Here is a 72,089-nt window from a genome sequence, read left to right as displayed (position 1 = left end):
CCCACAGTGCCCTATTACTGTGACAGAGACAAGAAGCCACCCGCTCTTTTAAAACCGTCTGAGTATTTTTGAAATGCCTTTTCCTGATTGCCTGCCTTGGCAAGCACACCTTGCAGTTCTCTCTTGTTGTATGAAACTCCCTAATTGACATTGCCAGCTCCAGGCACTAGACACACTCCTGCCTGAAGTAGACAGGAGATATTGCAAGGACAGCTACAAACCAGCCATAGAAACATGGACAGCTACAAAAAGATTGTACAGGGGATTCAGTCAAAGGGATATGACAGGGAACAGCAGCAGTGCTGCATGAAAGTGAAGGAAATTCACAGACCCGCTGCTTCTACAATGAGTTGCAAGCCATATTTAGTGGAGGCCCCAGCAGCACCCGGAAGACTACGGTAGATATCTTGGAGAACCATGAGACAGTGACCCCTGCCATGAACAGTGAGGAGAGGGGAGACAATTTGGGGTGATCCAGCCATGCCACAAACCAGGATTGTTCGAGACTCCACCACAGTTTAGCCATTCCCATCAGCTGAACATGGATGAGCCCAGTGAAGGGAAAGGGACCTTGGGAAAGTGTGTGCATGCATTTTTCCTTACAATGTTTAAATTTAAAGATGCACCCTGGCCCTTCCCCATTAACAAAATACAGAGCTTGACTCTTTATTGTTTTACTCATATGAGAAGAGGTAGTGGTACAACAAACAGAGATAGAGTTGGTATCTGCTTTTCATTGCCTAATTTGATGAGGCAGAAGAGAGGCATGCAGAGAAGTTTGTATATGTACCAGGAATGTCCCTATATCCTCTTGAGAGACCTTGATGAAATGTTCATGGAAATACTCTTCAATCCTTTCCCAGATATTCTAGAGATGGTTCCTTATTTCTTCCTCCACAATAGGACATTTTCCCACACCACTCCACAGTGAGTTCAGGTGGCACCATTGCAGTGAACAAACTAGCAGTATACACACATGGGCAGCTTCAGAATGTCAGTGTCAGCTGTGCTTTCTGTGCCTTAATTACCTTCAACTAAAAAAATCACCACCTGTGGAAAATAGTGTCAAAGAGTCATTGGGCCAGAGACAGAAAGCAAGTGTGTGAGAATGACTCTGTAGTCTAGTGGTTAGAGAGCCTATCTAGGACATGGGAGACCCCAGCTCCAATCACTCTTTCATTATTTATCCACAGTGGAACAGCTTCAACAAGAGAGATTGAGGGAGCTCAAGATGAGAATGTCCCATAGTTCAGTGGTTCAAGCACTCTCCTGAGACATGGGAAACCTCCAGTTTGAATCTGTTTTCCCCTCTCTGCCAGACTGAACCTGAGTCTCCATATCCCAGGTGAATGTTCTAACCACTGGGCTATAAATTATAAGGTAGGCATCATCTCCTTCTCCTCCTCTTCTAGCCATTTTGTGTGGAGTGAGGCAGGTACCTAATTCATTCCTACAAGAAACACCTCGGATGCCTAAGCCACCTGATTTCAGATGGCTGGTTCCTGTTCATGGATCACTAATCAGAGATAAACACCCCTCCTTGCAGTCCAGATTTAGGTGCCTAGCTCCAACAGAGGGGTGGAGTTTAGCATACAACCCTCTCATTGGCATCTTTCATTAACTAATTTAGTGGGCTTCATACCCATGTGCCGTCTTTTGTGGATCACAGTCTAAAGTATCTATCTTTCCCCATTCATTGTATCAGGAGTCTAAGCACTTAACTGAGCTTTGCAGATCACAGTGATGTTCCTGTGATTTTCTAGGTGCCTAAAAGTTAGGCTCTGTGGTGATCAGCATTGCAACACCTAATTCCATTCATGGCTCTGATCCTTACTGCATTCCTAAAGCCAGACTGTAAAAATGTGGCATCATGAGTTTAATACAAAATACGCTTCTGGTAACCGGAGGTGCAGAAACAGCCACAAAATGTTGTGATTGCATTGTAATTATTTTCAGTAACCTCCAAAGACCACCATCAAGACTGGGGCTCTATTGTGCTCGATACTGTACAAACACAGAGATAAATAGGGTGTGTACCCTGAAGACTTTGCAGTCTAAGGCCCCAGTCCTGCAACTTCTTGTGTGTGGCAAATTGCTGTGCCAAGGTGCAGCAGTCTACCTGCATGTAAGAAGTTGTAGGATCAGAGCCCAATTTGAAGAAAAGAAGGTTCAACAGTGAGTGTGACACCCAAAAGGAGGGAAGGGGACACAGAGGACAAACGTAATGAAAATAAAATCACTAGTTGATTAGCTATGGCATGGATGTTTGCTCTAGTTTTTTAAATTAATGAAAGAAGACGTTGAATTTGAAATGTTCAGTTCAGAGTTTAGTTCATGTCTCAGGTGATGCTTCTGATTAGTTCCTATATTAGACATATCAATTGACCTATCTCTATATTATTAGTTTTGTAGATTGAGTTTGTAGGAAGCTGCCAGAAATTGGGATTGCTAATCCCAGAAATTAAAACTGAGAAAAAACCTATTGTGTATTTTAGATTATTCTCCACTGTCAATTCAGCTTTATTCCTGAGAGTAAATTTTCAGTGCTTTTCCCAATCTAATTTTAAATTATTCAGATGATGAAGCTTCTCTGATTTCCTGGAAGAGAAAATTCCAAGGCTAAATAAAGCTCAGAAAACTTTCCTTGATATTCAGTTTATATTTTTTTACTTTTCTTAATTCTTAGTTCATGGCCCCTTGGACCACCATAAACTACCCTTCTTCAGCCTCACCCCGTTCCACATAACAGACCTCTGGCAAATGTAGCAGAAGAGGACGTGGTTTAGTATAAATGTACTGCACTTCTTACTAGCCATGTATGCATTTATTCATGGTATTATTTACAATGATACATTGATGCAACTCGGATTGTGATTGAGGACCTCCAGAGTCAAGTGGAAACACTTACATTTCAAAATGGACCTTTAATTTCCCACACAATTAATTTTGTTAGAGACAAATAAATATGCCTGAGAATTCTGTTCCCAGTGAGCAGAGGTCAGCATTCAGATAATCTCTGAGTCTACAAGGCAAACTTTGTTTTTGTTTGAATTAATGAACTGCCGCAACTTTGCTTGCATCCTGCAAAAAAAAAAAAATCTTCACAAGCCTGTAAGGGGTTTCTGAACTACATTTGTTACACTGGTGAAACAGAGTTTGTGCTGGTTGAGTTGAAAACATTTTCTTAGGTCTGTGCCAGTTATAATCAATAATTAGCATAAGTTGCACACCAAAGCCTGGATGCGTGTCAAACCTTATATGAATAGCATTAATATGTAACAAAGAAATTGCCATGTCAGATCTGAGCCAATAACCCATCTAGTCCAAGTCCCTGTCTCTTAAAGAGATCAAAAATAGATATTTCATTAAATCAAATAGATACCTTCATAATACAAATTATTGTGCAGTTCTGTAACCTTGAGAGTACATGTGTTCCTTTTCACCCCCAATGGTAAGCTAATTCCCTGAAACATGTGGATTTATAACACGTGTGATAATTTAGTGAGTGTGCTGTGCTGTAACTACAGATGCATGCTCTTTTTATTCTTGAGACAAGGTGGCTGAGGGAATATATTTTATTGGATCAATTTCTATTGGTGATAGACAAACTTTTGAGCTCCACAGAACTCTTCTTCAGGTATGGAAAAGGCACTCAGAGAGTCTATGTACACTGCAATTAGACACCTGTGGCGTGACTCGGGCTTGGAGGACTCAGGCTAAAGGTATGTTTAATTGCAGTGCAGACATTCAGAATCACGCTGCAGCCAGAGCTCTGGGACCTTCCCATATTGCAGGGTCCTAGAGCCCAGGCTCCCGTCCAAGTCCAATCTTCTACACTGCAATTAAACAGCCACTTCACCCAAGCCTGAGTCAGCTGGCATGGGCTAACCACAGGTTTTTAACTGTGGTGTAGACATGCTGAGAGTGTCACAGATAAACATAAGATTGAACAGAGAGTAGCTAAATGTAAGCAGTTAGTGCAGATTCTAAGGGATCATTCACAGTGAATGCTGTGACAGTCTAAGTACCTTTCCAGATCTGAAGAAGTGCTTTGAGTACCTCAAAAGCTTGTCTTTCTCACCAACAGCAGTTTGTCCAATAAGGCCAACATGTTAAGATGTGGTTGCTGGAAAATAAAAGCCCCCAAACTTTCCAAAATATTTTTATTTTTTTAATACAAGTTGGTAACAGGTCAAGAATAGAAATCTTAAGTCCTGACTTTGCCTTTCTTGCTCTAGTCAACAGAAATTACTATTGAATTTATAAAATGTAGGCTATTTTTCCTATTTCTTCCCCTCCCCCCACCTACCATATCTGTAGAACCCTGGGCTTTGCTGCTGCTGCTGCTGTATTTTATTTAGTACCAGCCTTTTCCTAACAGCTAACGACTAGTAGGCTACTAGTTTATTTTTATTTCTGCTTGTTTTATAATATTGCATCAGTTATCTAGGTACATTGATTCTGCACAGTTGCACTAGATCACTTGCATAGTAGCTACTTCTTAAATATGCTCAGAAATTTTCTGTTGGATAAAAGAAACTGAACCAACAAACTGTTTATGCAAAGTAGACATTTCTCTGTTAGGCCACAACACAGACCGGAAACTTATAATACTAATTTGTTCCTTAGAAACGGAAAAAAGTGCTTTGAAGTTGCAAACCTTATTGCAACTTTAATATTTTAAAAGCAGTTTAGAAACTAAAATATAAAGTTCTGGAAAAAATAATTTTTCCACCAAGTGAAGATTCAGAGCAGAGAACAGTTTTGTGATTGAGTCATTGAAAAGCCCCTTAGCCTGGAACATAATATTGCAGACACTACTGCATCGTCCTGAACATATCATCACTAGTGACCCAGCCTTTCTAGCACAGTAAGTAATCCCACATTTAAAACCAAGTTAGGTCATCACGATTAATGTTGTTCCCATACAACGAATACCAGAGGAATTAGTAATGATCAACCACTTGTTGTAAAGTGTTACTGAGATGTATCTTTGATATACACACAATAAAAGATTTAGTTGGAATGCAAGGGAACCATGGTTTGATTCAGTCCACCTGGAGGCTCAAGGCGGCTTGTGTCTCTCCTCTTCAGAGGCTGAATGTTGTTATTCTTACTCAGTTTTTACAATGTGAGTTTGTTCAGCTTTTACATAGTCCTCTCCTGGGTAAAGATGTATATTTGGAATTGTCTCTAACTTCTCCTGTGCTTACACACACACACATACAGATAATCGCACGCATACAGGCAGTGACATCCATAACTAGAGGTGTTTGGAAGAAAGTCCATTTTGCGACAACTTTTGAGGTTTTGAAAATTTGTTTTCATTTCTCATTGGATTAAAACTAAAAACTTTCTGATTTTTAACTACACACAATTGTGTTGAAATAGAAGATTTTTATTAGGATTTCTCTCTCATCAGAAGTGACAAGGGATCCCTGGACCTGAAAAACTGTGTCAACTTCATCAAATTGAATTTGTCTCTGAAAAACATTTTGACACAATAAAGCAGCATATTTCAGCAAATTTCAATTTGTTGAAAATTGCCAACCAGCTCTACTCATACCCCCTACTCCTCAATTCACACTCATACTCATACTGGGGAGAAACAACATGACGGTAGAGGCTCTGGGCCCCCACTATAACTACCTTCACTCCCTGGCAGCCGGGCTTTGTTGCTAAAATGCCTATGTTGTCTTCCAGTTGCTCTTGGAGCTCCCTATAAAAGGTGCTTCCCCACTGCAGATGTGCCTTTGTGGGAAATGTAATATAGTGTATGTATTTTACCCTGTAGTCTTGTTGGCTTGGTGGGCATAATAATGCTCTCTCAGGCACAGAGCTGAGTTACAGAATAGCCCAACTGCCGCCAAGAACATGCTCTATTAAATTGGACTGGAAATCTGTTACTTCCTAGACCTTGTTTCATCTAGAAATAAAGGGTAGCCTCCTCAAAAGGAATTCCAATTGAAAATTATCAGATGCTTCCAGTTTACACAATTTTTTTCTGTCCTAGTATAAATATTTCAGTTGGGATGTGATGTAGACATAATTATATTAGTATTGCTTATTTCCAGCTTTATACCATATAACTGCACCCACACTATGGGTATTGTACTGCTTGAACTATTCTGGCATAGTTAAAGCAATACAACTTTTGTCTGCAACACAGCTACCACCTTATTGGTCTATTCTGGTTCTTGGGTCTAATGCACTGCCAACTAAAAGCAATAGAAGAGAACAGAAACTAAAGAGGACAGGTAAAAGTTTCTAATGGAGTCTCCTTGAATGTCCTCTAAGTTGCCTTCCTGTACTTGGTCACTTCCCCTTCCTGTCTAAGTTGTGACCAGGAAAGCAGAGGAATAAAAATAAAGATATCAAACATTTAAAAAACTCTTTTAAACCTCAGAGTTTTAGTTTAACTTTTGGATGACACTTCTGTGGCAATGGTAGCATAGAGGGAGGGGTTAATTCTAGGTTTCTATGAATCAGTTTGCCCATTCCTTCTTCGGAGCTTTATGAGCTCCATCTCACTCCTTCCTGTTCCAGCCTCCTTACTTCAGTGTATTGCTTTCTTGGCAGTTCAGTGCATTCTGCAGGATAGAAAAAAAAATCATTTTTGCTTTGGTGTGGGAGAAAAAATATGTTTTATTATCCTCCTGTTAAATTTAGCAGGAATTCAAAACCCAGTTTCTACAAGTCATGAAATAATAATAAAAAAAAATCACACCTTGCAAAGTATATTTGACTGTTGGTTTGCTAAACGTCTAAACAGACTGTCGATTATTATGGACACAGAGTCATGTCTGCATAAAACATAATTATGACAGAAACACCATTCTGCCACTTGCTTTTTCCATCTGTCTTTTGACTTTTCCCCCTGAAGCAATGGGAAAGGCATTATATTTGACACTGTGTTTATAGCAGTCAGGCCTTACTGCCACTCAATTTAAGCAGAAAAAAATAAATAAATTCACTTTATAAAAAATAGTGGTCTCTTGATAATGTTAACCAGCGCAGGAACCTGTGCCCTTGCAATGTGTTGTATTAATTAATTATACTGTGTCTGTAGACTGTGTATGCTCAGAACATGAGCTGAAGGGTTGACTAGATCACCTGACCAATGGGGCTTTTGCAGCTCAATTTGCTATTTATTGAATATTGGGCTGGAGTTCTTTATTTAATATAAAAAGCTTTAAAGGTTTTTATAAGGTGTTTTCTTGCCTTATGCATGAGTTTCCTGAATTTTCAATCTGTCTTTGGGTCTCTGTTTCAAACACAGCAACAAACAAACAAACATGTTTGAGCTGACTAGCAATAAGGAGAATGGGCACCTCAAAGGAATCACAAAGGGATACACAGCCTTATATCTGTGGATTGGGTGTTCATATCTGGCTCCGGTCAGTAGTGAGTCACTGAAAATTATTAATATGTGATGTCATTTTAGTTGTCTAAGTGAAATAATTTGGTAGGATTCCATCCACTTCTTAGTGGACAAATGATTACACCGAAGTGGTCTGTTGCTGGCAGTAGCATCAAAGGGGCATAGGATTATATGGGCTATTGAGAAAGAGCCCTCTTCTACACCTGGAGGGCGGTCCCTCCAGATTAGAGAATATTGCCAGGACTGTGTGGATGAAGCTTGCCCCATTGCTGACCTAATTGCATATGATTTATAGATAAATAGGACTTGGGTTTTCAGCATATCCTATTTGGCAGTTTTTAAATTGGATACAGTCTTTTTATAGTCTAGTCAGACTAGGAGATTGAAGAAGATAGCATCCAAGCAGAGGAGAATCATTAACATTACCAGTGCACTGAAAACTGGCCACAGTGTGCTGAGAAGAAAACCTTGAAGTTCATGGTGACTTCTGAAACTTCACCCTTGAGACAGTGATCATTAAGAAGATCCATTTCCCTCTCCCCTATCAAAGCAGTAGGAAATCAGAGTTTGCAGTCCTGTAGGAATCAAAAATACTCTTGGTGGGGAAGAGATAAATATCTACTCAGAAATTAACCTCACAGCAATAGCCTGGTCCCAGCACAATATCCTGGCCCCATTGAAGTCAATGGGAGTTTTGCCATCGACTTCAGTGGATCCAGGATGTTACTTCAAATGTACAAATGTTCTCTCTCCCTCATAGCAGCGCTTGTCAAAACAGCATGAAAAATCACTTTAAAAATTATGCTGGTTTCTGACATTTTGACTTTTTTAATAAAATATTTTGACCAGTTCAATACCTTTTTTAAAAATTGTTGCTGACTTTCAAAATTTAGAGGAAAACATTGGTTATGTCAACATTTGAAAAATTTCTACTGGCTCTAAGATATAATGTGAAAGTCTTTTCCTCTTCACCTCCTCCCACCTAGAACATCAATCCTGTATCTTCCTGCTGTATCAGCTCTTCATCTTTATCAAGAAAGAGGACAATTTTGACTAAAAAATCATCCTGGTTCAATGACGAAGAGAAGGCAGCAATTAGAAATATAAAAGCAATATTTAACAAATGGAAAAAAAGGGAAATAGCTAGCAATTTATAAATTAGAAGTTATGAAGTGCAGAAAATTGATAAGGAAAACCAAGGCCATCTGGGAAAAGTCCATAGCTGGCAGGCATAAAAACAGTAAGGGTTTTTAAATGAATTAGCCATAAAATAAATCCTAGTAATAATATAGGCTTATTATAAGGTGGAAATAATAATATTGTTAATAATAATAATACAGAAAAGATGGAGGTGTTTATATTTTTCTGTATTTGGAAAGAAGCAGGATGATGTATTCATATTGTATGAGGATCATGAAGTACTTTCCAATCAATTAGTAACCAAAGGGGATGTTAAACACATCTACTAAAGATAAATAATTTTAAATCAGTAGGCCCAGATCACTTGCACTCAAAAGTACTGAAAGAGTTGGCAGATCACTTGCCTGCTGATGTTAATTATTAATAAACTGGAATATTATTGAAAAGACTGGAAGAATGATATCACTTTGTCAATATCCAAAAAAGGTAAGTGAGATGACTCAGGTAACTATTGGCCCAGGAGCCTGACAGAAATTTAGGGCAAAATGATGGAAAAGCTGATACAGAATTCAACTGATAGAAATTTAAAGGATAGGAATAAAATTAATGCCAGTGAACTTTGTTTTAAATAAAATATGTCAAACAAACCTGATTTCATTTTTTGAGGTGATTACAAGTGTGTTTGATAGAAGTAACTTTGTAGATACCATGTAGTGTTTTCTAAGGCATTTAACTTAGTACGGCATACCAGTCTGATTTTAAAAAATTGTGCTATTGCAATATCAATAAAGTTCACATTAAATGGATGAAGAACAACTGGCTAAATGAGAGATATTTAAAAGTAGTTGTCAATGGGGAATCATCATCAAAAAGAGGTGTTTCTAATGGAGTCCCTTAGGGATGGTAGTAGGCCAAATGCTAGTCAATATTTTTATCAATAATTTACAAAAATCTCTACTGATAGAATTTGCAGATGGCACAAAGATTGACAGAGTGGGAAATTACAATGAGGACAGGGAGTTCATACAAAATGTTCTGACTTGCTTGGTAAGATGTCCCCTTTCAAACAAAATGTATTCATTAAAGCCAAATGCAAAAATTATATATCTAGGGGAAAGGAATGCAGGTCATATCTAGAGACTGGGGGACTGTATCCTGGAAAGTAATGACTGAGAAGAATTTAGGTGTCATACTGGAAAGGCAATTCAACATGAGCTGCCAATGTGATGCTGTGGGGGAAGGGCCTATGCAATTTTTGTATGTAGGGAAGAGGTGAGTAGGGGTAAGGAGGTAATTTTTTCCCTGTACTAATAAATGAAAGACCATGATGTTGTATGGATTTGGCAATTGGAACAAGTAATATACCATCTTGGCAGTCTCCCTCATACAACCAATGAAACCGTTGCTAGCAAATTAGCTGTAGAATAAGGGTGGAAACTGACTGAGTTATCTCTGATATCACAATGGTCTAGGACTCTTGCATGGCATAAATACATGTCTTACTCTAGCTGTATAGCACACAGGTGTAATTTGTAAAGCCAAACGTTTGAGAACTTAAAAAATGGTCAGTAATTGACCGTGAATCCCAGTCATGGTTAAATCTGGTGATATTCTAAACAAAAAGAGCTCTCAGCCATGCTTGTGGATGTTTCCATTGCTTCTCACTGACTCAACAGATATTCTAGGATTCAGAGTGACACACAGAGTAACAATCTTGAAATCTTATACAGATATAGCACTGATGAGACCAAAACTGCAATACTTCATACCGTTCTGGGGTCCACATTTTTAAAAGGATGCTGAAAAATTGAAGATGATTTGAGGTTGGGAGAAAATGCCTGACAATGAGAAACATAAAGAGCTCAATCTATTAATTTACCAAAAAGAAGATTGAGAGGTAACTTGATTGCATTGTATGACTACCTTATTGGGGAGAAAATAACTAAAGGGCTCCTGTTGTAGGAGAGAAAGACATAAAAGAACCAATGGCTGGAAGTTGAAACCAGACAAATCCCATACTATAAATTTAGACAAAACTGTTGTAACAGGAAAAATGATTGACTATTGGAATAAACTACTCACAGAAAAGGTGGATTCTTCATCTCTTGATTCTTCATATCAAAATTGGATGCCTTTTTGGAAGACATGCTTTTGCCAAACACACACATTTTTGGGCTCAGTAAAAGGGAACTGGGTGGAATGTAATAGCCTGTGATATATAGGAGGTCAGCCTAGATGATCTAATGATCATTTCTGGCCTTAACTGTATAAATCCGTGAGTCTCTTTCTACATCTTATCTGAAAATGTGTAAATTTTCCCCTTCTCTTGCCTGAATCTCAATATTTCTCTCTCCCTCTGTGGTTATAACTGTTTACCGTTTTTACTGAATTATTGCATTTGAATTGGAAAATACTTTGGGATACAATCTGTAATATATTGTATCTCAAACACAGTTTGTAACCCCTTAGGCTACCCTGGCTGATCTGCTAGTAACAGGATTGCCCGTTAGGAAGAAGAAACTATTCAAACTGCTGAAAGAACAAAGGAGTCAGCTCATGTTGCTGTTGAGGAGGATGCAATGGCAGGAGGTCGGTTCATAAACTGGAACCTCATGGTGGGATCACAGCTTCGATGTTGCCTGCAAGTATGGTTAAACAACTAGAAAGGAAGGTGTGAAATTAGAAGGGGGGAAAGGAGTAAATAATTAAATAAAATTCAGAGGGAAAAAGAAAAAACAAACAAAAACCCCAAACCAAAACAAACAATGTTAGTCTGTTTTCTTCTGGCACTCTGTGCTGCCTTCTCTTTCTACTGCTTCCTTACACAAATCTCTGCTGCCAATGCTTATATTTACTTGTTAACTTAATGCATGGCAAATACACATGAAGATAAACCAGAATGGAATAATATCACATAAAGGGAGGATGAGCATGACAATTATATCCATCTTTTTTCTTCCCCTTTTCACTAGTGCATGATTATAGGAGGTACCCATCAATGTCTATTTGATTGATTCACAATAACATTAGCAGTGGAGGATTTTAACATCATTCTTGTATATTATGTATATACTTTGTGTGTGTGTGTATTAAATGTCTCCCTGGCACTTGGACCTCAGTTTCATTAAAATAGGGTGTCTGGATGGTGGCTATAAAAGCAGTATCAAGTACTTGACATTTCTGGGTTCTGTTTCCTGATTCTGCTACTGGCTCTCTGTGACATGCAAACCACTTTAACTTCTTTGTGCATCAGATTATCCATATGGCAAACAGTTCTGATAGGACTTCCTGTACCCACTTTGTAGGGAAGCTGACAGCAAATTGGGATCCTTGGACGAGGGGAAATATAGAAATGCAGAGTATTGTTATTATTTAGTTATTGTTCAAGCAAATCATCAGCCAGCCTGAGAATTTGCCAAAATATACCACCAGAATCCAGCAAAATCTATAGGGCAGATACTCACCTCATTGAAATGGTCACATCTCCATTAATGGCACCATTTACACAAGGTGAGGATCTACCTCAATGTGTGTCTGCAATGCCTTACAGTAACCGATTAAAGGGTGCCTTGGTACATTTTTACAAACTGGGAAGAAAATACATGAGGTAATTTGAATACCTGTTTGCCTAAAAAAAATACTGATTTAACATTATAGTGTGAGTGTTTTTATATGGTTTGAGTAACATGTTATTTCAGCTTGTCCAATAACTACTTACAGAACATTTGTACCATTTCCTTTGGGTAATGTTCTAAACTGCAATCAGTTCCTTAAAGTGCTTATCCTGGTGATTTATGAGGAAGGTCAGCACAGGCAAATATCACATTTAAAATCATGTCAAATCTCATCAATGCCAGCTCTTTCCCTCTCCTGTTTATTTTGAAAATCTGTTTATTGGGTTTTGTGTAATAGAGCTGCATGTGAAGACATTGTGGTATTGTCCTTCCAATATAGTGTAGTCCTCCCAGAAGACAGAGATTATATATTACAACTATGGGCCAGATCTTTAAGTGTGTAAATTGGTGTAGTTCCATTAACTTCACTGAAGTCAATTTACTTCAGTTTTCACCAGCTAAGGATCTGGCCCTTTATAGCTAAAGCTCGGTCTGCATTACATTCAGACTGGGTTAGCCGGAGTCATGTTTCAACACTCTTCTTGCTACAAAAGTACAAAGATGGTTTTAATGGTCAGCGTAGCCAGTGTTACAGGAGTGTCCTACATCTGTGTATCTGTGAATTATTCTTGGGTTTTGTGGGACCAGTACAAGGTTGCCGTGCACTGAAAATAGCTTCCTCTCGAAGTTCCTTACAATTACTCTTAAAAGACAGACCTGAACAATGGTTTTAGAATTCAGTTGATCACAGTTTAGTCCTATCTAAAATGACCAAATAAACCATGAAGAGATTGTGTTCCTTTAGATCTATGTGAAACAGGGATCATCCTTATTTGGATTTTAACTCTTTTGCATAAAATAATGACTAAGCCACCTTGAGAATAGTGTCATCCTAGCCAACAAGTTGGCTGATTAAAAATGTGGAGCTGCTTGTCAATTTTTTTTTTCAATTTTGTATGCAATTTTTTATAGACATTTTGAATTTTGCCCAAAAAGTAAAAGAGGGGGGGATAATTGATATTTTCACAAAAAATATTTCCTGTTTTTCAGTCAGCTGTATTCCCTGGTGTTCAGATCCTCATTCCATTTTGGCCAGGTACAGAGCATGGGGCTAGGTATGACATTTAGAGGAATATTTGAACTTTCCCAATGTTGGTTCAGATGTAGGGTTTGGGTTGGGCTCATCTCAGTGCTAAACATTTAGCAGGGTGGTTCAGTTAACCTGAATGTTAATTAAATTTATCTGGAATGGAATGGAATGAAATATGGGCAGGAAATCTCCTGAGAACAGATTTTCCCTTGAGATTTCTCATATAGCCTCATTGCAGTAATGAAAGAAATACCATCAGAATATACTTTCTTGTGGTATTTCTTGATATGCTTCTTTTCTCCTTTAGATTTTGAGCAGAGATGTGGGTGCTAATGGAATACAAATAAATATCAATAATATTAATATTTATAGATATGTCCAGAGATTTCTTTTTTTTCAAGTTGTCTACATTTTTCCAAATTTTACATTTTGGATTCTGTTGGGTTACAATTATGGTCAAGACTTTGTTCAATTCTTAATTTAACTGAACCAGTGATCCCATTGCTACAATATAACATATGCCCAAGCAAAGGAATGTGTCTGTGAAATACGGGGCATGAGACACTTTTCCTAGATGCTTATTGAAAATAACGGGAATGGCTCTGTGAATTAAAGGACTGCATGCACAGATACTTGGCAAGTGTAGACATAAGAATTTATGGAGTTTTGGAAGAAAGCAATGTAATGAAATGATAAAGTGAAAGTTAGGAATTAATTGGCAGCCCATCTAATATAGACTGGCAGGAACTATAAGAACTATACAAACATTAAAACACACAGACATAGGCACTGGAAAGGTAGTTCAGAGAGTCAGCAAATTTTTTCCAAAAACAGCACCAACCCAACCCTACTTTCTTGTCCAGATCTTATAATGGGAATCACTGTTCAGGAAAATGGAACAATGGCTCAGAATGTAGGTCCATATAATCTGCCATGCTACCTCCAGCATTGTCCAACACCAGATGCATAAGAGGGACATGATGACCCCCCCACGTCCCACTATATACATAGCGTACATTGCAATGCTGCTACTGGGTGGCAGTAATGGTGTAGGGGAACAGAAGTCCATCCAGATCCCTGCAGTTGGGTCAGTTTATGTCCTGAAATATGAGATTTGATTACATATATTCACTTGGATAATGTGAAATGACCATAGCACTGACTATCAACAGATATGGGGTGTGTAGCAAGGGGGTGTGGCCTAGTCTAAAAACAGAGTTTGTCCCAGTATAACTATTTCAGTTAGGAGCATGATTTTTTTACTGGAATGGTTACGCTGGTACAATCCCTAGTGGAGATGAAGTCATATCAATATAAAACTTGTCATATTCCTGAGTAATTTATTCCCTTTCAGTTATGGGAAAAGCTATACCAGAACAAAGCATCTCTATGTCAACATAAATGCATCCTCAGTAGGGGGGATTGTACTGCTTTAACTATAATGTTTTAGAAGCTGTACAGCTTCTCTTAGGCCAGCTCTATACTATAGCTACTATACTACGAACTTGCATCCGTATAACTACATTGCTCAGGAGTGTGAAAAAAACACACCCCATGGTGATGTAGTTAAATTGACCTAATCTCTGGTGTAGACAGCACTATGCCCATGCTAGGGCTTCTCCCATCAACACAGCTACTGCCTCTCATGGAGGTGGATTAACTACACTGACAGTAGAAGCTCTCCCGTCAGCATAGGGAGCATCTTTAATGAACCAGCGCATTTGCAGTGCAACATTTTAAGTGTAGACCTACCTTAGACAATCTCTAAGAGAAACAGCACAAATTTCACTTTTGACTTTAACTCCCAGCTCTGCCATTGACAAGCTATAGAACTCTTGACAAATTACTTTACATTTCTGTTCCTCAATTTTCCACGTTTATATTTATCCACTTTGTGATTTACAAAGGAAAAACATCCATTTATGTGAATTATTATTGTTACATATTATTTACCATATTATTTTTAACAACAAATCCCATCAATGGCTATGTACACACTGACAGCGGCAAACTTGCCACTGTCAGATCAATTTATCTGGATTGACTGAGTGGCAGTGAAGACATGATAAATCGATCCGGAAGTCTATCTAATAAAACCAACTCCAAAAAGCACAGAGACGGCGCACCAAAGGGAAGTTACTCTAGCTTGCATAACTCCCGTCGACTTTGTAACTTCCCTTTAGTGAGCCATCTCCACTGTGCTGCGCCGATGGGAAATGTGTTCCTGTTGACGCAGCACTACACTTTTTGGGAGGTGTCAGTGTGTACATAGCCATTGATGGGATTTGTTGTTAAAAATAATATGTTAAATAATATGTAACAATAAAATGTCACGTAAATGGATGTTTTTCCTTTGTGAGTCACAATGCTACTCTGCGTAGCTTGAGTAACTCCCGTCGACTGCCACCAAATTTTGCTGGCAGTGTAGACCTGCCCAATATTATTGTTTTGTAATCCAATAACAACAGCATTTAACTCTTTAACTTTGGCTTTGTTAACTTTGATGAAACATAAATATATTGAAGAAAACTCAAGTGAAGAAACAGAAAAGAAAAAGAATAAATTGGTACTTCTCTCTAATTTTAAATATCCCTCTATTGATTTTCTTATTAAAGCAGCTCTATTTGGAATTTTTCTATTCAGTGAACTATAAATCTAGTAGTTGAACAGATACTGCAGTTATAAGCATGAGGAATTTAGGGTGGATTTATTGGGACAGGCAAAAAATTGAATACCATCTTAAAATATTTAAAAAATGACAGTTATATGAGTCAGAGGTGTGTGTGTGTGTGTGTGTGGGGGGGGGGGGGGGGGGGGGGGGCAGGGAATCAAAAACAAAACAAAAAATTGGCCCCCGGTATAGGCAGGGAAATGGATTAATAAATTGTACGAGACAGCTGTGTACTTTTATCCATGCATCCAGATGTTCCCCACTAAACATGTGACAACTGCAGGATTATTTTACACAGGAGGAAAGAGGCTTGAAATATTCTGACTCTCTTAGATAATGCTAGTTGGGAATCTTCAGATGCCAATCATAGTCCTTTGATCCTATCTGTGGTTGTAGGATAAAAATGTAAGAACACAGTTCTTAAAGACAGTTCCTGGCTAACCTGGATTTGAACATGATTTAAACAGCCAGTGCTGAAAAAGTCAAAAGCATACTGGAATATTTCTGAAATTTTAGGCTCAGTTTCCTAACTGACTGTGAATTTTTGAATGCCAACAAGAGTTCTTTGAAGCTGGAGTCATGTTTGAATAATTGTTTCTTTTGCGGTGTGTGTGGGATGAGGTAGGGAAGAAATGGAAATGATAATTTCTTGTAGAAATGTCAGGAGGAGGAAATTAAGATAAAAAAGGAGAAACTTAAATAGTTCTGAATTGAAATAGATTTTCCCCATCCACTTAAAATGAAATAATTAGCCATGAAAGTTCTGTTTCCAAGCAAAACCCAGAGGAAACACTTTTTTTTCAATGGCCCCAATTTGTCCCCACTGCATGGATAAGAAACTAAATATCATTCTCCCTTTAGCCACCTCCAGTTCTTTCTAGACCAGGTATTAGAAGAGCTCAAAGAATGACCATCTAGAGTGCTCTGCAGAGGTACTGTACTATGAACAAATGCATAATATTACTGATTAAAGACAGGTTGTTCCACACTCTGAAGCACCTTTTGTGAGCAGAGACAACAACCAAACTGTAATTACACCTTCTTTTCTGGAGTGGGGTTGGGTTGGGAAAAGAGGTATAGCTCTCCCTGAAACCACAAGAGACATCAAGATTTTTCCCCAGAATAAATTAATGATAGTAGTTGTGTTCTTTCCTTAACCTTCAAGGACCTGAGTAACTACTAACCTGCCTAAAACTCTTCACAGATAGAAAGATAGTTAGATAAATCTTTTCCTGGGCTCAGAAGCTGATACTACATCCACACAGACAGACACTTCAACCTTCACAGAACCCTGCTGAAGTGCATTGTTCATTACTTTAAGGAGAGCTTATAGCTAAAAATTATGTGACTTTTATTAAAGCATTACATGACACAGAAACTGTGTAAACTGTGGGCTGCCTCTGGCTAATCTGTCCCCCTACAGTTCAGGACCCTGCCTTTGAAAACAGACAATGGCCTTTGTCTCCACAGCTATACCTCACAGCTCTATATAACAACAACAACTGCTCCAAACTTGCACAGAACTCATTGAAGGATTGGGGATGAAGACAGGAGCATTTTTTAGTATAACACACTAGGATTTATCATGGTCCATGCATGTTTTTTTCTTTTTTTTCTTTATTTTAAAATGGAAATTATTTGCACTGTGCTTCCCAAACTGCAAAATATCGATTCAGGACTTGTCTACATTGGGCAGCTATGTCGGCAATGCAGCCGTCAATGCAGTGGCATTGATTGAGTGGGTCTGGTGAAGTCATGCTCAATCAATTGCCAATTGCTTCTCCCATTGACTCTGGTACTCCACTGGAAGAAGACGTGTCAGCTGTGTTGATGGGAGAGTATCTCCCATCCACATAATGTAGTGAAGAGAATGAAGTTACTCAGTGCAAGGTACATCAACGTTAGTTGCATTACTTATGTAACATGACTTGTGTACCTTGCATCGACAGAGCCGTGCAGTGTAGACAAGTCCTCAGTAAACTATACTGTCTTCTCCAGTCCATTGTATAACTACAAGTTAAAAAGAGAACATTTTTAGGGGTTATTTTTAAGGATAGAATTTTAACCAGATAACTCACAGACACTTTCTCTCATTCTTTCATATTTGTTTCTCTAGAAATGTTTTCACAGGGAGTTGAATTGATACAAAAATTAATCATTTCTGTTACTTCACTCCTGTCTTTTTCAGAAGAATTTTGGAATAAAGGAAGCAAATAGGCATAGAGGTCTCACATGCCTCTTGAAGGCTTTGAAAAAACTGTTCTCTCTCTTACAGGGCTGTTTAGGCATGTACCAGCTCTGGGATGTCAGTGCAGCAAGTAGGTTTAGTAGATTTTGTTGAGAGCCAGAGGTGACTATAACTAGTTTCAGACATGCCCAGTTCTGATTACAATAATATCCACCACACAGAGAGTTTATAGCTTTGCAAAGCCCTGTGCAAGTATTTATATCCTCAGCTTGTTTTCGTCTTCTGGATTCTGGAAGCACCATCCAGGCCCTAAATTGAATTCCTATATGACTAGTATTTAGAAAATGTTGGCTTGAGGAAGGTACTATAGCACTGTTAAATGATTCCACATTTTTTTTGTTTTTGTAGAAGGGCATTTGGCTTGTTTCTTGCCTTATTCTTAACCTTAGTCAGTTCTCTAACCCGTCCCCATTGCTTACTCACACACTTTACTCTTTTCCTGCCCATGAAATAATTAAATGTATCAGCTCTGGTCACTCATTTGTTGGCCCCACATGCAGAATTCCTGAATGACTAAGGAGTTAATAATTAAACCATAGGTTTTCTGAGGAGGGGCGAGTTCAGTCATCTGACTAACAGCCATGTTGGCGGCCATCAGAGACTATTTATGAGGCCATTTGACAAGGCTGAAGCAATCTACATACATCGTAGATAGAGCAGAAGCAGTTTTAAGTGGGAAGTCTTTAAGGGAAGTGCCAAGAAGGAAATTTGGGAGGAGTGGATAAGATGGACAAGTGTGAGGTACCAAGCAGCTATAATTTTATTCTGGGAAAAAGAGTGGGTCAGTTTAATTTAAAAAAGGATTCATCCCAAATCCTAGCATTGATTTGAACTCCTTTAAAGTTCAGTGAAGATTAAACAAGTCTGGATTAAACAAGTCCAACAACATGCAACAACTGGAGTTGCAGCGAGCAAGGGAAGTGAAGGGCAACAAGAAGGGTTTCTACTGGTATGTTAGCAAAAAGGTCAGGGAAAGTGCAGGCCCCTTATTGTATAGAAGAGGCAACCTAGTGACAGATGATGTGGAAAAAGCTGAAGTACTCAATGCTTTTTTTGCCTCTGTCTTCACAGACAATGTCAGCTTCCAGACTACTGCACTGGGCAGCACAGAATGAGGAGGAAGTGAACAGATCTCAGTGGTGAAAGAATAGGTTCAGGACTTTTCAGAAAAACTGGACATGTACAATTCCATGGGGTCAGATGCAGTGCATCTGAGGCTGCTGAGGGAGCTGGCTGATGTGATTTCAGAGCATTTGGCCATTATTTTTGAAAACCTGTCACAACTGGGGGGAGGTCTAGGATCATTGGAAAAAGGCAAATATAATGCCCATCTTCAAAAAAGGGAAGGAGGAGGATCTGGGGAACTACAGACCAATTAGCCTCTCCTCACTTCCCAGAAAAATCATGGATCCAGGTGCTCAAGGAATTCATTTTGAGGCACTTGGAAGAGAGGAAGATGATCAGAAACATTTAGCACAGATTCACCAAGGGCAAGTCATGCCTGACCAACCTGATTGCCTTCTGTGATGAGATAACTGGCTCTGTGGATGTGGGGAAAGCAGTGGAAGTGATTTCTTGACTTTAGAAAAGCTCTTGATACAGTCTCCCACAGTTTTCTTGCCAGCAAGTTAAAGAAGAATGGGTTAGATTAATGGACTATGAGGTGGATAGAAATCTGGCTATATCGTTGGGCTCAATGGGTAATGATCAACAGCTCAATGTCTAGTTGCCAGCTGGTAACAAGCCAAGTGCCCCAGGGGTTGATCCTGGGGCCCTTTTTGTTCGACATCTTCATTAATGATCTGGATGATGGAGTGGATTGCACCCTCAGCAAGTTTACAGGTGCCACTAAGTTGGGGGGAGTGGTAGATACGGTGGAGGACAGGGATAGGATACAGAGTGACCTAGATGAACTGGAGGATTGGTCCAAAAGAAATCTAATGAGGTTCAACAAGGAGAAGTGCAGAGTCCTGCACTTAACATGGAAGAATCCCATGCACTACTACAGACTGGGGACTGACTAGCTAGGCAGCAGTTCTGCAGAAAAGACATGGGGATTACAGTGGACAAGAAGCTATATATGAGTCAACAATGTGCCCTTGTTGTCAAGAAGGCTAACGGAACCTTGTGCTGCATTATTAAGAACCTTGCCAGCAGATGGAGGGAAGTGATTATTCTCCTCTATTTGTCACATTATTTTACTGGTCAAACAGACATGTACAAAAAGCTACTAATAATAAATGGTAGGAGCACTTAGACATCACAAGTACTTCAGGGCAAAGGGATTATTTTCTAGGGTAGTGATATCTGGTATTGTTATGAAAGAACTGGACTTAACATAACCATTGCAATTTTATGTACTCAGCCCCCATTAAATGGAAGCAAGAACACCACATAGTCAGGAATAATTTATTCTGTGCTTAAGCAGAAAAAACAGCTACACAGCTGCAGTGTTGCTAATAAGGATAGATAATGTGACAGATTCGTGAGAATGGAAAGGAGTGTGGATAGCTGACCTTTGATCTGGACGTCTATGATTATGAGTTTCTTGTTGGGAGTAGCTTTGCTGATAAGTAGAATTAGGAGTTATCATTTGCTGATGCTAGGAAAATTGTTTGCCCACTAGGGGGTTATTATGAGTTATGTGCTTTGTATGGAGAAACCTATAAAGAGATTAGTTAGAGTGTGTAATTTGGAGAAGTTCGGAGAGAATTTCAATGAGCTAGGAGACTGACATCCAACTCCCCAATGGCTGGGATGAAGGCTGACCACCAGAAATCTGCTTCTGACCATTCAACACCACCTTAAACTTTGGGTAACTGTATCTGGGGGAGCTCTAGTCTATTGCTATTTTAAATGTGTGCTTTAGACTCAATAAAAATAAGGATTTGGGGGTGAAAGCACTCTTGTGTGTATCAATCATTTATCAGATGGAAGTGCTATGTCCCCCATTGATTTATTTTCTGAAACTGCCTGGAAAACAAGAATTAGTTACCACAGTTTTGGTTCAGAAAACCCCATATAGTGTGACTAGCCTGTATTTATTGAACCAGATCCTCAGCTGGAGTAAGTCGGTATACTTCCATTGGCCCACTGGATACTCTTTTGCTTATAACTTTGCAGGTTGTTGTTGTTGTTTCAGCCTTACTGAAAAATTCCTTTCTATTAGACATGTGTACTGTTGGACTACACCAGATGCTGGGACCTATATGGACCTAGTGTTTGCAGTACCTTCAGCACTTGCCTTTGACTCCTTGTTGGCCATCTCAGGAGAGAAGCCAAGGACTGAAGAGATATTTATATTCCTTGCTTACAGAAAGTCCCTCCTGACCAAAATTGGTGTATTTTGGTGGCGGCAGTTTGGGGAATCTTGCACTGCTACTTCTAATGTCTTACCTGTTCTATGGAGAAACAAAGGACTCACATTCTTTGAGGCTGCCACTCTGACATCTTCCATCAGCATTACATTCATTTTTATTAAGAAAAGAAACAAAATTGATTGTGGAATATATTTGTCCCATGGAAACCAGAAAACAACCCATTAATGCACTTTTATACCCCTGGATTTTATTTAATAAAATTCTTCCCCAAGCAAGGGACAAGTGGAGAGACTCTATTTCATTAGTTATTTCATGCAAACACTGGAACATACTGACCTACCTCTATCTAACTTGCAAGCTAAGTAATTATACGTTATATAATTATATGTCTAGTTCCTTGGAAATGGACCCAGGCAACAACTTTTTTTTTTTTTGTATATTGAATTCACATACCCACTAATGCGTTTCCTTTTTGTTTGCACTTTATGGATCAATAATTCTCTTTTATTTTCCTTCTCTCCTTTCTTATTGCATATAATTATCGGAGAGTAAGAATTTAGAAGCAAGGCCATAAACCTATGGATTTTTTGTTGTTGTCATTGTCTAATTTCTGCTATGTGACAGTGGGTAACCTTTGAAAAACTTCATAGTCTAATCTCCCAACTCCCGTACTATCAACTTACTGTACTTATTTGCATGTTTTAAAATAGTTTTATAAAAAGGTGGATATTATATTTCAGGTGACTGAAATGAAAGACATGGAAAAAACTGAAATGAAAGGTAGTAGAAGGACATATTATCTGAACAACCAAGTAGCCAGACAGATGTATAAACATGGAGAGAGAGACTTCATCTGCATTGAATTCTATTGCTGGGTGGGGAAGTAGAGCTGGCTTAAGACCACCTTTCTGCTTCAATCCTGGCAGTAGGGATAAAAGAATGAACTAGTCCTCAGTGCAATTGCAGTAGCTTCTGGGCTAGACCATCTTATGCCTATTAGAAGAGTTCTGTCAAGTGAATCTACACTGCAATTAGACACCCGCGGCTGGCCTGGGCCAGCTGACTCAGGCTTGCAGAGCTCAGGCTAACGGGCTGCTTAATTGCAGTGTACATTTCTGAGCTCAGGCTGGAGCCTGGGGTCTAGCACCCCATGAGGTGGAGAGTCCCAGTGCTTGGGATGTCCAAGCCAAAATGTCTATACTGCAATTCAACAGCCCCGCAAGCTGATTTTGCAAGCCTGAGTCAGCTGAAAGCCAGTAACAGGTTTCTAACTGCAGTGTAGACATACCTTCAGAGACAGATCTACTGGCAGAAGATCAAGAAAGCACATCAAGGTCTAGCTTCACCTCCTCCTGCCCCCAGAACTGCCTGTCCTGTCCTGGTATGCACCCTGCCCTGGATGGGACCAACAGGAGCTGTAATAAAACTGAGCATTCTGGCTTCTATCAGAGGGAAATCCTCAGCTGCTCCTATATGGCAGCTTTAGCGTCACTTTGTGCTGCACTGGCAAACTGATTTAGTGGGACAGCAGATCTGGCTCAAAGAATGAAAAAATTGTAACTGAGTACAGTAAATAAATAGTATACAAAGTAATCTATCTGAAGGATTTAAGGCACATTTACATGTGTGTATGTTGCACCTGCCTTCCACTCGGTCATATCAGAACTGCTCAACGATGTAACATAGATACTATACTAATAAGACTTAATGGAGATTATCCTCTAGCTCCAGTATTAGGAGCCATAATAGAAGTATCCAAGCTCTTACTCTGTTGCTATCATGAAGTTTTGAGTGGCGCATATAGACAACCATGAAATGCTAGTCAGGCACAGATTTCTTACATTGATTTCAGTGGTGAGTTTCAGAGCAACTATGAAAAGAATTCTATCTAATTACTGTATTATTAAATTATTGCCCTCCCTATCTTCCTTTATCCCTTCACTGAGGTGGCATAAGAATTAAGAATTGCCATGTTGGAACAGGCCAATTGTCTGTTTAGACAGGTATCTTTTCTCTCGCACTGGGCAATCACTGGATGTTTAAGCCTCCTGTTGCATTTAATTTCAACCTTAGATTGGGAGCTCTCTGGGGCAAGGACTTTCTGTGGATTGTGTTTGTTCAGTGCCTAACACAATAAGGTTCTGATCCCTGACTGGGGTCCTTAAATTCTATCAAAATAGAATGAATGAACACAAAAATAAATAATATTGTTTCAGCGCAAGGCATAAAATTCTTATTATACCTCTAACTGTGTGATACTGTTCCTTCCATGGAGAGAGAAATTTCCTTCTATTACCAGGTGATGATCATTTTAAAATGTGAAGATTCATAATGCTTATAGTTTTTATCCAGCTAGTGTAATTGCAGATTCCATTAAAATGCCATATAAATCTCTAATCCCTATATAATAAAACATCTTTCCAAACTCTTTGTCTTGATAATAATGAGGATTTGTTTCACCGGTTAATAAAGAAAGGGAAAAAAGGATATGTTATAAGAAAAATGTAACAATAAAACAAGAAATAGGTAAGACAAATGCACAGGAATAGTGTGAGAAATAATGGTCCATGGAATATTTTATATTTCCCCTTTCTTTACATTTTCTTCAACATCTCAACATTTTGTCTTAAAAAAAAAAAGATTAATTTTTACTCAAAATGTAGCCTATTCTCATGGGCTATTTGCTAAATCAGACCACATTTATGATTCCGAAACAATAAGGGTAACTCTCTGATTTTGCTGTTGTTCAATTTACTTTTGAAGTTTTGCACAGCTGCACTGCACAGCCCTGTGTCAGTGAATGGTATCCCTTTGCCAATGGGGGCTGATATAACACGGGACATTTTGGATGCTTCTGGGCAATCTATATTTCTTGGGCCAGTTTCTTAGCCTTGCTACAGCTTCTTTGGGCTGTCCTGCCTGGTCCAATCAGCTTCAAAATCTAGCAGATCCAGCCCCTTGTGAAAGATGAATGTTGAGTCTTCAAAACTGACAAAGCTGGCAATTTGTGTGTGTGTGTGTGTGTGTGTGTGAGAGAGAGAGAGAGAGAGAGAGAGAGATTGATTTCTGGCACTTCCAGTCCCAGCAGGAGAATAGGGAGGCAAAGAAAAGATCCAAATATTTAGAAAATGTTCAGTTGGAGTTTAGTTGTAGAAAAGGGGGAAGGTTTGGGAAGGGATTGGTCAATTCTATCTGAACCAATTTACACTATCCCACATATATTTTGCCCCTAGGGACAAACATAGTATTTCAAAACTATCAAGACCCACAATCAGTACTTGATTCTCTGACCTGACCCACTTCATTTGTACCATGCAGATGGTGAAAGGGAACAGAAACCACATGCAAGTCCTCTACTGGGGATTCCCCTAGTGTGCAGAAATCCTTAGTTTCAGCATATGTATCTCCCACACATACCTCCCCACAGCCCTTGGCTCAGGAAGCATGTTGAAAGGAGGGAGAAGAGTTTGTGCACGTTGCACTCCAGCTATGCCCAACTGATGTAGGATCTCTTGAGAACCTTCCTAGCTGGTACAAGTTAGAACAGTACACAGATTGCTCTAACCTGTGTTGGGACAGAGAATCAGGGAGCCATAGCAAGTTTAGTTCTCAGCTTCTCCTCTCTTTCTTGGCTGCCCTGGATGGCTGTGAGTGAAAGGAGCCATTCTTTGCTATTCTCAGCCAAAAAAAGTATCAAAACAATCAAGCTCTTATCCTGCTTCTCTTGTGGAGTCCAGAATGTGCAAGGAAGCAGGCCATGGAGCTGCCAGAGCTACTCTCTTCCCGTCTCTGCAATCCAGCAGGTGGCTGGTGGGAGTGCTGCTGAGCAACAGCAACAGGACAGAGACAGCAGCTGTTCTGAGCACTCTCAACACACACCAGAGATGCTCATGGAACTGTGAGGGAGATGCTGGCAAGGAACAGAGGAGGTAGTACCTCCGACCTTCTCTTGATGGTAAAGGGGCTGAGTCAAGCACTTCAGTGTAAAGTTCAGGAACATATTTTCAATTCATAATCAAATACAAGTTTTTTTCTTAACACAGTTACCCTTGAGGGCCACAATTTAGAACCTCAAGAGTCTCATACTGCACACCCCAGTATTAAACATTGACAACAGAAATGGAAAATGCTAAGATGATCATCCAATCCAGTGCTCTGCCAATACAGGATTGTTTTCTACAATACATTTTACTAGTGTTTTGTCCCCAGTAGAATAAAGTTCCCAAGCTTCCATTTCTTCCCTTGCTGGGAAGCTCCTCTACATAGTTGGTATGAGGTTAATTCATAGATTTTGATCAATTTTTTCATTCTAACTGGTTCATCTAACCTTAGAAGATACAGACTCTGATAAAAATATGGTGGCAAATTTATTTGTAACTTTCATAGAATCATAGAATATTAGAGTTCGAAGGGACCTCAGGAGGTCATCTAGTCCAACCCCCTGCTCAAAGCAGGACTAACCTCAGCTATATCATCCCAGCCAGGGCTTTGTCAAGCCTCAGCTTAAAAACCTCTAAAGATGGAGATTCCACCACCTCCCAAGGTAACCCATTCCAGTGCTTCACCACCCTGCTAGTGAAAAACCTTTTCCTAATGTCCAATGTAGACCTTCCCCACTGCAACTTGAGACCATTGCTCCTTGTTCTGTCATCTGTCACCACTGAGAACAGTCTAGCTCCATCCTCCCTGGAACCCCCTTTCAGGTAGTTAAAGGCTGCTATCAAACTTTTGCAGGCTAATTAAGCCCAGTTCCCTCAGCCTCTCCTCATGAGTTATGTGCTCCAGCCCCCTAATCATTTTTGTTGCCCTCCGCTGGACTCTCTCCAACTTGTCCACGTCCTTTTTGTAGTGGGGGGCCCAAAACTGGACACAATACTCCAAATGCGGCCTTACCAAAGCTGAATAGAGGGGAATAATCACTTCCCGCGATCTGCTGGCAATGCTCCTACTAATGCAGCCCAATATGCTATTAGCTTTCTTGGCAACCAGGGCACACTGCTGACTCATATCCAGCTTCTTATCCACTGTAACCCCCAGGTCCTTTTCTGCAGAACTGCTGCCTAGCTAGTCGGTCCCCAGTCTGTAGCTGTGCATGGGATTCTTCTGTCCTAGGTGGAGGACTCTGCACTTGTCCTTGTTGAACCTCATCAAATTTCTTTTGGCCCAATCCTCCAATTTGTCTAGGTCACTCTGTATCCTATCCCTACCTTCCAGGGTATCTACCACTCCCCCTAGTTTAGCGTCATCTGCAAACTTGCTGAGGGTACAATCTACCCCATCCTCTAGATAATTAATGAAGATGTTGAACAAAACCAGCCCCAGGACCGACCCCTGGAGCACTCCGCTTGTGACCAGCTGTCAACTAGACATCGAGCCATTGATCACTACCTGTTGAGCCTGATAATCTAGCCATTTCTCTATCCATTTTATAGTTCATTCATCCAACCTATACTTCTTTAACTTGCTGATGAGATTACTGTGGGAAACTATCAAAAGCTTTGCTAAAGTCAAGGTATATCACGTCCACCGCTTCCCCACATCCACAGAGCCAGTCACATCTTCATAGAAAGCAATCAGATTGGTCAGGCATGACTTGCCCTTGGTGAATTCATGTTGACTGTTCCTGATCACCTTCCTCTCTTCCAAGTGCCTTAAAATGGATTCCTTGAGGACCTGCTCCATGATTTTTCCAGGGATTGAGGTGAGGCTGACCGGTCTGTAGTTCCCTGGATACTCTTTCCACCTTTTCTTGAAGATGGGCACTATATTTGTTTTTTTCCAGTCATCAGGGACCTCCCCCAATTGCCATGAGCTTTCAAAGATAATAGCCAATGGCTCTGAACTCACATCAGCCAACTCCCTCAGCACCCTTGGATGCATTGCATCTGGCCCCATAGACTTGTGTATGGCAAATCTTTCTAAATAGTCCTGAACCTGTTCCTTCAGCACTGAGGGATGGTCACCTCCTCCCCATTCTATGCCACCCAGTGCAATAGTCTGGGAGCTGACCTTGTCTGTGAAGATAGGGGCTAAAAAGGCATTGAGTACCTCAGCTTTCTCTTCTGTTACTAGGTTGCCTCCCCCATTCTGTAAGTGGCCCACTCTTTCCCTAATTTTCCTCTTGTTGGTAATATACCTGTAGAAACCCTTCTTATTCCCTTTCATGTCCTTTGCTTTACAGCACAATATCAGTGGTCAAGATCTGGACCAATTTGTATCAGAAGAACATCCTGTAATTGTTGTGATGACCCCAAAGGGATCTTTTTCTGCACCTTATATCTCTGCATTGGATATTTATTGTTGTTAGAATCGCTCTTGAGATTTATATGCTAGTCAGTTATTTTTGACCATACTGCTATTTAATCCTAAAGAGGGAGGGAAAGGAAAACAGTTTAAGTTTCTCAGTGACCTTAAAAGCAGAAACAGCTGCTGAGGTCATATTCAGCTTGTCGACTGAGTTCAGTGGGATCTCTCAGGTTGATCACCTTAGCCAATGGGAATCTCAGAGAGAAAATGGGGTAATCGAAAAAGGGGAATGTAAGTATATACATTACATATGTAAATTATATTTATATACTGATTACAGTTGATGGTTAGTTAGATTCTTTAACTTCTATTACTTTTCATAAAAATACTTTTCAAAGTCATGTTGCATTTGGCCATAAAATGTATGATTTTTTTGTCTATCTTTTGGTGGTGTGGCAATAAAAAACCTCTTTCACTTTCTAACACACAACTTATGTACACACAAAGTCAGAAGACTTGTTCCATGAAAATGACCCTGGGGGAAGTTCTGTTTGTTTTTTCCTTGACTTTACTAACAAGTTTGCTGAGGTTTTTTGGTACATATCAAAAGATTTTTCTAATGTGAACCACACAAACTCAAACTGCTTAGTCAAAATCAAATTGTTTTTTCTAATTTGTTTCCTGTAATAAAGATCTTGAGGCTGGCCTGGGGATTATTAATTTGTTGATGACATGTGTACCACAATCCAAGGCATTCGTTTGGTTGCTTCATTGGCTCTGTACTAAACAGTTAGTTGTACTAGAAGACACACAGGAAGCAGATATGTTGAGCAAGAAGATGGCATTTTTGCTCCTCACTTTTTGCATTAGCAGGTTAATCCACTTTGCATCCATGCAATCTCATATGTACCACTGGAAGTGGAATGGGCATAGTGTGAGGATCTGCCAGTCTAGAACCCACACAGACTGGCTCCCAGACAGCTGCCATGTCCACACCACGATTTGACAGTTCTGACACTGTTGAGTACAACAACTTAGAAATCCTGTGGGCTCAAACTTCACTGGCTGACTCAACCACTGAGGTCCCAGATGGCTCATGCACACTATTTAAAGCCTGGAGTAAACAGGTGAAGGCTGTGTGTGCAGCTAGGTGGACCATGGCTTACTGCAGTAGACAGACCCGCTGCATTTCCTGGTACCTTGCCTCAAGACAGGTTCAAGGTGCTCCTGTTCTACAACCTCAGGGGACGCATTGAGCTTCTGTCTTCTCATGGATCGTTTACAATGACTCCAAGCTGATCCTTAACTGTGACAGTAATGCAAACTATGGCTTCTTGAGACATGAAATGCAGCCAGGACTCTGAATCTCAGTCTGTTGTGTTAGGGGCAGGAAGCTAGCTTTGTTGAGGGTTCATGCAGGGAGGTGCAAACCCCTTGTATGGTAAAGGAATGACTATCTTTGAGGCTTCCTGTGCAGCAGTGCACAAGGGCCAACTGAAGGAAGGACAAGGCTGGGTTGAGGAAGGGGAAGGGTAAAGAATCTACCCTTCCTGTCCTCGAGTTCTTCATCTCACAGCTAACAGACAAGCTGTACCTCTGATCCCTCCTGATCTGTTTAAGTGGATTTCTGTAGGTCTCAGGCCTCAAGATGTCACCTGTTTGTGGGTGTGTGTGGAAATCACATGGTTCTCCCACTCCAACTCTGGGCTCTGGGTCCTTTGTGTATCAACCATAATTTACTTCAACAGCTCTGACTTGTGTCCATAGATTCATAAACTTTAAGGCCATAAGGGCCCATTATGATCAATTAGTCTGACTGACTGCACGTTGCAGGACACAGAAACTCACCCATTCATTCTTATAATAAACCCATACATTCTGGCTGAGTTACTGTAGTCCTCAAATCATGATGTAAAGACTTCAAGTTACAGAGCATCCACCATTCACAGTAGTTTAAACCAAGTGAGCCATGCCCCATGCTGCAAAGAAAGATGAAAAGCCCCAGGCTCTCTGCCAATCTGACCCCGGTGGAAAATTCTTTCCTTACCCCAAATATGGTGATCAGTTAGACTCTGAGCATGTAGACAAGAGACACCAGCTATACACCTGGAAAAGAATTCTCTGTAGTAACGTAGAGCCCTCCCCTTCTGGTATTTCATCAAAGCCATTGGAGATATTTGCTGCTAGTAGTCGCAGATTGGCTGCATTCCATTGTAAGCATCCTCAGTATCCCATCCCCTCCATAAACTTAGCAAGTTCATTCTTGAAGCCAGTTTGATTTTACCCTCCACTGCTCCCCTTGGAAGACTGTTCCAGAACTTCACTCCTTTGAGGGTTAGAAAGCTATGTCTAATTTAAAACCTAAGCTTGTTGAAGGCCAGTTTATATCCATTTGTTCGTGTGTAAACATTGACATTTAACTTTAACTCCTCTCCCTCCCTGGTATTTATTCTTCTGATGTATTTATAGAAAGCAACCATATCTCCCTGCAGCCTCTTTTTGGTTAGGCTACACAAGCCAAACGCTTTGAGTCTCCTCTCATAAGGTAGGTTTTCCATTCGTCTGATCATCCTAGTAGCCTTCCTCTGCACAAAAAACACAAAGGCCATGGAGAGAACAAAACATGCACCAACCATCACCCTCATCACTCTGATCATAATAGTATCTCTTTCCCTCAACCCTTCCTATATTTTTTTGTCTTCATAGATTGTGAAGTATTTGGGGCTGGGACTATGTTTTCTATAGAAGCTGGCATGCTTAGGTCCTGAACTTTACCTGATGTAAATCAATGTAGCTCCAATGAAGAGAATAGAGTTTGATTTACAGAAGCTGAGGAATGGGCTCTAAAATTGAGGGTGCAGACACAGAAATAATAACCATAATAATAATAATAACCATAACTCAGGCTAGTTGCTTGGGTATAGATTTATAAGCATATTTTAAAGAGAACATAATATGTTAGGCTGTAAAATCATTACACCTGGTGTCCAGTTCAGGAGCTCCAGCATATGAACAAGAAAAAGAGGTGTAAGTTAGCCATTACTGTGTTCTGTTTAACCAGCTAATACTTTTATTGCATGACTTTTGGTTCTACATCTTTATTTGGCTGAACTGGTCTCTTTTCAAACCTTTGTTGTACAAGAGAAATATATGGAATCTCTGCAGTGAAAGTGTTTCATAGAGTCATAGAATCTAAGGTCAGAAGGGACCAATATGATCATCTAGTCTGACCTCTTGCACAATGCAGGCCACAGAACCTCACCCACCCCACCTGTAATAGACCCCTACCTATGACTGAGTTATTAAAGTCCTCAATTCATGGTTTAAAGACTTTAAGGTACAGAGAATCCACCAGCAAGTGAACCGTGCCCCATGCTACAGAGAAAGGAAAAAACAAAAAAACAAAAAACAAAAAAACAGAGCCTTTGCCAATCTGCCTTGGGGGAAAATTCCTTCTCGACTCCAAATATGGCAATTAGTTAACCCCTGAGCATGTGGGCAAGACTCACCAGCCAGACACCACAAAAGAATTGTCTGTAATAACTCAGAACCCACCACATCTAATATCCCTTCAGAGGCCATTGGCATATCTACCACCAGTAGTCAAAGATCAGTCAATCGCCAAACTAGGCTGTCCTATCACACCATACCATCACCTTTTTACAAAATTTAATATTTCTCTCATGAAATCTGTGATATAAAAATTGTGTCCATTGAAATGAAACTCTGACCTGGTAAAGTAGGTATGTCCAACCAAGGTGTACCTGAAATGTCCACTCCATATGCATTCTGCTTGGGCATAGGTGTAGTATTCAGTAGCTTGAGAGGTGCATTTTACCGTTGTGTATTTAACTCAGTCAGGAACATATGTTGCAGGTTCCCCTCTGTTTCTGATCCATACAGCCCCAGCTAGAGAGCCTTGACTGTTAACTCAAGCTGTAGCAGCTCTGGAAGTAACCCATTAAATCTCTGGTGTACTGGCCAAGATGATGGTCATGATAATTACAGCACCTGACATACTCAGCAGTATAGGGGGTATTTTCTACCAACTGCATCCTTCCTAGGTACCACTGTTACGTTCAGTAGCAGATGGTCAAAGCTGAAATGTTGAAAACAGTCTAGGGGAATTGACACCTAATTTGGACCGTTTTGAAAATCTGAACCCAAGCTGCGATCTCCATTACACTAGTATGAATTAAGAGTAACTTCTTTGATTTCCCTAGAATTACCCCAGAGGAACTGAGACAGCAATTAGTTACAATGTGTTTAATTCATCAGCGTTTTTTAAAAACTAGATTACTTAAATGTTAATAGGCTGAAGTATTGACATAATTATTAAAGGCATTATAATGTAGGATTTATTTGTAATTTTTATTAAAGGGGAAAAAAATAAAGGTGGGAATTTGTATTTCTATAGTGTTGTCTTGTTTTAGCATAGTTTTGTCACTGTTTTAATTTTAGTTCCATTTCAAAATTACCCTATGAAGTGATTTCTATTAAGGATTATAGCAATGCAAACTGATAAATTGATAATGACTTTTAGAGGATATAAACTGGAGTTCACTGTAATACAGGATAACAAATCATAGTGTATCTTTAATCATTGGTGCACTATGTTTTTGGATGTGACAAATTCATCTAACAATAATTTAAATAAATGATTACTTAGAATATATGAGAACTTCCTGCCTGTTATTTTTGTAGCCACAAACTGGTTTTGCTGTTAAATTGTCCCCCGTAGTAAAAATGGTTTTCACTATTCAAAAGCAGGACACAGAGTATTTTTAAGAGTTTATTTAAACACATGCAGCTTCATTTGAGTATTGGAGCTTCTGGACTCACAGGAATGGGAAACGGAAGCAGTATCCCCCCCAAAAAAAATATTGGGTAAGATAAGGCTTTTAGGAGGCCCAAAGAGAGTTTCATACTTCAAAGCCACAGGTTAAATGTCCTCCTTGAAGCTTCAGATAGCAATCTGGAGGTGATTCTTTATCAAACAGCAAAGCTCATTCTCTTCCTGGCAAGGGTGAAGATGGTTAAAGGAGCACTTTAGAATCAGGCGGTTGCACTGCTAAGGCAACACAAATCAGACTCAGTCAGGGCTGAGAACTAGATCTGCAGGTGCTCAGCACCTCTCAGGATCATGTCAAAGAAGAGAAGCAGGGCTTATTCTTCCCATGCAGTCCCTCCACCGCAGTGTTCACCTAGCAGAAGAACACTTCTAGCCTACATTTCTCTTTTCCCATCTGCCCTTACCACCCCCAACCATAACACTTACATTATACATATGGTACAGAAACGTAAAACATATCCTTTAGTAAAGAAGCTTACACGATTTTCTGGCGTGGGTAGGATTAATCACAAATGATAATTATAACTCTCTATGACATGCTTATGAAATCATTTAAAGACTCCTCTGAAAAGATCCAGAGTACAGTGAAGCAACTTTTAGCAAAGGGACAGAAAAGCAAAGCACATTCCACCTGAGGAAATAATGATCTCTTATGTCTTCGAATCCTTCCAACCAATTTCTTTCATTTGCCTTTTTTACCTAGAAGTACTACTACAACACATCCAGTCAGGCAGGGATGCACAACATGAAGCCAAAAGCAGTCATAAAATACAGCCCTGGATGCTTTCCCTGCTCTTTTGGAAGCATTACCTGTCACACACTGGTGGATACAGGCTATAGACTCAAGACCCACGGGTCTCCAGAGTATATAGGAACAGTCACACTCCAACCTTCCATCTGGCAGCCAGTTGATACTTGCTAATGAGAGACCCATGAAGCCCAGCCCCAATTTGAGGCTCTGATCCTGCCCTCCTACTGGTGGAGTCTCAGATCAGCTGATTGACCTGCTGACCCTACTTCAGCCAGCAGCAGGAACAGGAAGTTGTCTGAACAACTGAGCTCCACTCTGTTCTGGACTATGTGCCTTGCACTTCTTGCTCCTGCTCCTCTGGCTTATTCCTGGCATCCTGACCTGGGTGTGACACCTGGCATTTGATTTGTGGTTCTGACCTCCAGCTTGTCTCCTCACTCTGACCTCCTAGTATCTTTACTTGGACTGACTGGTTCCTGACTCATGGTTCTGATCTCCAATTTGTCTCCTGCTTCTGACCTCATGGTATCTTGACCCAGAGGACTCCTCGCTCCTGTCTTGTGATTGCAGACTCTGGTTTTGACTAGTAGGTCTGGCCACCCACAACCCAACCATGGCACAAAGGGCCTGAGGAAAGAACTGACCAGCTGGAGATTATTGATGCCAGGGAACTTAAACTACAATCAAATTCTAGTCCTCTGTCAAGAAAGACAGAAGGAAGAGCAGAGTCCATGGCTATGTGAACTAGGTGCATCCATTGGTGCTGCAAAAGTCAGACATCTTTCATTAGGGCAAGACAGACTTATGGTGAAAATCTGGTCTTCAGAATGAATCCTGACTAGCAGGATTCTTGGCTTTTCTATTTTAGTATTGCTTAATAGACATAACTATCTTCCAGGGTAGAATTATAAGAGCCAAATTCTGTCCTGAGATGCATCAAGATGCTTTTCAATGATTTTAATGGAAGCTGTGCTCCTGTATTGGAAGAAAGAAGAATTTTGTCATAAGAGCATAGTTCAAACACAAAACATATTTTGAACTCTGCAAACCAGAGCCGATTGATCTAGAGCTTCACATACTAAAGGTTCCAGACAGGGATGTCAGTTGTTATGGCATGAGGGAAGGGGAGGCAATTTATTCCCCCTCCTCTGACCTTGGTTTGTCTCAGCCCCCAGGCTTTTCATAGCTCCTTGTTAGCTGGCATTTGGGAGCTGCTGTGCGGTGGGCATGGCTGAGGTGCCTAATGGCTATTGTCAGTGCCATTCCACTCCCTGCCAGCCAAATAGGAGTACCCATGATGGTCTGGGCTGGAGCTGAGCATGGAGTGAGACAGGTCTTGATCCTTGCTCTGGGCCAGTCATTGGTGAGACAACACCACACCCAGGCTTCCACCTCCCTACCCTCTACGGAATGGGACTGGCCTGTTAACCATTCACAAGCAGCCACATCCTCAACAGGCAGGAGAAGCAGGGTTGCTGGTAGAACTTTGCCGCACTATCTCCCATCCTCCAGAATTTTTCTGAGATGATGCCCTTGGTTCCAGATTGTGCAGTAATAACACAAGATTGTCTTTTAAAAAAAGAGAGAGAGAAAATTCTGAATCAATCCCAAAGTCATGTATTGTGGTATTAGCAATAGTTTTGCACAGTGATGGTTGAAAAATGAAATTTCCACAACACAGGGAACTCTGATATTTCAAAACGTGTTTTCATCCTGAATTGGGATGAAAAGTCAACATTTTTCAGTGTTTATGGAATAGAAATTCTGAAAAAGTTGGATTTGGAAACATTAAGTGACTTGTATCAAAATGTTTTGTTTCGATAAAGTCAGATGGTTTCATTTCAATAGTTCTGAAACAAAATATAATATAAAATAAATATACAATTTTATATTCAATATTTTATATATAATGTAATATAAAAGTTGAAATGAAAAAAGATGAGGACATTGAAATGAAATACGTGATTACAATTATTAATCGTTTTGAAACTCTTCTGTCAAAAATTTTGTTGAAATCAGCACACTGCCATGAAAACATTTTGATTTTGACAAAGTGGCATTTACTGATGGAAAACTGTTTCACTGAAAGGTTTTTGACCAGCTCTAATTTTGGGGATGAGAGGTAGTTTCTCTAAGTCCTGTGGCCAGAAGCCCCTAGAGATTAAGGACCTTGCTATTGACACCTGTTTGTGAAGAAAGAGAAAAGCAGTCCAGATCTCATTGAGAACTGCAGATGGACAGGGGAGGGAGCTCTCTGCTAGCATCTGTTGGTGAACAAGGGGAAATGAATAAATGAGCCAGGCCTCATTTGCATTTTAGTTATAATGCTTCCTCTTTTGTGTAGGAAGTAGATAGGTTAGGGTCAGGGTCTTGAACTGTAAAATCAATCCCTTCTAGATCATTACTGCAACACTAGGCCAGGTTAGCGTACATGCCTGGGACAATAAAATGCCAGTCTTTGCAATAGAGATATGGGCCTACACCACAATTACACAACCCAAAACACACATACTGATATTGTGGAGGAGTTTGAATCCAAGATCCTAACTTTGAGGCTCAGTCATATCTGTAGAAACTAAGATTCTCTGAAACAAAGCAAGCTTTTTTTCATTGTACCTCAGTAGACAATGAGTCAAGTTAGAAGGGAAAACCATGCACCGTAGTTAATTTCAAGTGTCTCCGCAATTATCTTTCTGCTTCTGCCTCTCTGATAAAGCAGCTTTCACAGCAACTGAGACGTTACCTAGCGAAGCACTCTGTTACGGCACAATCTGCAACTCTGAGGGCTTCCTTATTATGTGGCAGACTAGCACACTGTATGTTGATACCCTGGCTTGCTGCTCACTGATCCACCATATAGAGAAGCCCTTCCTCAAAGTAGCAGGAACTCATGCAAGTAACCCTGCTTTGTTCAATGGGACTAATGGCACTACTTGCCAAGTGCTATTCAGCATGAATAGGGATTACAGAATCTGGCCATTCATGGGGACTTGTCTCCTTTGGGTGGAGTTTAAGGGACCACCTTGTGCAGTAGACTGCTTTTTTCTAGTTTTAAAGGGATCCTGTCAGGGACTGCAACAAAGCAATGGTAATTTATATCAATTGTGGTTGGCCCCTACAATTTAGGGCAAATTTTGCCTGAAAATGACTATTTTAAGTCATACAGGTAATAGATCCATGCCATACAAGGCACAACTAAATATTCAGTTGTGCACTTGCTCGTGTCTGCTTATGTGAGGGATGCATATTGTCCCCAGTCTTTTGCCTTTTTCTCTCCCTCTTTGTCAAAAACAACTGAAAGGGACAAATTGTTAAATTTGGAGAGAATGGTGCTGGGTTTCATAGATTTTTAAGGCCAGAAAGGACCACTGTGATCAACTAGTCTGACCTCCTGCATAACACAGGCCATAGGATTTCCATGTATTAATATTTGCTACAAGTGCAACAGCTGTTTTTGGATGAGAGCATATCTTTTAGAAAAAAATGCAATATTGATTTAAAACATTTCAACGATAGAGAATCCACCACAATGCTTGGTATGTCGTTCCAGTAGTTAATTAAGTCACTATTAAAATTTTTCATTTCGAGTCAGAATTTGTCAAACTTCAATTTCTAGCCATGTTTTCCCATCCTTTAATCATTCTTGGAGCTCTTCTCTGAATGATGAGAGTGGCTGTTATAATGAAAGGGTAACATTTGCAAAAGCATGTAAGTGATTTAGAAGCCTAAATCCAAAATGTCTGGCCCTTTGTGTGTGCCTAGTTGTGGCTTTGTGGGAATACATGCAGTTCTTTCTGGGCAGTCATGAACTAAGCAAGAAATCTCTCCTTCCTTGTTTTTCCTGAGTAAGTATGTTCCTTTTGCTACATAAGCCCTGTCGACTGTGTCTGTTTCCCTGATGACACAACAGTATTGAAAATGAGGTGGGATGTCACTATGAAACAGAAATTACTAGTAATCTGGTAATATTACCAGATGTTAACCTAGGTCCATGTGTGGGATGAAATATAAAGTTGAATTATGGGACATAATGTCTCTGGGGTTTCTGCACTTTAGCTTTTTAGTTTATGATGACACCAAAACCCACCTCACAATCCCACTGCTCTTATTTTTATTTATTTTTAAATGTATCTATATTTTCTTAGTGGTCAGTTGCAGTCCTTGATACAATGCAATCTGCTTGGCTGAAGCACTGGAACATTTTCTTGTATGTTCCCTGCAATTAAAGTAAACATCTGTGTTTTAAGAGGAACCTAAAACTACCTATATCACAGACCATAATTGGCATCCTGCCCCAAACCTGACTAATGCCTGATCCTGCTCTTGCACCTGGACAATTGTACAATGCTTTACATAAGAAAATTCCTTCCTGATCCCTAATTATGATCATTTTACACCCTGAAGCATGAGATTTGATTACCTCTTGTTATCTTTGCTAACGTATCCACAGATATTATAATATGATCCAGTTCTTTTTTTAAAATCTACCCTTGATGACTTCCTGTTGCAGTGGATGACTAAGATTGATTCTATGTTGCACAAAAAAACCTCATCTTTTATTAGCCTGAAGCACACTGCCCTTTAATTTAGTGTATTTAGATGACTTGATGACTTCACTTCCAGTGCTGTTGACGTTAATGACAAAACACAAGTTGACCTCAAAAATACACGTAAAGGTCTGATCATTTGAAACAGAGGAACAGATCTGTATATTGTTGGAAATAATAATATAGTTGGGATAAATTTGGTCCAGGAAGATTACTCCAACTAGAATTACTCCAACTAGATCTTTTAGTTGGGGGATATATTTTCATTAAAACTTTCTCCATACGAGTTATTATAATAAAATATTTTATAAAATATCTTATTAATAAATATTGGAATGTTGGGCAACAAAAAAGCCACAGTCCACTTCTGGAAAACTGGGTAAAATGCTCTGTTTAGAAACCATTCAATGTCTATATTATTATCTGTATACAAGTCCTCTGAAAGTTTCTTATGGATATGGTATTCTTAATTTTCTTGTCTAGCAACACATGGCAACACTAATGTTTAGATAGCTGTCACATTTGACCCTAGAAGTGACTGCATTTCAGTGGTAAATTATTCCTATACATATATTTTCAATCAGTTAGTACGGTTTATAAAGGGCTTTGGAATAACTGGGAACTAAACATGATCTGGGATCTTCTCACTATCTCTGTTATGTTCCTTTTCTCAATCTGAGTTAATAAACCTGTTATTAATTTTGAAGAGACATCTACAATAAACAAACAGAATTAATTTGTAACACTTGCCATTGCTATTTTAAGATATCTGTATATTATAGGAGCAGTTTTTTCCAGAAGCAGCTGTTCTTATGGTGACTACTCTCTCTCAACCCCAAAGATCAACCTCTGACTTATGGGCCATGGGTGATTGACAAGAAACTAACTCCACTGTCGTTTTAAAGGTACAATATTCATCTTCATAACACTTATTGTTCCTAACACTTCAGTTGTCAAGTTCACATTGTTTTAAGTTGGACAAGATTCACAGTTTTCATCTAGACCAGTGTTTCTTAACCTGGGGTTTTAGAGGGGTCGCAAGTGCAGAGCTGGTATTGGGGGTGGCAAGAAAGGCAATTGCCTGGAGCCACAGGGGCGCCATGAAACTAAGTTACATGCCTCAGCCCCGTGGGGGTGGGACTCAGGCTTCAGGGGTACAGTAGTTTGGAAAGGTTAAGAACCACTGATCTAGACCCCACTACAGTCTAGTGCTGCAGCAAAGTGGTACAAAATGCACATGGAAAAAATATAGCTCATCTTTTCAGGACAGTGGTGCTACTGTTCCAATGGGAAATCTCAGACGTATTTAGTTTTATGGTCCTTATAGCCTTTTAGAGATTATAGTCAAAGGAGACTTTTAAGTGTACTAGAAGGTTAACTAAAGAATGGGAGAATGTGCAGTGAGAATAAAGAGTTGAAATCAAACCTATCTGAACAGGCAAAAAGGAGTATACGGAAGGCTAGGTCAAAGAGGCCTAAAGCTACGTCTTATCTGTTTTCTTAAACAGTGTGACCTCTTGATAACCACCTTATACTTGGTTTATGGTATGATACCATATATTTATATAAGGGATCATTAACAGTGCAAATGCAATGTAATTGAATGCAGGATTCAATAACAACACCAAAGTTAAAATACCATATAAATATAAAATTCCATCTCAATCTTGCTCTACCTAATTGAGGGCTTCCCCCCCCCTTCTTTTTCAGACCAGTCTAATATTTCACTTGGAGTGGAGGGAGGCAGAGAGGGGCTGCTGGGCAGGTTTATTTTGATAACATTCCTGTCCATTTGGAAATGGATAGCATTACATGTAGCTCTGTCTCCGTGATAAAGGAATGCTCAAACAAAAAGTGACCAATCCCAGTTACAACCAGTGTTTCAGACCCCAATCCAAAGGAAAGGAGCAGATTTTGGTTTTGGTTTATTTTATTTCATTTTACAGGGGAGCATGGTTAAGGCAGTCAAGGCCAATTAGCTAACTGATCTAATGGAGATTTGAGCCCTTCATAAAAAAAAGTCACACGACAAGGGCACAGGTTTCAAGTTATGATCACCCAATGAGTGTCTGTCAAGGCCAAGGGAAATTTAGGTCCTGATGTGTTTGAGACATAGCAGCAACGGGGAGGGGATTAGAGGATCACAACATATTTGAATCTGGGGTGTTCCTACTTTTTATTTCATGTAGGCTTTCTGATTTAGTGAGGCAGTTTGTCTAATGGTTAGAACAGCAAACCTTCTTGGTTTATCTTCCAAGCTCTGCCACTGACTTGTGTGACCTTGGTCAAGTCACCTCACCTTTCTATGAAGGACAAAAAATGCTTCCCTAGCTCCCAGGTTGTAGTGTGGCTTGCTTAATTAATGCTTATTGAGTGCTCTGAGATCCGTGGATGAAAATCCACATGGAAGTGTTATGTATTATTACGATTGTTGTTATCAAATTTTCCTCTGGCTAAAATTGAAGGGTATCCACACCATTGTGGTGTCAAATGCTTGGCAAGATGGCTGGAAATGCTCTGCTTGAATAGGAGAAAGGAAGGTCATCTGTCTGCATTGGGATGGAAAGCTAGCCACATAAAGTGCAGATGAGAGTTAAATAATGAGCTTGTTTTAGAAATCCCAGGAGAAGTTCCCTGGTGACTGGGCATGAGGAACACAATAATTTTTTCTCAAATAGGTCCCTAATGTAAATCCAGCCCAGAATGTCAGTGATTCAGGATATTTTTAGTGTCTGGTGTTATTTTTTTGTGGGAGGGGGCTCAATCCTGTAAGATGGTGAGTTCCCCCAACTCCTACTGAAGTCAACAGGAGTTGAAGGCCCTCAGTACATCATAGGAGTCGTGAGGTAGTGGTCACACTCCAGTTTCTATTGGACAGCTTTTCACTTCACAGAAACACCACTACAACTAGCAGTTCCCAGGAGAGGCAAATGGCTGAAGATTGAACTCCCCTCTCCTATGTAGAGTTTTTCCCTAAGGTTCAGGGTGGAGGTATACTGGCAGAATAGGAAGGAAGTGTGTCCTGCTGCTACCTGAACTGACCCTGTTCTGAGGATGAAAAATTTCACTCACTAGTGCTGTCACTCTAACAAACTTTCATGAGCACTAAATTAATCACAATATCTTTCCCCTTTAAAGTGTATCAGTGCTTCTAGGTGTCACAGTAATAATTTTATTTGGACAGTAAAGCAATGCACTTTCTTTGTGCCATATCATTTAAGACTGAACCATACTAGGTTTCTTATTTTGAGCAAATCGCATTAAACAAATAAAACGGTCAGCAAAATAAACTCTGAGTACCAGCAGATGGACTGTAACATTAGCCTGAAAGGTTTTCTGTGCACCTTCTCTGCACTTTAAATCCAGTAATACTCTGCAATGAAAGACTCAGCCATAATTTCACAGAAGTATGAAAAATTACTTTTCATTGTATTTGAGCTTACTTTTACTGTCTGTGGCAGCTTTGCTTTGGCTGGACCCCTATGGCTACAACTTTCAGCTTTTGTTCTCTAATGTTGAACTGAAATTATTTCTGTCAGCTTATGATGAAGCAGTTGTTTTTCTTTATGCTTTTTATAAATGCATCTGCAACACTATTTTATTCTGCACCATTTTCTAAAGTGATGTTCCAGTACAACCATTTAATACTGCATTTAAAAACAACCTGAAAGTGATTATAATTATTATCGACCAAATTCTGTTTCCTTTACCCATGCTGAATGGCACTTTATTCTACAAGGAATCGCAGGGACTTCAGTGGGACTACTTGTGAAGTCAGATATTACTCATTGTAAATAATAGGATCATAATCTGGACATATGTATGTATTGTTTATTCATATTCTTCTATCGCTGTGCATTGTGTTTTACAGGTGAAGTTAAAGATGCCATCCTACCAAAATAAGTGAATAGCTTTGCGCTGAGATACTTGAGAGAGTCCCAGACATGCAGACGTAGGCTATGTACACCAGGGGTGTCAAACATACGGCCCACAGGCCGCATCTGGCCCGCAAACCTTTTTGATCTGGCCCGCGTTTGGGCAGTTTAAGTAAGTAGTGCTGACTCTGAAAGTTTCTCTGCATTGCCACTTTAAGAGAGTCTTAAAGTCTGGACAGAGGGTATTGCTCCTAGAAATCCCTTAAAGCAGCAATGCAGTCAGTCCGGCAGCAGGATCCACCGCGAAATCACGCCGCCGAAAAGGGCTGATGCCGTGCCGCCGAAAAGGGGAAGATGGCCCAAATTTTTTGGTGGAGGGTTTTGCATGGCCCCTTTGAAGTACAGGTTCTGTGAATTTGGCCCGTCACCATCAGCGAGTTTGACACCCCTGATGTACACATTGACAGCGGCAAATCGATTAATCCAGATTGATTGAGCGGCAGTGAAGACATGTTCAATCAATCCGGAAGTCAATCTAATAAAACCACCTCCAAAAAAAGTGTAGCGCTGCGTCGACAGGAATGCATTTCCCGTTGGCACAGCACAGTGGAGTCGGGGTGCTAAAGGGAAGTTACAAAGTCAACAGGAGTTACGCAAGCTACTCAGTGTAGCTTGTGAAACTCCCGTTGACTGCCGCTGAATTTTGCCGGCAGTGTAAACGTGCCCTTAATGCACATGACATTTATGTCCTTAGGCCTAAGCTTAAATGTTCTTTTAGGTCAGTGGCACTGACGTCATCCTTGCACACATTTGTGCACTCTGGAATCTGCCACTGAATAATAAGGCAGAGCACGGTATGTTTAAATGCTAACAAGAGGTCTAAGCCTGGAATAGAAGAATAGGATAGAATGGGAGAGTGTATTGCAGGTCAAAAATGAGAAGATTTGGTAGGTATGATCTTTCTTATTTTTAGAGGAATACAAGAATTATTTAATGGGGTGTAATTTTGGTGATACAGTTCCACTCCAAGAGCAGGGGCTCCCCTGTCATCTCCATGTGGATCATGCCATTTTCCTCCCTTCCCTCTTCTTCCTATTTAGAAAAGGAAAACTTCACTTGTTGACACTCCCGCCAGCCTCAGAATTTTAGACACCAAGTGGAGTTGGTGGGCAAAAGTGTGTCAGATGGGACCACACTATTTACATATCCCCAAGACCAACTCTAGATGGATCTCAAGCCTGGAATAGCAGAAGGGCACTACCAGAACTTAAAACCAAGCTGGTGCTGTACACAGTAGATAACTGTGAAATGGGCATAGCTGCTCTCTAATGAAGTGGTGTTAAAATTAACCCATTGCCATCTGTCTTCATTTTCTGACCTCTTTGATTAGACATCACAAATGCGTCCTGGGACACAAGATCATGAAGAATTTTAAGCACTACATTTTGAGATAACTCTATATAAAAGCTATGGAATGATCGTTAGTAGAGTCGTGTGAAAATTAAATGTTCCCCTTTGGACAAAGGTTTTATCTGGTTGTGATCTAGATGAGATCAACACCCATCAAGATTTATTTGAGACAGAAGTATGAATAAAACTAATGCCTCAAAGCAAAACTCAATCAAAACTCACATAGGAACACCCATACCTGATCAGATCAGTGGTGTACCATGGGTCTCTGGTGCCCGGAGGCCATTACTTGCATTTGCTTTCTCCCTGTCGGCAGCAATTGCAGCACCCTGCTGGGGGTTGTCTGAGGGACCATTTCCTGCTCTCCTCCATTCCCTCCTCCCCTGCTGTGGGGACGGCGGGGGCGGTGGGGATCAGGAGTGATGGGGCAGATGCCCCCAGGCCACCTGGTGCCTGGGGGGTGTCACGGGCTCTGCCCCAGAGCCCCGTCATTTAGTTGGCTGTCCCTGGCCCGTGCACAGCAGGGGCCCCAGTGAGGGGTCGGAGGGCTGGGAGAACACTTGCTCCCCCTGCAGCAGGAGCCCTCAGCCACCAGCAGGCCTGAGCTGTGGTCGGTGTGGTCAATGGGGATGTCAAAGCCCGGCAGCCCCTAGTCGCTTGTGACAGCAGTGGGTGGCTCCTTTGAGGAAGCCCCAGTGGGCCCCCCAACTTTGGTACTCCACTGGATCAGTGGTCTGGCCAATCCAGTATCCTGTCTCCAACAGTGACTATGAATTAGTTATGTTTTTAATGAAAAACCATAGATCAGCCCAGGTTCACTATAATCTTTGTTGTTAATTTACATTGAGGGGTGAGCTACACTGATGCAAACCTCCTTTAAAAGATGCAATTCTAGTTATACATAAGTCCTATGCAGAGAATTACCTAACTAAACCAGTTTGAGTTTGGATTGTGGTTTCCCTAGCATGATTATTAATACTAAATAAAAATTACTTTTAATACTGGATTACAGGGCAGCCATTTATGAACCTTTATGAACAAGCAGTGAGCTAAAATTTTGGAATCAGGACAAGTCTGAGACTGTCCTGGTACCAGGAGTCCAGCTTGGTTCTGTAACACACACTTGTGGCAAGATTTAAAAAATCTGTGTCATGTTGGATAAAAACTTTGCTTTTAACTTCTAAAAACAGGACTGTGGATATTCCTTTAGTGCTGATTGCTTCCCAGAGGGCAGTGTGTGTTGTCTGAATGATGTACAAGATGGGAACAAAGTGTGATTCCTGATTTCGCCATGTGCTCTGGTTTTCTGTCAAAAAATGAAAGAACATGTAACAATCCCATTCTTCCTTAACCGGTGGGTTTGTGCACAAATTACACTCTCATTCAAGGATATAGGCCTGTGGTTCCCAACCTTTTTGGCTCAAGGGCCACAGATACAATTTTTTACAATCCTGAAGGGCCACCAGCCTACACCAGCAGTCCCTCCCACCTGCAGTCAGACAGAAGGAGTTCAATGAGGCAGCTGCCTCCTCACTGATCTCCGGTCTCCCTGGCTACAGCAGGGAAACTGCATGTGTTCTGTAGCCCTGTGTGCTCTACCTGGGTTGCTCAGCAGTAGCTCCCTTCTGCAGTCAGGGGAATGGAAGATCAGTGCTCCCCTCCCTCTGGCTCCAGCAGGGACCCCAGACAGAGTGCTTTGCTCTCTGCTGACTCCAGGGGAGGGGAGTACTGATCTCCCATCCCCTTTGCTGCAGCAAGAAGCCTGCATTGGTCCTCACGGGAAATGCCCTCCTCCTGGGTCCTTAGGCAGTGGCTCCCTTCGTCAGCCAGCGGGAGGGGAGCCGCAGGACACTTTGAAACCCCACCAGCCATTTTTGGCCCCTGGGCCACAGGCTGGGAACCACTGATATAGGCAATTAGACAAAGCAGTTGGTATCAGATCTAAAGAGAGATGGCTGAGTCATGCATTATATATGAGTTATCTTCAAGATGAGAAAACATACAGAGCATTTCATCCTGTTGTGCCTTTTTTAATATATTATAATATACTGGCTAATGTGGTTGTGTACCATACTGCCTTGCTGCCCACCTGTGTGTCAAACATCTTATATTGATAATGTCTAGGAGTGATTCTCTCTTAGCTCAAGTGGTGTAAAGTCTGTGTTTTTGGAACAGAAGAATTTGTTCTATGCCATTTTCCACTGTGAAGTTCTAAATGAGTAACTGTGCCGTAAAGCTGGTAAGAAAATGCCTGTAGACTGTAGAAACAAAACTGTGATGAAAAATGAAAACAAATTGTTGAAAATTGTTTGTGAAAAATGTTTTCCATTTTCTGAACAGCTCTACAAATGATTGGAACTTTATTTATTGGAGTGAAATTTTTCCGTAAAAGGAAAACAAATTGGAAGGCAACCTTTATTCTGGCATTTCCCAACTTTTGAGTGCTCAACTTTGCAACCTTGATATACTTGTAACATAGTTTTGTGAGTGTAACATCTCTCTCTATATTTATATAAAGAATAGATAAATGCATGCAATACACTTTACACTATATATATTTCTGTTTTATTGACTGAGTGAGTGTAAACTTCTTGTTGCACAGATACTGTGCCAAAATGGATTGCTGCCACTCTTTTCTCAGGGAACTGCTTCAAAAACAACTGTCTAGTTCCTTGTCAGTAGCAACCATTAACCTCTTAATGTATAAACATAGAGACAGAGAGAGAGAGATTGAGACAGAGAGACCTATTATTCTATCAGTGGGAGTTTCTACACTGCACATCTGTTTCTCATTCAATAGTTTACTTCTACTCTGCATACTAAGCCTCAGTCCCCAGCCTGAATCAGATACCGATGTGCAGAATTATCACCTGGAAAAGATAGAAAGGTAACAGTTCTCATTCTATATGGCTATTGCCCAATGTGATTTCCAGAGGCACCCTCAGATAGCTTTGTAATTACTCCCTTCCTTTCATGCCCATACTGTGAAATTCACACCTAGATCTAGGTTTCAGAAACCTCAAAGTTTGGAGACGATCAGGTGCAAAGTTTTGATTTGTTCATTGAAAAGATAGGGTCTATTTGCAAATTCTGATATCTATCAATGTCTGCATGGTGCTTGAAACCAGGTTTTTGGTAGAGGTCCATATTTTCTTTCAGTCTTATAAAGTTCAAGTTCCAAAAGCTTGCTGGTATGTTAAAATATGTAATTGGGAAAACAAAAATACTTTCCAAGTTGGGACTTAACGGTGATTGCTTCTGGACATATCTCTGGTAATGTACTAAACAAAAAAATCTATATGATATAGGTCAATACATTTGACTGACATTGGCCCTTATTGTGGTTGATTTCCAGTTAGCTAAATTATATTGAGGTTACAGTCAAATGTTAAACTCTTATTGGTTTTCTATATTTTACATGGTAATTGGACCTTCACTGAAAATTGCATTGTTTTTACATCCACTTCCTACAAGCATTAGCTCAGGAAGTGATAAAGCTGACACAATTACCTGATAGCCTTTCCAGTGACTAATTCCACTGGTTTCCTGGTTGGCTATAAACAATAGATTAGGAAACAAGCCTCGTGACCAGGAAATCTAATTATTTTTATAGCTTTTCCTTAAAGCGGACTGGCCTAAAACAATGGGTTCAATAAAACACTTTTCAGCTCACAAGTACAACAGCCCTCATGCATGTTGTGTGAGCATATAAAGGTCTGGAGGAACACCCAAAAGGCAAATGCCAATCCACATCTTACCTGAACATACTGGACCAGATACAGTTTTCAATGGGTATGTCTACCCTACATCTAAGAGTGAGCCTCCCAGGCTAGGTCTGCAGACTCATGGTAGCGCAGCTTGCACCAGTGTGCTGAAAACAGCTGTTTTGACCTAGCAGCTCAGGCTGGAGCTCAGGCTCTGAATTCCTCCACCCAGCTCCCCCAGCTCCATCTGGAACATCTATAATGTACAACACAATTATGTGTAGGGAAAGATCAAGGGCCATTCAAAAAAAAAGTTAAACCCAGTATGTTTGCAAAACTGGACAGGAAGTCTTGAAACAACAAAAAAGCTTGTTGTTATTGTTGTTAGAGATGTCCAGTCTGTGGGTTGAAATCCTGCTACATTGAAGTCAATGGAAAAATTCTCATTGACTGTGCTATCTTAACGTATTTCAGCATCTCCACTTAGTCACCTGTAGTCCTGACAAGTGAGAAAAAAACGGGGCTGTGGAGAAGTTAACCCAATGTTTCTGAAGATAAAAAAAAATCAGTTTTTGGGAAGTGTGAAGGTTATATCTGAACTAGTCATCATTAAGAATTTTTAATATATATTTTACAAGAGTTCAAATGCTATATCCTATAGATAGATAATGGTCACGGAAATAGAATAGATTTTTAAAAACATCTGAAAACACAATTATTTTTCAGAATGGTTTTGAGTGTCATATACTATAGGATCCTTCCCAGTTTTTCTATTGCTGCTGCATCATTTGGCTTTTCTTTCCTTTTATTTTATGCTTTGTTTACTTTTAAATTTCTGTGAGCTGCCTGAGTATATCAGCAGAAGGAAGGTAGAGCCACTTTTTAAATGGGGCCAAATCCTTATTATCTGCACCCACTGAAGTCAATGACAAATATCCTATTCACTTCAACCGGAGCAGGATTGGAGATACAGGTGGTATTATTCAGTGGAGTTACTTGTGTGAAAAAGATGACCAGAATTTGTTCCATAGAGTATGTACCGTTCTTCAGGATCCCATAGGATTTAAATGTAACTTATCGTCCAAATGGCCTAGGAGAAAACAATGAAAGGAAATAGAGGATGAAAGAAATGAAAGCAAAGATAAAGCAGGAGACTGAGAGCTTTGAGTGTTCTAAGTTAACCTCACAGTGTCCAAGTTTCCCCAGCTGTAAATTTGGGGTAACAATAACTGCTGCACAAAGGTGTTCTGAGGCTGAAACTCCGTAATGTTTGTGAAGTGCTTTGACTTCCATAGATTAGAGAGTCTATATAACTGTAAAGCCTTAACTCTGCAATTGGATTGTCTCTGCACCAGTGACAATAGGTGAATTATTTGTCTAAACAGACAAGAAGTTTCTTTTTGTCTTTTCTTTTTCTTTCTCTTTTTTAATGCAGTCCCCCTAGTCTGAAATTTTCAGATTGTTGTTGCTGGCAGTTTCACAGCTCTATTGGAATTAAAGGTGATCTACTGTAGGGAGAAGATGCAGGAACCAGCACATGTAAAAATCCCCCTTCCTACCTTAAAGAAAGAAAACAAAAACGATTATGTCAGTTATGTTTTTCTGGCACTAAAATTGGCCACAAGGAAAAACTGTGATCTAAGCGCCCCTTTACCTAATCCTTCTCGCTCTCTGCAGCTGACAGCATTGTATAACCCACAGTAATATAACAAATGGGCCACAGGCAGGAGCGATAATGAAGAAGTGAGGTTTCCAGCCAAATTTAGACAGAAACACATTTTTCCCCACAGAACTTGGCCCCTTGGAGCAAGATTTTATTTTCTCCCGGTAAGGAGCACTCCATCTATCCATTTACTTATGTTGTTAATGTTTGAGGCTTAGTCTATATCTGAGATTGCTGTGTTATATATAAAATACTCTTTGCCTTGAGGCGGTAATATATATGGATGTATATATATTATATACACATACCCATATATATTACCGCCTCAAGACAAACAATCTTGTAAATGAAAGAACCAAATGTATGTCATTAAGAGTTAATCAATCGAAGAGGTGAATGAAATAATTCTGTTTTTCTCATGCACTAAATCTACAACATAGTGGCATTCCTTGCCCATTTGGGTCGTATATTAATATTTATTATATAAATGCCTACAATGTACTTGGCAAGTTCCAAAATATATCCAGTCCTTGTCCTGGACAGTGTAGGTTCTAACACAATGAATTGGAGAAAACTGGATGCATAGGGAGGGACTTGCTCTGCACATTTAAAATGTTTTGATCACTGATTATTGTCACTGTAGAAGTAAGTCTCTAGGAGATACTTGAATTGGAAAAAACTAGGATGAATCAGGGTGGGGAGAGGGTATCACGCTTCATGGCCTGGGGTGGAAAAGGCATAGCAGGAGGTGGGATTATTATTATTTTTATTTGTATGTCAGTACTGTAGGAGGTTATGATCATCCCTCTCCAACAGTCTCAGTCTCAGTCTCATGCCCCCTCTCACTTGTGCCCCTGTCAAGGTAACAGTTTCTGGGGAATTAGCAGTCTCTGAGGCCCTGACTTTCTAGGCAGGGCCAAGCAGTCTGTAGTGTGGAGCCTTGGCTCCAGGCAGGGCAAGGCATAAACATTCTAGGGGCTCAAGCCCTCAGGCAGGGCAGAGTACCAAATAGTCTTTTGCCTGATGTCCTAGCTCAGACAGATTGCAGACAAACACCTCCTGGCCTAAAGTGGGGATGCTGCTGCCCCAGGGGTGGGGTGGCAGAGGGTAGGGGGAGCCAGGCCCACCCTACTCCACCAGGTCCCAGCCCTGGACCCTAACAGTGGCAGATGGTTCCGCCACTGGGTCAGCAGGGATCTAGCCAAAACACACTGACCTGGGTTCAGGCCACAACACAAAAAGCTATTATCTGGTTTCCCTGGGCTACTTCCTAAACAACCCCCACTGTGTACCTGTGTCTTGGGGTCATCCTCTGCCTCCCCTGTGTACATGGCTAACAGCAGTCCCAGTAGTTCCTCAGCATCCATGGTGGCAAACAGCTTAGGCAGCTCCAAGGCACTGCACTTGGAACTCTTTGGTCTCCAGCCCCAGCAGTGGGCAGGAGGTATCTGTGTCCTCTGGCAACTCCAGCCCAACTGAGCTCTGGGCCTACTTTTTATACTTCCTGTCCTTCTCCACTCTGCTTCTGGCGGGGCAGGCATGGGTATCCTGGCTCTGCCCACCAGCAGGTCGGCAGGGGTTCCTCCCTGTCAGTCTTATAGAAAGGCCATGTTCCTTCACGCAGATACCATCCAGATTGCCCAAGTGAAATTGGGGCCCCATTGTGGTAGGCACTATTCATGCACTTGTTAAGAGACAAACTTGCCCCTAAGAGTTTACTCTCTCAATAAATAAGTAAATCTAAACAGAAAAGGTTGTGAGAGGAAACAGAGGCATGGAGAGATCAAGTAACTTTCCGAGGGTCAAATATCAGGACAGTAGCAGAGCAAGGACTTAGGTCTTCTGAGTCCAGTCCAGTGATCAATCCACTAGACCAGTTGTAGACATACGGAATAGCACGGAAGAAACCATGGAGATGAACAAGAGAGAAGAAAGGAATGAAATGATGTGGCTTGAAGCATCAGAATAGCAAAGATGGTCACAATCAGAAACAAGAACAGAGGTATTGGCTGGGAACAGTTGTGCAGAACTTTGACAAGAAGAATGAGAAGCTTGATGCAGAAGCCACTGGAGGGATTTGTAAAGGATCAGGACAAAGCTAGAGGTGAGGAAGATGATATTCATTGCCACCTTCTTGATGGCCTGGAAAGGGAAGTAGTGAATCAGGGATTATAAAATTGAAGAGGGGGGATGTATTTCCTGCCTCTACTCAGGTCTAGAGATATAAAAATGGCAAAAAGACTTATAAACCTTATCTTAGCTTGTTTGAACCTGAAGAAAGGTTCAGATCAAGTCTCGGCAAAGATTTAAGTTGCATGCTATTTATTTTGAGCTCATTCCTAGTACTGTTTTGAAACAAAAACAATGAGAAACCCTCCTCACTATAATTCCCAGGACTGGGCCGGACAGAGGTCTGTGCCTGGGAGCAAGAACAAAGCATTTAAATGTTCAGCGTTGCTGCCCGCATACTAAATTAATTAAGGGTCCGGGCTATGTTACTTGTACTTGGTTTTTTTCATATTTTATCTTAGCCTGAATTTGAAGTGCCTTCTGGTTATCCTTCTTATCCTGTGAAACATTTGTACAGTATTTTTCCAAACCAACTATTACAATGTCTGTTCAGTTGTGAGACAATTTAGGTCATGAGAGGTGCAGAGATACCTTATCTACATGAGAAAGGGCTGAATTTGCCCCTGGTGATAACCTCAATGATTTAATTTGCAACCTCATTTTCAATGTAGAAAAGACAAAGCTTATTTTTAAAAATCATTGGAATCTTGGAGGGGACATGTGGCCTAGTGGTCACACTGCAGTCGGTGACTGGCAGGCTGATTGTGTGGGGGGACCCCCCAGTTTCCAGGCCTCACCGATAGGTAAGGGTGAGGGATGTTATTCTCCTTTCTGGGTATTCCAGGGGTAGGGCCTCCCTTCTCTCTTTTCAAGGTAGCTATGCCAGAGACAAGGCCTGCTGCTATTTTGCTGTGCGCTACTGGAGCTGTGGGCTGCAGGTCTGTCTTCTTCCAGCTCTGCTGCCCCAATGAGCAGCTCCTCTCTCTTTTAGGTGCTCCACCTGAATGAGCATTTGTTGCAGGTGTGTGGGGTCAATGCTGGCTAGACCCAGAATGAGCCCTTAACCCCTGGTTTCCCAGTGTGGGGTTTATACACTCCATCACAGGCCCTCTAAGTGCTTGAGTTGCTTTTGGAAATTGGACTTAGGTTCCTAAATCACATAGTCACTTTTCAAAATGTTGCCCTAGGTGAATGACTTTTTTCTCCAGATAATAAAAATAACTACACAATTTTGCAAGCAATAGCAGCACAGACATGAAGCAGATATATGGTTTTAAAAATATCATCTCAGGTTCTACAGACTTGTGAATAAAACCAGAAGCAACGTTACAGATCCTTAGTACCACATGATGCAATTAAAAGGGCTCAGAATCACTTACCAACAGGAAAATGGAAGGAGAACAATAGGTTTTGAGGACACATGTCCACATGACTTAATGTGGTTCACATCCCAGAGCCCAGTGTCAAGTCATTCAGATACAATAGTAATAGATTAAATTAGATCAGTTAAAAATCTAGATCTGTTTGTACACATCCAAATATGCAAACCCAGATTTGAATGTTGCATTTTTAATCTCATCTAGCAAATATAGATATATAATCCCTTCATGTCATATAAATATGCTATAGTTTCCAGAAATAAGTGAACAATTCACTATAACATGAATGTTATCATGAATTATGGCATATCCAATTACATCAAGAGCTTGCGTCCAAAGATATTTCAATGGGCAAATGTGCATAAGACGAAACTCAGAACAAAAACAAATGAAGGAACATTTAAAAAATTAATAAAACCTCAACTCACAGAATATGATTAACAGGAGGAAATTATTAAACCATGAATTTCTAATACCCATGAATGAAGAACTCACTCTAAGTCTTTTCTTTTTCTGGCATGAGCTACAAAAGTTTGAGATGCATAAAACTGCATTGAGATGATTAGGAATTGTCTGGGTTGTGCTTGTCAGATAATCGTTTGGAAAAAAAAAATTCTCAGAAGCTAAACATGGGCCAAACCAAAATTCTAGATCCAAACATCCACAGAGAATAGTCTGAAATCTGAACTCCAGATGCAGATAGCCAGCTCTGAAATTTGTGGCTTCAGTCCATTTAAACAATGAAAAGTATCTTCTCTGTCAAAAAGATATTGACCTTTGCTTGGCCTTCATGAGGCCTGAGCGTGTAGAAATTTGGATATTGATTAAATGATGTTGCCGTGGAACAATTCAGAAGAGGAACTTGGTATCTCAGGAGCCTCCTCAAAATCTATACTCTGGGAAGTACAACTTCTCACACATTCTCAATCCCCATTCTCAAATGGTTTCACTGGCTTCCCATGCATTTCAAGACCTTTACAAAATTGCCCATTGTGGATCTGATCCAAAGCCCACTGAAGTCAATGGAAAGATTTCCATTGCATTCAAAGAGCTTTATATCAAGACCTTTGTTTTTTAAACCTCTTTATGAATTTGCCCTTATTTCTCTCACTCTCTTACACCTTTCACCACTTAGCTAGCATTGGCCTCCTTCCTCACCTCTCAATCTGACCGCTATTGATGGGAGTCTTTTCCGCGTCAGCCTTCCTGTGTCACTCCTGATCTTATTGACTTTCCATCTCTTTTTAAACCATTACTCACTTTTTAAAATCAGCCACTCTAGATTGTTCATATTTTACCCGGCAGAAACCACACAGTATATGAGATATCTCCAGGACTTTTGCCTGCACCACAGATTTAGAATAAGAAATAACTATGTTAATACTAGTGCCATTTTGGCAGCTGTTAGTTTTCAAGTCGTGGCCATTAGTCCACTTTTTAATAGTGTCAAATAATGTATTCCCCACACACTCACTTTTTCTGTACTTCTTAAATTTAGTTTTTAACTCTGTAATGGTAATTAATTCAGCTATGCATATTTCAGTTATGAAGGGCAAATCACCCATTAATTAGATTTGGATAATATTCAGAGCTGATTCAGACATTTTAAGGCCAGAATGGATCACAAAATCATCTAATCTGACCTCCTGTATAATCAAACCATAGAACTTTGGACAGCTACCCCTGATTTGGGCCCACTACATTGTTTTTGACTAACGCATATCTTCTAGAAAGGCATCCAGTCTTGATCTGAAAACATCGAGGTGGAGAATCCACCACTTCCTTCGGTAGTTTATTCTAGTGTTTAATAACTCTCACTATTAAGGTACATATTTTATTTCTAATTTGAATTTATCTGGCTTTAACTTCCAGCAGTTGGTTCTTATTATGCCTTTCTTTGCTAGATTAAAGAGTCCTTTAGTACCTGGTATTTTCTCCCCATGAAGTTGCTTCTAGACTATAATGAAACCAGCTCTCAATCTTCTTCTTCTTCTTTTTTTTTTTTTTTTTTTTTTTATGAACTAAATAGATTAAAATCTTTAAGTCTCTTGCTAAAAGGCCATTTCTCCATCCTTCAAATAATATTTATGGCTCTTCTCTGTATTTGGACACAAATAGAACTCTAAATGCAGGCCAGGTATGCTATGATAGCCATAGACCTTTGCAAACCTACATGAAACTTCAGATTCATTATGAAAGATCCAATACTAGGCTAGTTTTGAGGTTTTGTTATAAAAGTTTCACATAGTTCTATCCATAGCTCTTATGTAAGCTTGAAAGAAACTAGGACTCTTCTGTGTCTTTTGAGGAATGATTTAAGAGCCAGGTGGCAGCAGCTCTGCCCATTTCCCCCATTTCCTTCCTCCTTCTTGCCCTTACCTTGCACTCAATCCAGTTCCCTCATCTGCATTGCTACAGTGTAAGGCACCATGTACCATAGCTGCCCATGCACAGGGATACAGATTTCCTCCATACAATCCCTTCATCACTTATCTTCTTCCCTTCTTCTGCCGCATTTAGTTCACTGGAAAAGTCCGGCATATATTTTGTACTATCCCATTTGTCCTTTGTTTGGTTTTCATTCATGTATTGCCTGAGGACTGGTTACAGTTGCCAAAAACAATTGTAAATGTGTTTTTAAAAGAGAGAGAGAGAGAAGGGATATTTGCAAAATGTTGCTGTTGGTTAAGTCCTCTTTATTCATTTAGCATTCATAGTAATACCACAGATTCTTAGGCTACTGTATTTTGATTGTCACAGGGAGTTTAAAGAGGCATTGATCTAGTCTGAAAAGAAATGCATAGGAAATAATAATTTAAATACTTCATTCATGTCTGTGTGTGCTTTTGGTGAATTCTATTTTTTTACAATAACTTTCTCAAATCTTTGTGTATTTTAAAATACAGTAGAAAAACTCAAAGAGGGGAGGAGGAGGAAACAAAGTCAGAGAGATGTAGAAAAAAATATTATTGACAAATGTTTCCGCTATCATAAGGAGGAATTGCTCCTTCCAGGGATATAAGTTCCAGCTTTGACCTGTGCTGGTTTCCCTCCCTGTCTTCAGACTTGGAAGACTCAGATCAGGTGATTGGGAGCCAGGTGGGTGGGAGATACAAGAGGCAGCCTGTTCTTGGCAGGAGTTAGAGTTTCTTTTGTATGTTTGGTCTGGGGAAGGACTGATGGTGCTGGGAGACAAGGATACTAAGCTATGAAGATGGGGAAACTTGAGGGGAAGGTGAAAGACTTTGGGGACTGATTGTCTTGATGGCAATGTCCCCTCAAGGGATTCATGTCTGAGGTGAAGTTTCTAGTATTAATATTTGAATTATAGTCCAACTTGTAAACAGAAAATTCTCCCATCCTGAGACCCATCAGGGGAGATTTTGTTTTGAACTTTAAAATGTGGTGTGTGTGAGAGAGATTAGAGGGAAACTGAGGCACTGTGGAACCAGACGTCAGAGGAATAAACCACACTTTCACATCTACTGTGAGCTGCACTTTGCAGAGCTGTACTGTATATCCTACACTTATTCACTGAGCCAGCTGAGCTTCAACTGACATCAATGTAATCTTCTGGTGTAGTCTAAGTGCAGTTTATCCAACAGAAATAGGAGTGCAGGTGGATGAGGAGAAATTTGCCCTGAAAAAGGAAAATATTTGTGTATCACTTTTGATGTATGAAACTATGATATTTTTTGATTTCCATGAAAATACCTTTTACTATTCAAAGAACTCTGTGCTTAGAGACAACAGCCATTATCTTCTTGCAATTTCTTCAGTCTGTTTCAGAAGAGTAGTAATGTGGGGGGAGACACTTGTGCATGTGTGTTTGAATGATATTGATAACCAGTACCGTCACGAGTGTAATTTGTGAGGTTGAATGTAAAAAAAGCTGAAAATGGGAGCTCTATTTTCCATGCACTGTGCAGCAGTGATCAGTGTTTGTTTTTTGTGCATGTTCTCTATAGTTTATGCACAGAGATGCCGTCTTCCTGGAGGAGCTGCCTCTTTGTTACCCCACATAGCTGTTATTCCCACCTTAGGTGATCATCCATCATATACCAACTGCCACAGAACCTTTGGACTCCAACATTCCATCTGGTTCCCACAGAGTCCAGTGTTGCAGGCCTGGTGATATTCTGAACTAAAGGAGTTCTCTGCCATGCACATAGCTGCTTCCATTGCTTCACAATGACATCAGAGTGACACATACAGTAATGTCCCTGCAATCTTCTTATATAGATGATACTACTATTAGTGCTGCCTATCTGAAGAATGGGTCCATTCAGTTATACTGAAAGACACATTTTATTTTTCAATTAATTAAATAGAAAAATTACACTTGTGTGTGTGTGAAAGTGATGTACATTTTTATTATTTTGTATTTAAGGATTTGTTGAGACGACTGGGTATCATAAGGAGTGTGAACCATTTAGAAAAGCTACAGAAAAGTATCCTCATAATATATGAGATACTGTAGCTCTTATGTTGTGAAAGAACATGTCTACCTCTATTTCCTCACAGCTGCAAAAGATTTGCAACTGTTTTCCCTAGCAAAATTGAGGCAATTAGGTGCTCTATGTTTCATACCTCACACATTATTACCACCAATTTACTGAAGCTAATATATTCATATGTACTTCAATTCTTGCACCCAGCTGTACTTAGTTTTTTCCAATTTGCAGGTATGACAATATCCATCCCTTTCTTGAAAGTAAACGTCACTTTACTTTTATGTCTCCTTCCCTCGAGCTCACAGAAACAAAATATCCTGAGTGTGATTTGTATGCCATTTCACCCACCCATTTTTTACTGGTATAAGTAACTTATATATAGTTTTCTCTTTGGCTTCTGAGTGGTACCAGCTGGAGTGAGCACATAACTCATGCTTAGTTAGATTAATTGCCAGAGGAAGTGTCAAGGGGTTAGAACGCGTGCCTGACAGTCCAGACTCATAGGTTCTGTAGCTGATTCTGTCAATGACTTGCTATGTGACCTCAGGCAAGTCATTTTCAGTATACCCATCTCATAAACAGGTCTTGTAATATATACCAACTTCACATGGGTGTTTTGAGGCTTAATGTCTATAAAAGATCTGAGATCTTTGGAGGAAAGGTGTTCTGGAAGTGCAAAATATTACTGTTGTTATTAGTCCATAAAGGTTTCAAGATGCCCTTCTTAACCTTCAAATTTTGGGTCAAGCTAGGTCAGCAGTCAGGTCACTCGTTAATCAATGTTTAGGATGGCACAGTGTATGGTGTCAAAGGCAGTCGAGAGATCAAGAAGATGAGAATGGAGCAGAGCCCCTGAGATTTGACCAAGAAGAAGTCATTCAAGGCTTTCATAAGATCAGTTTAATCAGACTTGGAGGGTGGAAGCTAGTTTGGCAATGTCTAAGATCGAGGTGGAGAGCAACTTAAGGTAGTTGTTGTAGACAAATGGGTTGTGTCAGGCAGATGGTTTAAATTTTCTAATCCACAGTCCCTCCACCTACAAAAGAGGGCTGCTAATGCCTACCCACCTCCAAGACCTTATATGACCTTGTAGAGCCAAGTATTACATTCAGTTGTTTCTGGGAAGCTCGATAATATCTGATGCCGGCTAACTTACCTCACTGGTACTTTGCCTTAGCTGTTGCCAGGAGATAATGCAAAGGAAACTGTTATTGTTTAAATCAGACTTGCTTGTTTCTTTGTTGCTTTAATTTGTTCATTGGCTATTGCAGACAGCATTATTAAATTGCTCTGTGTCTTTAGTAAAGGACCTTGAGATGTCTTAGCCTAATGAAGCACTTTATACATTGAAACTGTTTTGATTTCTATATTTTGCAGTGCCCATAATGTAATAATGCATCCCTGAGCTAAATCTCCTCTTCAGTGTTTCACCTTGAACACTAATCTACTTGAATTACATACTGAGAACTAGTTGACATTCTCTGGGTTTTCAACCCATCATTTAATAAGAAGGAACAGATTTCAATCAAATTTTCTACCATAATTATTTCAATGAACACCAGCATGAACATGATGGGTGACAGTAATCTATGTCATGGTGTCATGAATGGTGGTGCACATATAGTAATGCTGACCTCACAAAGCCCTTTAACAGTTCTTCCTAAGGACAGTAATAGAGACACTCTTCCTTCGTCCAAAGATGTGGTAAGTCCTTGGAAAAGCGGCCAATACATTTTGACATTGACAGCCTATTCTGTGACTGCATTGAATCACTTTCTTTTTGTTTTGTTTGCTTTTGCTATACAATAGACAGTCGTCAAAGAAATACCTGTATGCATCTAAAGCATGCAGGTGGAAATTAATGTCTGCACATATCTTTGGGGGCTACTTGATACAGCAATATAGAGAATTTATGTAAACATAAAAATGATAAGTTTTAGTGTTCTTCCATGGCAATGAGACCAGGGCTGCCTAGCAATGAGATGTTAAAGATGAAGTTTTGTTTTACATAGTCACTTCTTCAGTAGTGACTCAATCTCATGGTTTTAAAGTACATAGAATAAATTTAATGTTTGTGAAAGGAGCTGAATTGACAGCTCTCATAGTTGAAGTCCTTTATCCACAGACAGGCTACCGAAGAAATGCAGGCTTTCATCTTACACAGTGCCCTCTGTCTCAAACCTGGTCTATAGGTACTCCCTCTTTGAGTGTAAATGTACCGCTGGATTCTTGTCCATTGGCCTCTCTTCTGTGACTATCAAGAGTGCCTAATTAGTGCCACTTGAGTGGTAGATTTATTTCTTTTGTGTGCACTTGTCCACTCTAAACTGTTGTGAGACTTTTAAACTCAATTCATATTTGGTTCTTTCTTCCTTGTACATCTTCCTTGTATGTACTTTTGCTTCATTCAGAACTACAGCTGGAGGAAAAAATAGAATTTTGAAACTCTGATAAAAACAGGGGCTTTTTTTTTTTTTTGGCTAGTTCTACTTGGAACTTAGTTAACTACTCTACTGATGATGCAAGAGCCAAAGTAGAATCTAGCTCACACTCCAGAGGCTGTGTTGCCACTGCGTGGGCCAAGAGTCATCATAAGTGTTAAACATATTTTTAGCATTCCAATAAGAAAGTATGATTCTGAATACAATAATGGAGTAGATCAATAGAGGAAGAAGATTCTAATTTTGCAGTCATTTCTTTTACCGTAATTACAATTTAAATAAGTGAGTTTTATGGCAAAACTAGAAAGGGCTGCTGTTAACCTTAAAATCATAGCTACTATATTTCTATTATTAAAATATGTGTGTAGTACAGCTGGAGTGATTTATTTTGATGGAAGGGAACAGGATTAGTGTCATCAGTGAATGACTAGAGTTGTAATTTTTATTCACTGGGGCTGACCTGTAGTATAATGTAATAATAAATGCATGATACCTTAGCTTACCAATTCAGTTTGCCTGTGGAAATAAATGCTCCTTCTGGCCCTGAACTGGAACAATGCTGGCAGGCTTTCTGTCTCCACCTGATGTTGTTGTTGTTGTGGAGTGAATGCAACAGAAGCAGAAGTTGGCACTTGAACTCGGTGAACTAGTTGTGAAGGAATTTGAAGGACACATTTCAAGATATGGTTTCCTAGTCCTTTATGAGATTTTTTTTTAACTCCTTCCTAAACAGAAATTTGGTTTAAAGAAAAAGTGATATCTGAAGGGATTGGCCCTAATTAGCCTGCATATATTATAGGAGAGACAAGGTGGGTGAAGTAATATCTTTTATTCAACCAACTTTTGTTGGTGAAAGAGACAAGCTGATGAGCTACACAGAGCTCCTGTTCAGGTCCTATATTATTAAAATAAAATCATGCTCGTTTGGTGAGCTGACACAAATAGCTCCACACCACAGAAACCACTTGGTGGGAGGGGAATTGTGGGCAAAGACACTACATGAGGGAAGGCAAGGGGATGGAGTCACTTTGTCCACAATTGGGTGGATGAAGTGGCCCTAACACCCAGTGTATGGAGCCCAGCATGACTGGTCTTGCTGTTTGAATTAAAAAGTTGGGTAATGTGCATGGAATCTGTGACTTGCCCCAGGATGGAGGTGTTGAAACTTACACTGCCATACGCTCCACCTGCTATATGGGCTACATATGGGCTACATGGGCTTTTTGTGGATGAAGTGTATTTTACCCTATACCACTAATGCTATTGCAGTGGTTCTTAACCTTTCCAAACTACTGTACCCCTGAAGCCTGAGTCCCACCCCCACGGGGCTGAGGCATGTAACTTAGTTTCATGGCGCCCCTGTGGCTCCAGGCAATTGCCTTTCTTGCCATCCCCAATACCAGATCTGCACTTGCGACCCCTCTAAACCCCCAGGTTAAGAAACACTGTGCTATTGTCTTCTCAACACCCCAATGCAAGGCCTTCTACATTAAGAATTTGCCCTGATTCTAGCCATCAGTGTAGCTGCTTCATTTCACACCTCAAGTTTAGACAAAAAGAATGCTGTGGCTTCAAGCAGGGGAAAGCTCCATTGGTGCACGTTACAAATGGTCATGCCTATATAGCTGAGACTTGCATTGGTGCAGTTACAGTGGTAAAGGGCGACATATAGCTGAAATTAGAGTTAATTCCATATGTAAACGTGCCCTAAGGAGAATTGGTCCAGTAATATCAGATCAATCTTCCACATGACCACCCACAAAGTGGCTAACGGCGATAAGAAGAGGCCAGTAAAGCCAAGGAAGAGGGAAAGGGAGAGTTGTGAGGGGGAAACTACCCTTCTACACTAGGGAAAGAAAGAAAGAAAGAAAGAAAGAAAGAAAGAAAGAAAGAAAGAAAGAAAGAAAGAAAGAAAGTGTTCTTTCTCTGCTGATATCAGGTAAGGAGCAACTGCACTGTCCCTTCTGCCCTGGCTCCCTTTAATGTTAATCCTGGCATCTACACACACTAGACCCAGGCTTTCATTTCTCCCAGGGACTACAGTGGAAGATTTTCATGGGAAAGAATATGGAAAGGCTGCAAAATGAATTAATAACAGAGCCCATCATTTACAAAAAATTCCAAATGAATAATTATGATAGAAAAGAACAATATTAAAAAAAAAAGAAACAAACCAACAAAAGTGACTAGAAAATGAGCCACCGTCTCCTTTATGGTTGGAGTGTATAAAACAAAGGCTGCAGTATGACAACCCCAACAATTGCAAAATCACAAGTCAAGATCTTTAGAGTCATGAGTTTGGCTTAACATTCATTGTATAGGCTTTTTTTTTTTAATTTGCCTTCCCGTTTCTGAGCTTTGAGAGGTCACTTCATCTTCTCAGGCTTTCCTCCACAACCATGAGGACTGTATTTGGGGGGGGTGGGGGGGAAGAAAAGAAAGAAAGAAAACTAAGATTCTCTTGATTTCTGTAGCTGAGGCTTGAAATAAAATACCAAATGTCATGAGATTCATGATAAAACTGTAAGAGTTGGCAACACTACTTTAGGTATACCTTTTGAATTTCCAAGCCCCTTGGTATGCTCCAAAAACAATTACAACTGGAAAACATTTCCATGATTTATTCTTTTCACTGTCACAGACCACACTAAGCTAGTGTCACCACTGTGTTTTTAGGATCATACCAGCAAAATGTCCAAATCAGTTCAGAATTACCAGAAGCACGTGCACTTTGACAAGCACGCCTGTCTTTACTGATCACAACTTGTCACTATATATCCAAGAACTTATTGAAATATTTTAAGTACATGTATGCATTTTAGTTCTCAATAAATAGACTGTGAACTTTCATCTGTGCCCAGAGAAAAGATTTAACTGGCAGATTAAACAATCTTGATGCAGACTGAAATATCAGTGATTGATTAAGCTGTTGGAAGTCACAGTCTGGATGCTGCCTTTCAAGCTAACAGAAACTAGATCTATTATCTAAGAATAAAACGCTTAAAGGAAGGCAAATCAATTTATTCATTAGGATTTGCAGTATATTTGTTAAGATGAAATACAATGACATCCTAACAGGAGACAAGATGCTGACCTCCCATATGGTGGCATTGCAGTGTGTAAAATATGAAATCTGTCAAACTTGGGTCTGCTGCTACACTGTTGTCAAAGGGACAAGGTCAAACATTTCCCTTGATGACATCACAGCAAGGGGGAATTAGTACGTATCCCATCATTTTAACAAAATATGAGCTCCTTAGTTTGTGTGTATATGCATCAACACCCTCAAAAGCTCAAGCCAACTTCAGGAGTGTTAACTTCATGCAGGTATAAATCACAGGAAATGTTTGCACAAACTTGAGATAGGCCTGAGATGCAAAGTCTGAATCCAGAAATGGATCTCAGTTTTCTCACAGTCTGGGGGTACACAGAACATGAGTTTTGGATTAACCTGTTATAGGGACGGGACTGGTATGTTGTGCATGCACAAAGATTAACTGTGCACTTTCATCCCAAATATGTTTTTTTATTTTAGATTAAAGGAAGTCCCACAAAGAAAGAACACAAAAGATCACCCTGAGAGAGAGAGAGAGAACAGTACATGTGTCTCATCTGTAACATGCTGCATCAGCTTCACTCACAAAATGCCTCTGCAGATGTATAGAGTCTTTAAATTAAAGGTGCTGTACCCAGAAAACAAAATCAAAACAGTGGCATTGCTACATATATCAGAGGGTACAATTGCATTTTGGATCCAAATCCAACTCCTCTAAGTTTTAAGCATGTTCATATCAAGGGATTTAGCTTGGTCCTTCTCTTGCATAAATACCTACAAAGTGAAACTATGGAGTGGTACATAGTTGTCTTTAAAAGTATTTGAAATCTCATATAAATGAAAGATTGCAAATATTTTCTCCAACTTGGTATGCATCTCAGGATCATATCTGTATGGCTTATTGTCTGTTTTATGAGTCACATTGTATCGTGCCTCTAATAAAATGGAGATTTATTTTTCTATGTTACCAGAATAAGAGTCATTTGTTTTGCGGGGGCCCCATTATGAGGAACAAAAAGTGGTAGCCAAGACTCAGGAGATTAAATAAGGAGATAAATCTGATCAGTTAATCCATAGGAAAATTATCCATTCTGAGTTCTTGTCAGACTGGTTTTGGGTGGGGGTTGTTTAGGTTTTTTTTTTGGGGGGGGTATGTTTTTGTTTTTTAATGACTGGAGAATTAAACCAAAATTGTCTTGTCTTCTAGCAAAACCCCAAAATTGTAATGACATATATTAAAATATACTAAGGAAGTTAATATATTAAATACACTGTATACCTTTTGGAGACCTCTAAATGGAGTGGATCTCATGTTGAACTTAGTCGTAATATAACTGGAGGATTTGTTCCACTTTGTAGTAGAACTCGAATTCATGATCTTTCCTATGGTCCTAGTTCAGCAAGGTGCTTAAGCATTTGCCTTTCTTCAAGCATGTCAATGGTTGGGTTAACTTCAATATGCTTAAAAACTTTGCTGTCTCAAGACCTGTGAGAACAGTTTCTGTTTCCACCAGAAACACACAGGAAAGGAATAGTTGCTTCTCCTCCTACAATGCCACTTTGGAACTTGTTGAATTTGACATTCAGGAGGAGGAAGGAAGCCAGGGGGTTGGAAGTTATGATTATGATTATTTTACTTTTATTGCATCAACAGTGTGTTAGACACTGCATAAGCTGGCAAAAAGACATAGGGCAATTGAGAGCAGTCTGGTCCCAAGTCTCCCTCCCGGATGATTTACAGTCTAAGGAGACAATGTGTAGACAAAGGACAGTGTATGTGATTTAACAAGAGCAAGAAAGATGAACAGTGGATTTTGCCAGCTCTTGCCAGTTTCCATGGAGGTGAATCTGGCCCCTGTGACATTAAGGTGTTAAAAGTTGGTTTAAAACTGTTATTGCTATTTTATTTTTAAACATCATCATTATTATTATATAAGATCCATCTTCACACCTCATCCTTCTGCCATTGACTCATTTGCCAGATAACTTTGGTCTCGGGTAGTTGGCTGCTGTCAGTGCACCTTTATCAATCATTCAGGAAGAAACCAAGAATGCAAGACACAACAATTCCATCAACAGATCTAGTACTGCTTCTGCTGTCCAAAAACTACTCAGCCTGTTCTTCATCTGAAGCACTCAACCGCTGATCTGCTTAGCAGTTCATGTTTCAGTCAGTGAATATGCCTGAAAGTGAGTTAGCTGCACTTCAGCATTCTTTTGGAAAGCTGGAAAAAAATGTAAGGAACTCACATCCATGCTTTCGGCTCTGCTGCGCAGCTGCACAATGCATGCTCTGTTTTCTCAGCAGTGCAGTTTTTACATTATGATTAATCTAAGGGATTGCTTCTGATGTAGATATTCCTCCACCTTCCCTTAAAAGAAATGTAGCCCTCCTCAGATAGAGTAAATACCAACAGCTGTTCTTTCTGATGCTATCCAAACTTCACGCACCCCCATGGGTTGGACAGATGCAAAACACATCAAACACTGCTATTTGCAATTTACCTCAATTCATTACAGTTTGAGGGTTACCGTGGAAATGATCCATGTTGAAAAGCAGAAGAACAAGGTTATTCAGGAAACTTCAGGACTGCTATAGAGAGGGCTGCTACTCACACACTGTCTGTCTGGAGAGTGTGTCCAGACTGTATCTGCTGGGGTGGAATGAACAACCTCTACCGATGATACTTGTCTGCAGAGAAATAGGAGTGGGATGCATACTGTTGTCTTTGGTATGGGGAACAAGTTGCCAGCAGATTCTCCCAGCAATCCTACAGACTTCAGAATCGGGAAGTAGGGGCTAGCAATCTGTCCCAAGGGTCCTTCTGTGCCCCAAAATGTGTTAGAAAGTGGGCCACCATCGTCCCTCCTCTTTCTTTGCACTTAATACTGCTTTCTTCTGAACTGTCAGTCAGCAAACTACTTCTGAAGATCCCTGCTGAAGCAGAGACTGGAAGGCAGCAGACCTCACCTCCTGCATCCTGAATCTAAAATATTCTTTGTCCACATTTGGAACTCTATTTGGGTCACTGATGTATAAATTGCCAAAGAAAATTTCTTATAGGGAGCTGAGGCATTGATATCCTTCTCTGGTTTAGTATGTATTGTCATGTCTCTCTCTAGCCATTTCCATAGGAAATCTAAAAATCTACTGGCACCTAGTGCATTTAGAGCCAACCCCAATGCCTGTTGAAGTCCGTGGAAAGACTCCCATTGACTTCAGTGGACTTTAGTTTAGGCCATTACTCTTTTAGCTCAAGTGGTAGAGACTTGTACTTCTGGAGCTCAACCCACTCAATTCAATCCCTGAAGACAAGACATGGTACCTCTCTGTATGTGGTCACAACTATGTTCTATAGAAAAGTTAAAACTCTGTGTCTAATGAAGATGCAACACCTCTCTAATAAACCATAAAGAGGCATTTTAAGGTATTATTGAGGAGAAGAGAGCTTGTGGAATGCACTAAAAGTGTGGTGGAGATGTAGTGCAATTGTGAAGTGTATTTAAGATTCAATTAGAGTATACATCTCATGCAAACTGTACACTGTACCTGAGCCAAGGTAAGTTAAAAAAATAGGATATATGCATTTTACTGTACTCTATTAGGTAAACAAAGTCAGTCCATCTACTGGGAGTTGTTGGAATCATTTTGTAACTAATGCAGGTATTTTGAGTGGCTGAGGTACATAGCTGGGTCTCTTTAGTGAGGAAATAACTTTGAATATCATAATAAACATAGCTTCCTACATTGAAGAAGTGAATGAGCCATTAGAAACAGAAGCTGATTTAACAGTTATAGTTGATTTTACAAATGCAGCTAACAAATCAGTTTTTGCACAAACACATAAATATTATGTAAACTAATACATTAAACATCAAAACCAGTAAGGCTCATATGACTAGTATTGATTCACACACAGACCATTATATTTTGCATAGATCAGCTCAATTCATAAAGCACCAATTTATTACAAGGCAACATCCAAAGTATAAACAAATCAATTATCTTTATTCATCAATCAATCAATCAATCAATCAATACATATATATATATATATATATATGTATATGTATATATATTGTATATACACACACACACACACACAAACATTTCAATAAAATTATTGTACTGGACACCATATTTTGTTTTTATAGAAATCTAACACTGTCAGGCTTTGTGCTAATTATTTTTGGTCTGTCTTATAATGGTGTAATTTTCAAAGTATTGATAATGGAGCAGAGCATCTTTCCCGTCTAGATCACTGGTTCAAATCCACCTTATATCAGTTGTTATCATATATTAACTGTTGGTGGTCTGTGCAAAATGACTTGGTGGTCCTAAGCTCTACTGCCCTGTGTAAAAGATTGGTCTTGTGGTTGAGGCATGACTCTGGAAATCTGGGTTCAATTCCTGTGTTTGCCACAGACTTCCTAAGTAACCTTCGTGCCCCAGTTCCCATCTGCAAAATGGGGCAATGATTCTTCTTACTCCTGTCCTTTGGCTGTAAGCTGTTCAGACCAAGGACTGTCTCCTACTTATATGTATGTTGTGCCTAATTCAATGGGGACTTGATCTCAATTGGAGCCCCAAGGTTCAACCGTAATACAAATAATAATAAAGTAATTAATGTATACCTCACAAAAACTATAATTAAATTGGCTCTAATTGGCTCCCTACTGATCTTCTTGGAAGGGAAGCAAAGGATTCAATAGGCCATGTAGACTGAACTAACCTTACACCAAGAAAGGTGATCCCTTCAGCTTATGGATGAAGCATATTGGTAAGGCTGTGTGAAAAATGCTTCCCATGCTGTACCTATTCACTGGATAAATAGAGGATTGGTGAGCCTGCAGGGATATCAGTCCAGAACCTTTCACTAGGACTAAATTCACTTCTAACTTATATATTTCAAAACCTGTGTGATCTAAGATGCAAACCAACGTCTTTCCCATGCCAGTATTGTGATGCTAGGCCCAAAACAGCCATGCAAGATTGAGATCCCAGCACTAGCCTGGAATCACCCTGCTAATTCTCATGGGAGAATTTGAACAAACGCTGTATCTGGACTATTTAGACTTCATTTCTCTGGATCAATTCATCTTCAACTGAAGCTGTGAATCAAAGGACTGAGACCTTCTCTTCTAGTTTGTTTCTTTCCTTTTATAATAAACCTTCAGTTTTAGTTACTAAAGGATTGGTTGGCAGTGTGGTATTTTGCGTAAGATCCAAACTTATATTGATTTGGTAACGTGGCTGAACTTTAGGGTCAGGAGAACCTTTTCGGTAAAAAGCATAGCGTTTTAAATAACTTTTCTCTTTATTGGACTTAGTGGCTGATTGGGGGCCAAAGACTAAAATGCAGTAAAGGGGGCTGTGTATATTTTTGTTTTAGCTTCTTGATAACCAGTGTGGGGAATCAGAAGCATTATTTGTGGCTGGTTGGGAACTCTGACTTCAGTGTCACCCACCAGTGTTGGGAGAATCTGCTCTCCTTTTGCAGCCTGCCCTGAGCTTGGCATTTTCAGGTGGCTACCCTAGGCACGGACGGGCCACAAGCATATATAACATTTATTAAACCTATAACTTCATCCTACTGTTATCTATTTTAAAAGGAGAAATCCTTCGCAGATTGGCCTTGAAATCAGCAGTGGCACTACAATTAATTTTATTATATGTCTCTGGCTCTTGCATGCAGTCCTCTGCTCCCATCTTTGATTCTGTCATTTTCAGCATGAGAGCAGTGCGGCAGGCATTGATTGCTGCTGCTACTACTGCTGCTGTTACAGCCACTTGTAATCCTCCTTGTGAGATGATGAGCTCAACCTTGACAGCTGTATTTGGTACTCTCTGATGGTCTCAGACTAATAAATATATCAGACTTCAGAGGCTACCTTCCCCTTGGTCTTTTCAAAGAACCAGTCATCCATAAAATATGACATTAACCTTTATTTTAATTTCTCCCCATGATAGTTCATGATGCTTTCAGGAGTGTACTGACCTGAGCTGGAGACGGTGTAACATTGCATTGAGCTGATGTGGGAATACCAATGGCATGATGGACAAATGTAAAAGCAAGCAGAGTTATCTATGACATGAATTTCACAATATGTGTTGGCTATTTCATTAAAATGCAATTAACGCTACATTGTGCAGTACAATCTGATTTATATGATTCATGAAGTACTTGTGTGATTTATGTGCTAAAAAGCCTAGTGATCTGTCTCTGCAATGAACACCACCTAGATTAGAGATAAAACAAGGTGATAGTTTTTTTAGTGGGTATTGTTTCTTCTAAACCTCTGAGCAGCTGGCAGTGTTAATCTACAGTAAGGACCTGTCTACACAGTACAAACAGGTTTTTATGATGGGGTTTGTGACACTCATCTAACCTGTTTACAGCAAATACACTTGAGAGTAGCCCACACAGCAGCTCTTCCCACAACAATGCAGAAGCTGAAGTGGCATTGGAAGAGTCAGAAGGGGCTTGCCATGCCTCTTCTTGCTGGTATTTCAGATTTTGTCCCAGTGGCCCAGCTCCATTCATGAGGGCTCCAGCCTCATACGACAGAACCTTTATCCCCTGAATATTTGGGACTGGAGATTTTTTGCTGCCCCAGGAAGCCTGAGACAATGCCAGCTGCTACACCTTCACAGATACGGGACTCCAGATAATGTCCATCCCTCCTCCTTTTGACAGAATGGAATGTCTGCAGCCAGAGAGAGACATAGAGAGATGTGTGTGAATAATTGCATATTTATATATTTGAAATGTTCAGTGAATTGAAAATTGTTTTGGGTCAAACAAAATATTTGCTTTTGACAAATGAACACTTTTAAACATTTTATTGGCTTTTAAAATAAAATTTAAAGGAAATGTCAAGTTATTTTGAATCCATAAATTGAACCATTTGGCTTAAAAAATGTCAGAATGAAACACTTCAGTTTCTTAAAATTTATTTCATAGGGGTTTCTGTTTTGTTTTGGTTTTTTACTCAAACAATTTAGCAATATCAACATGACCTTGTGGAATGTTCTGGTGTCACTGAATCTGCTTTCTTCTCTGAAAAAGATTTGATCCAAAAGGTTTCACCTTCCTTTAATTGAGAGCATGTAAAGAAAGAACAGGCAGTTTAGATGGACATGTGTTGGAGTTTAATATCAAAGATTTGATTGAGCCTTGGCCTACGATGTGAATTTCATATTTTGAATCTTTATTTTAATATTTAAAGTTAATCAATGGGCAGGTTTGTAACAGCTGGGGGAAATAGATCTTGATTACAAAAACAGATAATAAGTTAGCGGGAAAATTTAAAATTGGTAGTGGTGGGGACAGAGAGTCACACAATATGTATATAATCTTAATCACTTTGCTTATATGGCTTATTCTCCCCACTCCCTCAACAAACACACACTTTAAAAAAAAAACCCACTGTGCACCTTTCAAAGCAGGGTCTGTGTCCTTTTATATAATTATACAGACCCTAGCACAGTTGTGTCCTGATCCTGATTGGGGGTCATGGACACTGCCACAATATACATCAGTCACACTTTACTGTAAGGTTCTGTTTATAAATGCCATATAAAGACTTTATAAATTATTAATTTACATTATAAATATGTTACATCTAAATGCATGTAGACAGGTCCTTACAGTAGGATAAGGCATGAATAGATGGCGTGACTCCTATTGTTTCAGCTATCTGGTTCCACAAAGCAGCTTGATTGTTTCTTACTTTTATCCTGAATGAAGGAAAGTAGTCAGAGCCACGAGTTTTCACTGAGGTTTTGCCCACACCCCCCACCCACCATAGCAATAACTGTATGTCAATTTATGAATACAAGAATAAATCTCTCATCAAAACTGTGTATTTTGCAATTGGTAGCTTATCTAACTCTTCCAGCAAACACCAGGGAATTGGTAGGGATGTCTCTTCTAGGGGGGAAAAAGTATAATATTCAGAAAATGAAAATCTAACAAACCTCCAATATGTTCAGAGTTGGTGAAAGAATTGCTGCTCACTGTTTTAATGGAATAAATTTCTTTACACTGGTGTCCAGACAGGGAAAAATACACACAAATTTGGTCTTAATGCATGTTTTGATGTAGTTAATATAGCATGCATTTATATGTAGTCATTATTAAAGACAATTTTTTATAGATTACACTTGCAGTTAAAACAATGAGAGTTCTGTGGCACTTTAAAGACTAACAAATTTAATTTTTGTAGGCATAAGCTTTTGTGAGACTCAGCTCACTTGGTCAGATGCAGAGGTAGAATGATACAGTAAATAGGAAACATAGATATACAAGTGCATAGAGAACAATGGGGGAGGTGGATGAAAGCCGGGTACTTGAGGGCTAATGAGAGTCATTGAGTAGGAGGTGAGAATGGATGAGCAAATCAATTTACCTCTTGTAATGAGAGAGCCATTCCAAATCTCTGTTTAAACCCAATTTGAATGTGTCAAATTTGCAGATCATTTCTAACGCAGCAGTTTCTCTTTGAGGTCTGTTTTTGGAGTTTTTTTGGAGAAGTACGATGACTTTCAGGTCAGTGACAGTGTGCCCTGGGAGATTAAAGTGTTCTCCCACTTGTTTATGGATGTTATTATTTTTTATGACTGATTTGTGTCCATTTATCCTTTTGCATAGTGATAGTCCAGTTTGGCCAATGTACATTGCAGAGGGGCATTGCTGGCACATGATGGCATATATAACTTTAGTGGATCTACAGGTGAATGAGCCCCTTGTGGTGTGATTGATGTGGTTAGGACCAGTGATGTTGTCACTAGAGTTGATGTGTGGGCAGAGCTGACAACGGGGTTTGTTGCAAGGATAGGTTCCTGGGTTGGACTTTTTGTAGGGTGTATGGTTGCTGGTGAGTATTTGTTTCAGGTTGGGGGGCTGTCTGTAAGCCAGAATGGGTCTGCTGCCCACTGCCTGAGCGAGAGACGGATCATCCGCTAGGATAGGTTGTAGATCTTTAATGATGTGTTGGAGAGATTTTAGTCGGGGACTGTAGGTGATGACCAGTGGGGTTCTGTTGTTTTCTTTGTTGGGCCTGTCCTGTAGTAGGTGACTTCTGGGTACCCATATGGCTCTGTCAATTTGTTTCTTCACTTCTCCAGGTGGGTATTGTAGTTTTAGGAATGTTTCATAGAGATCCTGCAGGTGTTTGTCTCTGAGGGATCGGAGCAAATCCGGTTGTATCTTAAGGCTTGGCTGTAGACAATGGATCATGTAATGTGTCCAGGGTGAAAGCTGGAGGCATGAAGATACATATTGCAGTCAGTTGGTTTGCGGTATAGGGTGGTATTAATGTGACCATCCTTTATTTTTATTGTAGTGTCCAGGAAGTGGATTTTTTGTGTGGACTGGTCCAGGCTGAGGTTGATAGTGGGATGGCAATTATTAAAATCCTGATGAAAATCTTCGAGGGACTCTTTCCCATGGGTCCAGATGATAAAAATGTCATCAATGTAGCATAGGTAAAGAAGAGATGTTAGGGGACCAGTTTTGAGGAAGCATTGTTCTTGGTCAGCCATAAAAATGTTGGTATACTGTGGGGCCATGCAGGTGCCCATAGCTGTGCCACTGACTTGGAGGTATAGATAGTTGTGGGTCAGGACAAAGTCACAAAGTTCAGCTGTGAGATGTGACATATGATCATCGGGGAAAGTGTTTTTGATGGCTTGAAGTCCATCTTTATGTGGAATGTTGGTGTAGAGAGCTTCTACATCCATAGTGGCTAGGGTGGTATTTTCTGGGAGATCACTGATGGCTTGTAGTTTTCTCAGGAAGTCAGCTAGGAATGCTGGTGGCATAGGGCCTGAGGAGAGAGTCCATATAGCCTGACAGTGCTGCAGTGAGAGTGCCAATGGCTGAGATGATAGGGCGTCCAGGATTTCCAGGTTTGTGGATCTTGAGTAGTAGATGCTCTGATCTCATGATCCTATGCTTGAGTTTTCATGTGTTAAAAATTTTAAAAAGAAAGAGAGAAAAAAACCCAGAAAATTATAGAGCAATAGATATGTATGTTTACATTGCTTAATAATGAAATAAACCTCAACAAGAAAAGAACTACAGCAAAACTGTATTGCATTCTGACAGACAAAAGAGTTTGTTTTCTTCTTGGCAAGATGATAAATCAAGGTTTAAGCTGGTGTAGTGTCTCTT

General features: G+C 40.0%; 1 long non-coding RNA gene across 1 annotated transcript; it reads left to right on the top strand.

Annotated features, from left to right (window-relative positions):
• Positions 1–27,935: 27,935 nt before the first annotated feature.
• LOC137142492 (uncharacterized) lies at positions 27,936–62,803 on the top strand. Its single transcript, XR_010916947.1, has 3 exons — positions 27,936–28,001; positions 38,643–38,765; positions 62,392–62,803. It is a non-coding gene; the product is annotated as an uncharacterized lncRNA (long non-coding RNA).
• The last annotated feature ends 9,286 nt before the right edge of the window (positions 62,804–72,089 follow it).

Source organism: Emydura macquarii, unplaced genomic scaffold, assembly GCF_026122565.2.
Source record: "Emydura macquarii macquarii isolate MOO-44397 ecotype Brisbane River unplaced genomic scaffold, CSIRO-AGI_Emac_v2 contig_374, whole genome shotgun sequence".
Lineage (NCBI taxonomy): Eukaryota > Metazoa > Chordata > Testudines > Chelidae > Emydura > Emydura macquarii.
This window is presented reverse-complemented; position numbering and strand designations above follow the sequence as displayed.